The 71,628-nt window shown below is 41.9% G+C and overlaps 2 protein-coding genes across 7 annotated transcripts; both read right to left on the bottom strand.

Moving 5' to 3' along the window:
• Positions 1–14,974: 14,974 nt before the first annotated feature.
• PLA1A (phospholipase A1 member A) lies at positions 14,975–63,630 on the bottom strand. 3 transcript variants are annotated; one of them, XM_045851075.1, is made up of 14 exons: positions 63,512–63,630; positions 47,505–47,688; positions 40,237–40,249; positions 37,087–37,238; positions 34,751–34,952; positions 32,856–33,033; positions 32,457–32,565; positions 30,891–30,992; positions 28,267–28,356; positions 24,378–24,545; positions 22,892–22,981; positions 19,351–19,459; positions 16,033–16,197; positions 14,975–15,385 (listed from the first exon to the last, which is right to left on the bottom strand). In XM_045851075.1, exons 2-14 carry the CDS (start codon positions 47,575–47,577, stop codon positions 15,301–15,303), a joined length of 1,536 nt encoding a protein of 511 aa, XP_045707031.1. In that variant the 5' UTR covers positions 47,578–47,688; positions 63,512–63,630; the 3' UTR covers positions 14,975–15,300. The 3 variants fall into 3 exon arrangements, with proteins under 3 accessions (XP_045707031.1, XP_045707033.1, XP_045707032.1); XM_045851077.1 differs by lacking the exons at positions 37,087–37,238; positions 40,237–40,249; XM_045851076.1 differs by lacking the exons at positions 40,237–40,249; positions 63,512–63,630 and having other exon boundaries at positions 47,505–47,610.
• Positions 62,922–69,769, bottom strand: ADPRH (ADP-ribosylarginine hydrolase). 4 transcript variants are annotated; one of them, XM_045851082.1, is made up of 5 exons: positions 68,640–68,701; positions 67,560–67,595; positions 67,270–67,312; positions 64,922–65,282; positions 62,922–63,632 (listed from the first exon to the last, which is right to left on the bottom strand). In XM_045851082.1, exons 3-5 carry the CDS (start codon positions 67,295–67,297, stop codon positions 63,218–63,220), a joined length of 804 nt encoding a protein of 267 aa, XP_045707038.1. In that variant the 5' UTR covers positions 67,298–67,312; positions 67,560–67,595; positions 68,640–68,701; the 3' UTR covers positions 62,922–63,217. The 4 variants fall into 4 exon arrangements, with proteins under 4 accessions (XP_045707038.1, XP_045707036.1, XP_045707035.1 ...); XM_045851080.1 differs by lacking the exon at positions 68,640–68,701 and adding an exon at positions 69,659–69,769 and having other exon boundaries at positions 67,270–67,595; XM_045851079.1 differs by lacking the exon at positions 68,640–68,701 and adding an exon at positions 68,724–68,825 and having other exon boundaries at positions 67,270–67,595.
• Between the last annotated feature and the right edge of the window lie 1,859 nt (positions 69,770–71,628).

Here is a 71,628-nt window from a genome sequence, read left to right as displayed (position 1 = left end):
AATGGAGCTCAGAGGGAGTGAGTCCAAATATGTCTGTGTGGGACCCTTTAAGGGGAACTGCCTGGGATACTAGCAGTTCCTGTCTTCCACAGCCTCAATTCCCACTGGTTTTAATAGCCAAAAGTCATGGAGACTTACCTTCGTGGCACTCAGACTCTGGGCTGAGGGGCCTGGTATGGAACTGGGACCCCTCAATCCTGAGATAGCTCTCCTAATTTTTATTTGTCACACATGGGTGTTGGACCAGCCAGTTCAGCATTCCAGGCCCTCTTACTAGTCTCAATGTGTTTTTTCTTTAATTCCTCAATTGTAGGACTTCCATTCAGCTCAATTTCTGATGGTACTAAATGATGGTTATTCTATAGTTTAGTTGTAATTTTGATTCAGTTGTGCAAGGAGGCAAGCCATGTTTACCTATGCCACCATCTTGACTGGAAGTTCTTTTTTTCTCTTTTCCTCCTTCCCTTTCTTCCTCCTTCCTTCCTTCTTCCTTCCTCCCTCCCTCTCCCTATTTGCCTGATTTCCTTCTTTCTTTCCTTTGAGCTTCCAATGATACTTCTGTGTCAAAAACGACTTCAGCTTCAAGCCTGGATACTGATTGATTGTGGTGACTATTACTGAAAGGAGAGAAGGAACAACTTTGGGGGAGGTGTTGATTTAATTTTGGATGGATTGAGTTTGGGTTGTCACAATACTGAATGGCTACATAAAACAAACAGTTGTGGTTTCATAAATGGCAGAGTAAATACTGTGGGTCTGGGGGATTTCTGGGCCTTCATAGAGGCAAGGAAACACTAATTGAATCACCTCCCAGCTCTCCTTTAAATTAAAAAAAACAACCTCCTCTGGGGTACAGGCAGAGCTGTGATAATCATCCCAGGCCTCGGTGTGATCAAGGAAGAGTTTACAGGTGTGTTTGAGGCTGGGGAAGCAGTGTATGACACTTTCAGAATGTCACTGGGGACCACTCAACAAAAAGATCAAGGGGTAGATGAGAATTCAGCAAGTTGGGAAGATTTATGTTTCAATATAATTTTCTTTGTATGCAACCAGAGCTCCCTCCTATAGAGATTTTTTAAGGTTAAAATGCAACACTGGCAGGTGAAATTAGAAAACAAGATGAATAAATGAAGACCATTCCTAACACTTTCTTTAGTGTTAAGAAGTTTCTGGAAAAGACACCAACCCTTTCTTTAGAGTTCAGCCTCTCTGTGACTGATCTTCTCTCCTTTCCTATCTCTGTCTTTAGAGCACTATCTTTAATTCAATTCAAGGAGCTTTTATTGCATGCTTACAATGTGGGAGACACAGAGAATGAGAAAACATAGTCCTTGCCTAAATTTAAGCCCTTACAACCTTATCACAGAAACCTGATAGACATGCAATGAGCTAGTAATGACCATTGCAAGGAAGCACAGAAACTGACTAAAATGACATAATGGGGCCCAGGCTTCCTGGAAGAGAAAGAATGGAAAGTGGACTCTGAATAACTAGTAGAATCTGAAAGGGGTTGGTGCAGGCAGAAGGTGAAAAGGCACAGGGGTGACATTGTCCACACACAGTATGATTTATGGTAACATACTGGATTCGGCACACTGGGGGAAATAGCAGGTAATTTCAGTTCCTTAGAGTGGGGCCAGACTGAGGAGATCTCTATTTAGATAAGACATTTTGCTTAAGGCATCTAATACTGGAAACCACCTTGAGCAGGTTAACCTATTTAACACAGCCATTAGAGCCCAGATTCTACAGTCAGATGGCTTAGTGTGAACACTGATTTCACCCATTGCTAGCTGTATGACCATGAGCAATTGCTTAATTCCCTGACCCTCAGTTTTCTCATATACAAACTGAGGTAATACATTCAATTGTTGGGTGGATTACATAATATAATTTATATAAAGGGATTAGAATGCTACCTGACACATACTAAATGCTCAGAAAGTGTTAGCTCTTCTCTTTCTTTAATAACTTTCTGTATTGGCTTAAAATTTTTAGATGAGTGGAACTTTATAATCATAAAAAAATACAACTTTATCTTTAAGAGTTCATCATAGCTCACCCCTAGGGAGTTTAAGTGCTCTTAAGACTCATGTCTGAATGAATGCCCAATTTAAAAAGGTAATACAATTTCAGGCTCCTATAATTATGAAGGAAAGAAGGTCATTTAAATTTCAAAAATGGGTAACTGTTCAGCCAACTCAGAATCCCCTGAACACCACATGGTAATTCCAGAGGAGAAATTTGGCAATTTGGGTTACTTCTCTTAGGGGGAAAAATACGTGAATAAATAATTGCAAGAAAACAATTTCTTTCAACCATTACCAGAGTGTATGTGAACTGGTATGACATTTCTGGGAAGTAATCCAACATTACTAACATTTTGATATATATGTTGACCTAGTAAGTCTCACCAAAAATATCTACCATATACAAGTGAAGTCACCAGTATGAGAATAGATGTACACAAATATTTATTGCAGCATCATTTGTAGCTGAAAATAGTGGGAAAAGATCTTTTTTTAAGACTTTATTTATTTATTTTTAGAGAGGGAAGGGAGGGAAGAGAGAGAGAGAGAGAGAGAAACATCAATGTGCCGTTGCTGGGGGTTATGGCCTGCAACCCAGGCATGTGCCCTGGCTGGGAATCGAACCTGCGACACTTTGGTTCGCAGCCCGCACTCAATCCACTAAGCTACGCCAGCCAGGGCTGAAAAAAATCTTAATATGCATTAAAAAGAAAATGGTTGGCTAAATTATAGCATATCCTTACTGTGGGATATTTGACACCCAATGAATAAATCAAATTATGTATAATAGTACCAGAAGGGTTATTCATGATATATTGTTAAGTAACAGAGGAAAATTGCAGTGATATGTATGCTATGACTTCATTTTTGTTTAAAAAAAAACAAAAACAAACTTTGTGTGTATATATTTCTATTAAAATGCAAAAATGTCTAGAGCCATGGCAACTGCATGTCTACAGTTTGACTTGTTCAAATCAACCTGTATTGCTTTTGTAATTTAAAAAATATATATAGTAAGGTGAGGTGAATTTGGTAGGGGAAATTAATATGAAGACCAAGACTGAGAAGAAATCACTGAGCTGCTTTAAATGAATCCTAGTACCCAGGCCCCGAATTAAAATCTTGTTTTAGAAAGACCTCATAAAAATAAAATAAAATAAAGTAAAATAAAATAAAATAAATGCCATCAAGATTTTTTTAATTTGATTTTAATCATTGTTCAAGTACAGTTTTCTGCCTTTTACTCCCATTCCAGCCCACCCACCCATCTCTTCCCACTTCCCTCTCATTACCACCCTCCCTCTAGTTTTTGTCCATGTGTCCTTTCAATTTGTTCCTGTAAACCCTTCCCATTCTCCCCTGAAATTCCCTCTTCTCTCCCCTCTGGTCACTGTCGGCCTGTCCTCTATTTCAGTGTCTTTGATTATATTTTGCTTGTTTCTTTGTTTTGTTGTTTAGGTTCCTGTTAAAGGTGAGATCATATGGTATTTGACTTTCACTGCCTGGCTTATTTCACTTAGCATAATGCTTTCCAGCTCCATCCATGCTGTTGCAAAGGGTAGGAGCTCCTTCTTTCTTTCTGCTGCATAGAATTCCATTGTGTAATTGTACCATAGTTTTTTGGTCCATTCATTTACTGATGGGCATCTAGGTTGCTTCCAGCACTTAGATATTGTAAATTGTGCTGCTATGAACATTGGGGTGCACAGGTTCTTTTGTATTGGTGTTTTAGTGTTCTTAGGATAGAGTCCCAGCAGTGGAATTGCAGGGTGAAAGACAGATCCATTTTTAGTTTTCTGAGGAAGTTCCATACTGCTTTCCATAGTGGTTGTACCAGTCTGCAGTCCCACCAACAGTGCACTAGGGATCCCTTTTCTCCACAACCTCTCCAACACTTGTTGTTTGTTGCTTTGTTTATGATGGCCATTCTCACCGGTGTGAAGTGGTATCTCATTGTGGTTTTAATTTGCATCTCTCTGATAGCTAGTGATATTGAACATCGTTTCATGTGTCTTTGGATCCTCTGTATGTCCTCCTTGGAGAAGTGTCTGTTCAAGTCCTTTGCCCATTTTTTAATTGGGTTGCTTGTCTTCTTAGAGTGGAGTTGTGTAAGTTCTTTATATATTTTGGAGATTAAACCCTTATATGAGATATCATGGGAAAATATGGTTTCCCATACAGTTGGTTCTTTTTCTATTTTGATATTGTTTTCTTTAGCTGCGCAGAAGCTTTTTATTTTGATGAGGTTCCATTTGTTTATTCTTTCCTTTGCTTTGTCCCTTGCTTTGGGGGATGTATCAGTAAAAATGTTGCTGCGTGAAATATCTGAGATTTTCCTGCTTACATTTTCCTCTAGGACTTTAATGGTGTCACATTTTATATTTAAGTCTTTTGTCCACCTTGAATTTATTTTTGTATAAGGTGTAAGTTGGTGCTCGAGTTTCATTTTTTTTGCACGTGGCTGTCCAGTTCTCCCAACACCATTTGTTGAAGAGGCTATTTTTACTCCATTTTATGTTGCTGCCTCCTTTGTCAAATATTAATTGACCATAGAGACTTGGGTTTATTTCTGGGATCTCTGTTCTATTCCATTGGTCTATGTGCCTGTTTTTATGCCAGTACCAGGCTGTTTTGATTACAGTGGCCTTGTAGTATAGTTTAGTGTCAGGTATTGTGATCCCTCCTACTTTACTCTTCTTTCTCAAAATTGAAGCAGCTATTTGGGGTCATTTATGATTCCATATAAATTTTTGAAGTGTTTGTTCTATGTCTGTGAAATAAGCCATTGGTAGTTTAATAGGAATTGCACTGAATGTGTAAATTGCTTTGGGTAGTATGGACATTTTGATGGTATTAATTCTTCCAATCCATGAACATGGTATATGTTTCCATTTGTTTGTGTCTTCCTTGATTTCTTTCCTCAGTATTATGTAGTTTTCTGAATACAGGTCTTTTACCTCTTTGGTTAGGTTTATTCCTAGGTATTTTATTTTTCTTTTTGTTATTTTAAATGGGATTTTTTCTTGATTTCTGCTTTTGCTGTTTCATTGTTGGTGTACAGAAGTACCTTTGATTTCTGGATATTGACTTTGTATCCCGCTGTTTTGCCAAATTCATTTATTAGTTCAAGCAGTTTTTTGGTGGAGTCTATAGAATTTTCTATGTACACTATCATGTCATCTGCAAACAGTGACAGTTTTGTTTCCTCCTTTCCGATTTGGATGCCTTTTATTTCTTTTTCTTGTCTGATCACTGTGGCTAAAACTTCCAGTACTATAATGAATAGAAGTGGTGAAAGTGGACAGCCTTGTCTTGTTCCTGATCTTAGTGGAAAAGATTTTAATTTTTGCCCATTGAGTATGATGTTGGCTGTAGGTCTCTCATATATGGCCTTTATTATGTTGAGGAATGCTCCCTCTATTCCCACTTTGTTGAGTGTTTTTTATCATAAATGGGTGCTGTACCTTATCAAATGCTTTTTCTGCATCTATTGATATGATCATGTGGTTTTTGTCTTTGCTTTTGTTTATGTGATACATTACATTTACTGATTTGTGAATATTGTACCATCCTTGCATCCCTGGAATGAATCCCATTTGGTCATGGTGTATGATCTTGTTAATGTATTGTTGGATGCAGTTTGCCAGTTGTATGTAATATATTGTTGGTTTCGGTTTGTTAAGGATTTTAGCGTCAATGTTCATCAGCGATATTGGCCTGAAGTTTTCTTTCTTTGTTGTGTCTTTATCTGGTTTTAGAATTAGGATGATGTTGGTCTCATAAAAACAGTTTGAGAGTCTCCCATCTTTTTGGACTTTTTGGAATAGTCTGTGAAGGATAGCTCTTCCTTACATGCTTTGTAGAATTCTCCTGTGAAACCATCTGGTCCAGGGCTTTTGTGTGTTGGGAGTTTTTTGATTACTGCTTCAATTTCTTTTGCTGTTATTGGTCTGTTCAGACTTTCTGCTTCTTTTTCATTGAGTTTTTGAAGATTACATTTTTCTAGAAAGTTGTCCATTTCACCTAGGTTTTCAAATTTCTTGGCATACAGTTTTTCATAGTAATTTCTTACAATTCTTTGTATTTCTGTGATATCAGTTGTAATCTCTCCTCTTTCATTTCTGATTGTGTTTATTTGGGTCTTCTCTCTTTTTTTCTTGATGAGTCTACTTAAAGGCTTGTCAATTTTGTTTATCTTTTCAAAGAATCAGCTCCTGGATTCATTGATCCTTAGAATTGTGCTTTTAGTCTCTATGTCATTTAATTCTGCTCTGATCTTGGTTATTTCCTTCCTTCTACTTGCTCTGGGCTGTCTTTGTTGTTGTTCCTTGAGTTCTTGTATACATAGGGTTAAGTTGTTTGTTTGAAATATTTCTATCTTTTTTAGGCAGGCCTGTATCGCTATGAACTTCCCTCTCAGGACTGCCTTCACTGTGTCCCATAAGTTTTGGGTTGTTGTGAGTTCATTTTCATTTGTTTCCAGAAACCTTTTGATTTCTTCCCTAATTTCATTCTTGACCCATTCATTGTCTAATAGCATGCTATTTAATATCCATGAATTTGAGTGTTTGGGGTTTTTTTCCCTTGGGATTGGTTTCTAGTTTCAGTCCCTTGTGATCTGAGAAGATGCTTGGTATGATTTTAATTTTCTTGAAATTGTTGAGGCTTGTTTTGTGTCCTATCATGTGGTCTATCTTTAAAAATGTTCCATCTCTGTTTGAAAAGAATGTGTATTTAGCTTCTTTGGGATGGAGGGTTCTGTATATATCAGTAAAGCCCATTTCATCTAGGGTATTGTTCAATGCCACAATATCTTTGTTGATAATTTGTTTGGAAGATCTGTCCATTTTTGATGGTGGGGTGTTAAAATTCCCCACTATAATTGTGTTGCTGTCAATATCTTTCTTGAAGTTCTATAAGATTTTCTTTATGTCTTCTTGGTGGATTCTTCCCTTGAGTATTATGAAGTGACCTTCTGGGTCTCTCTTTATGGCCCTTTTTTGGAAGTCTATTTTGTCTAATATGAGTATTGCTACCCTGGCTTTTTTTTTTTCCTTTCCTTTTGCTTGGAAAATTTGTTTCCAGTCCTTCACTTTCAGCCTGTGTAGGTCTTTTATCCTGAGGTGGGTCTCTTGTAGGCAGCATATGGGTGGGTCATGTTTTCTTATCCATTCAGCTATTCTATGTCTTTTGATTGGAGCATTTAATCCATTTACATTGAAGGTTATTATTGATAGGTACTTATTCATTGTCATTTATGTACGTGTGTTCCTCTCTCTCTCTCTTTTCCTTCCTTTCCTTAAAGCAGTCCCTTTAGCATCTCTTGAAGAGCTGGTTTGGTGGAGGTGTATTCTTTTGGACTTCTTTTGTCTGGAAAACATCTTATTTGGCCTTCTATCTTGATTGAGAGCCTTGCTGGATAAAGTAGCCTTGGTTGCAGACCTCTGATCCTCATTACTTGGAATATTTCTTGCCATTCTCTTCTAGCCTGGATTGTTTCCATTGAGAAGTCAGCTGTTAGCCTTATTGGGGGTCCCTTTTATGTTATTTCCTGTTTCTCCCTTGCTGCCTTTAAAATCCTCTCTTTGTCTTGAAATTTTGCCATTTTAATTATGATGTGTCTTGAGGTGGGCCTCTTTGGGTTCCTCTTGATTGGGACTCTCTGTGTTTTCTGGATTTGTGTGACTTTTGCTCTCATCAAATTAGGAAAATTTTCTATCATTACTTTTTCAAATAGGTTTTCTATCCCTTGCTCTTCTTCTTCTCCTTCTGGTATCCCTATTATACGGATATTATTACGTTTCATATTGTGTTGCATTTCTCTTAATCCCTCTTCATTCTTTCTGAGCCTCTTTTCCTTTTCTTGCTCTTTCTGCATGTTTTTTTCTACTTTGTCCTCCAATTCACTGATCCAATCTTCTGCTTCATCGATCCTGCTTTTCATTCCTTCTACTGTGTTCATCAGTTCAGAAATTGTATTCTTCATTCCCTCTTGGCCCTTGTTGATAGTTTCTATTTCCTTTTTCATGTTGATATAGTTTGCAGTGAGTTTGTTGTAGCTTCCCTGTAGTTTCTGGTAACTCATTGTGAGCTCATTGAGCTTCCTGATAATCATTGTTTTGAACTCAATATCTGATAGTTGAGTTGCCTGTATTTCATTTAGCATTCTTTCTGAGGCTTCCTCCTTTCCCTTCATTTGGGGATTGTTTCTTCATCTTCTCATGGTTCATGAGACTCTTCTAGTTAGCCTCTGTTTCTTAAATTGATCTGTTCTGGTTCCCTGTGTTTATGGGGTGAGCTTCTGTGGTAGAATACCTGTGAGATCCAGTGGTGCAGTCTCCTTCAGGTATCCTGGTGTTCACAGCTTCCCCCTACTCTTTTTTTTGTGACCAGTTGGAGGAGTAAGACAAAATGGTTTGAGACAGCAAGACAGTATTCTATGATATTTACAGTAGCAGCCATTAGAGAAGAGATGGGAGATCCTTTGGCTATGTATAGTGTTAACCGTGATCTTCCACCCTACTAGCCATGTTTTAGAAAGGATGGAAAGAAGATAAGACTCTTATTGGGGAGGAAAGGATTGTTAGTTGGATCTAGAAGCTGTGAGGCTGTGGGAGGTCAGATTCTGAGGTAGGGTGGGAATCATGAATAGTAAATGGTAGTGTGTAAAAGAATAGAGATAACCCCTATAATAATAGAGTTCAGGAAATTGTGAAGTGGGCTGAGATCTGGGAGGGGTGTTGTGTAGTATTTACAATTGTATGAAATAGGTCTTATTTACAGTAATATTAAAGCAACAATCATGTGGCAGAATCTATGAGATCTAGATAACAAGAATAAGAAGTATAGAACCTTGAGTGGTATACTAATGCAACACAAATGAAGGTCAGTACATTAGCAACACACTGTGAATGAGATAACAGGGGGAACCTATCAAACAACAGTATAACCAGCCAAGCAAAGAAAATTATACAGAAAGAAAAAGAATACCAAAATACTATTAAAATAAAAAATGTCAGAAAAATGAGAAAAAAGATAATACAAATTTGCAGTAACTTGCAGGCTCAAAAAAAAAGGAAAAAAAAGCAGAAGATGGAATGCAGGAGAGATAAATTTAGAGTGGAAGGAATAGCACTAGGATGAAAGGAAGAGAAACATAAGGAACTGAGAGATATAAAAATAATAAGAATTAAAAAAACAAAAAGTTACTTAAAAAACAAGATAAAGTCAAACAATCAAACAACAACCACCGGAAAAAAATAAATAAATACCCTCTTGTTGGTTTCTAACTGGCCAAACCAATTTTTTGGTCTTCCTGTCTTCAGCAGGCTGAAGGGCAATTGGAATGCTTTTCACCCTTCCCAGTCAGAACTCAGTCAGTCTCTCCTGTACTGTCCCCAGGGCTAGCCTCAGAGCTCTCCTCAGAGCCAATCTGATGCTTTGGGTTCACGGTGTAAGCTTTGGGGATCATGAGGGGTTGTGCCCTTCCCCCAGTTTCCCCACTGTGGGCTCCAGGAACTCGAGAAGCACCCGCGTCTCTTCTGGGTTCACAGTGTGAGAGTCCAGAATCTCGAAGGGGCACGTGCTTCCCTGAGTTCACCACCGCAGGCTCCAGAAACCCAAGAATGCCCATGCCCTTTCCTTGTTCAGGGCTGTGGGGTCTGGGTCTTCCACAGAATCACACTCTCACAGGGTTGGAGGCATGGGTGCATGGCCAGGCCACCCTTGGTCACACAGGCTGGGGCACTTACTCTTCCCAGGGCTGTGTGTGGGTGCTCACAGCCCCTGTGTGATGGTCTCTCAGTCTCACTCCCCTCTCTGTGCCTTCAAGCAACAAGGCCTCCCCCGGTGCTTCTCAATCCTTGTTGTCCGGGGAGGGAACAGTGACTCTGCTCTCCTGGGTGCCCTGAGGCAGATCCAGGAGCACTGGGCCTGGGGGCTGCAACCTCCCTGGTCCCTGAGATGATCCCTGGGCCCTTATTATCCTGAAGCAGTTTCCTCACTGTCTGGTTTTTCAATGACCGCTATAATTTTTGATGTCCTATTTTCATAAATGTTGCGATATCATTGGTCCCTTGCTCTGTTCCTCCACAGATTGGCCAGTTTCTCTCCCGTGCATAGGGGAAGGGGAATACACTCCCTCCTACAATGCCACCATCTTCCCACTCCAGAATACATTGCCATCAAGATTTTTAAATAGAAAAGAAAAGAAAGAATGACCTTGAGGGCTGACTGAGGTCTTTTTTCAATAATCATTAAACAATCCCAAAGAGAAGGATTAGAAGAGGGTGGGTAGATAAATTTGCTCTAGGGAAACTAGTGATTCCTGAAATCACAGATCAAGAAGTTTGATGTTGATTTCCAGCAAAGTCCAGGTATAAATCATTAAAAATATGACTTGCATATATTTAGAAAATAAAGTAGAAATTATTACAACACTGCATGGGTTCCTGGAAATGAAGTCATGCTAAAGCTAAATTATTCATATTCTCTCTCTCACTCTCTCTCTCTCTCTCTCTCTCTTCCTCTCCCTCCCCATCCTCTCTCTCTCACTAAAATCAATATTTTTAAAAAGCTACATATAAACACACATATATTTTATATGTAATAAAATATATATAATACAAAATGACAAAAAGCTTGAAGAGAAAGCTAAGTATTCTTGAGGATTAAATCAAGATATAGAAAATTCCTGATAAGTTGGAGAGACTACAACAATAATATTTAATAAAATTGGGTTACATGAAAAATTCAATCAGGTTCAAACAAAAATCAACTCCACAAGAAAGAAGGCAAGCTGGATTAAGAAGAATACAAACATTATGAAGTTGAAGAGCTGTGGTGAACCCTAATCAGGACAAAACTAGCACAGGGAGCAGAGCCTTCAGCAAGCCACAACATCTAGTTGGGAAGTTAAACATTGCTATGTTCTCAGTGTAGTTATTTTTAGGATTAATTTATGATAAGGAAAACTGGTTTACCATTTATGGTAATAATCTAAAGTTTCTGATTGAGTGAATGTGAGAGAGTCTAAAAGTTCTTTAAAGTAAGAATGTATTAGCAAAGAAACACGGGGCTGTGCTCAAAAGCAAAACTGAAAGTATGAGGACAGAAAAACAGCAGGTCAACTCAGTGATCAGCAATCAGCATCAACACTACAGAACATAGTCTTCATCACAGAAGCATTTGCACACACTTGGAAACAATAAGCAGCAGGGAAAACTAAGGAAGAACTCTGTACTAAGCTATGTCTCATAGGATGGCAACCATTAATTACAATAACATGAAGTTGAGGGGAAAAACAACATGAAGCTGTGGAAACAGGAAATGCTGCATAATATAGTTCAGGGTGAAAGTTCTCAGTTCTCTAGGGAGGTTCTTCTGAGAACCTGGGTGAGTAAAGGCAGAGAGGGAAAAAAGTAAAGGGAATTTTGGTTTAAAAAAAAAAGAACTCTGAGCCCGCATATTAAAGAATATTTATATTCAATAAATGGTGTTGGGAAAATCAGACAGATATGTGCAGAAAAATGAAACTAGACCACCTTCTTATACCACACACTAGAATAAATTCAAAAATGGGTCAAAGATTTCAACGTTAGACTGGAAACCATAAAAATTCTAGAGGGAAACCATAGGCAGTAAAACATCAGGCATTGCTTGTAGCAATATTTTATCAGATATATCTCCCCAGGCAAGGGAAACAAAGGAAAAAAATAAATAAATGAGACTACATTGAACTAAAAAGTTTTACACAGCAAAGGAAATCATCAACAAAATAAAAAGACAACCCACAGAATGGGATAACATATTCACCAATGATACATCTGATACGGGCTTAATGTCCAAACAACCCAATTAAAAAATGGACAAAGAACCTGAATAGACACTTCTTTAAAGAGGACATTCAAGTGGCCAATAGACATATGAAAAGATGCTCAACATCAATAATCATCAGATAAATGCAAATTAAAACCATAATGAGATGTCATCTCACACTTATCAGAATGGTTATCATCAATAAATCAACAAACAACAAGTGCTGGCTGGATGTGGTGAAAGAGGACACCTACATTGTTGGTGGTAATGCAGAGTGGTGCAGCCACTGTAGAAAGCAGAAAATTAAAAATGGATCTGCCTTTTGACCCAGTGATCCCACTTCTGGGAATATATCTGAAGGAATGCAAAATATTAATTTAAAAGAACATAAACACCCCTATGTTGTGTGTTTTTTTTTAATTTATTTTTAGAGAGGGGAATGGAGGGAGAGAGAGTGGGAAAGAAACATCAATGAGTGGTTACCTCTCGGGCACCCCCTACTGGGGACCTGACCTGTAACTCAGGCATGTGAACTGACTGAGAATTGAACCAGTGACCCCTTGGTTCACAGGCCAGCACTCAATCCACTGTGCCACACAAGCCAGGGCAGCACCGCTATGTTCATTGCAGTGTTATTTACAATCGCCAAGATGTGGAAGCAGCCCAAATTTCCATCAGTAGATGAGTGGATAAAATTACTATGGGATATTTACACAATGGAGTTCTACTCAGTCATAAAAAAGAAGAAAATTTTACATTTTGCAAGAGCATGGATGGACCTGGAGGACATTATGCTAATTGAAATAACCCAGTCAGAGATAGACAAATAACATGTGATTTCACTCATATGTGGAATCTAATGAACAAGCTGAACTAACAAGGAAAATGAGGGGACAGACTCATAGAGGGAGAGCAAAATGACAGCTGAGGGGTGCTTAGGGGTGGAGGGATGGAACAAAAAAGATAAAAGACTCATGGGCATGGAAACAGTGTGGTGATTGCTGGGGTAGGGGATATAATGGGACTAAATGGTACTGGAAAAAAATACAATGAAGATTAAATTTCAAACAAACATCTAAATGTGGTACTCAAGGGGGGACCTAAAAAAAAACAAAGTTATCTTCTAGAGGGTGGACTCCTTGTAGTATAGGCTTCCCTGCTAGGTGAGTGTTCTAGGAACCCATCTGTATCAGTGTACCAGCTGGTGTTGTGAGAGGCTGTGTTTGGCTTCAGTGAATTTTGTTTTGAAGACTTTTTCAACACCTTTGCCCCTTTCATGATGGGCAATTTATGAGCACACCTACCCACACTGCACTGAGTGTTCAGCAGTTTTTGACCAAAAATGACATGACCCCGTGCCCCCACCCTTCCTATTCACCTGATCTAGCCCCAGGAAACTGGGGGTTTTTTGTTTGTGTTTCCCCAGATGAAAAAAGTCCTCAAAGGGGAATGTTTTGCCAATGTGAAAGCGGTAAAACCAAAAATGGCGGAAGCACTAAAAGGCATCAAAATCAATGAGTTCAAAAACTGTTTTGAACAGTGGAAAAAACTGTCAGGAGATGTGTATTGCATCAGATGGAGAGTACTTTGAAAGTGACTGAAGTTTAAACATGTAAGAATAAACACACAATTTTTTATAAATAAATTTTAGTTTGTGGGGTCCCCTCTCATATGTGAACAGTAGTACAATATTAGCCACCCTTAAAGAGGATGTAAATTCTGACACATGCTACAACATGAATAAACACTGAAAGCATTATCCTAAGTAATATACATCAGTCACAAAGGGACAAACATTGTACAACTGCATAAGGTACCTAGAGTAGTAGAATGCATAGAGACAGAAAGTAGAAAGGTGGTTACCAGGGCCTGGGTAGAGGGAGAGTGGGGCGTTGTTATTTGATGGGCACAGAGTTTCAGTCTGTGTTAGTGAAAAGTTCTGGAGATGGAGCACGGTGAGGCTTGCACAAAAATGTGAATATACAAAACCACCCGCTTGCTTAGATGTGATTTAAATGATTTTTTAAAGAATTTAAAGGAAACCATTAAGCTTAGAAGAATCCAGGGGGTACCTGGCTGTGGAGAAAGTGGTAAAGGTATGGGCCATACCTCTCTGTTTGCTCCCCACCCCCAGCCATCCATTCTCCACCCTCCTCTGCCCTGTTTTCCCTCTTGAGCCCCATCACTGTGCCTCTTGCCTTCCAGCTTCTAGGCACAGTCACTCAGTGGGGAGCAGTAGCAGGAGAAGGAAGGAGAAAAGAAGAATGATATCGGAGACTCTGTTTCCCTGGCTCTCTCCTTGCAATATTGCTGCCTGGTGACTATATCCTCTGGCTGAAGGTCCCCCAGCCCACACTGGCCCCAGGTTCTGGGGCCCCTTCCACTTACCTCTTCAGATCTGGGGCAGTATCAGCTCCCACTGCCAATAGCCCTGTAACTGCACTATCCCGTGTCATTTTCCTACTCCCTTCTAAAACCTTTGTAAATAGTCCTTTTATTAAATTCCCCTCAAACTGCCCAATTTGAGTGCACCATCTGCTTCTTGCTGGATTGTGGCTGATTCAAGAGTATTTACAAAGATCTAAGTTTGAGAAACACTGACACAAAGGAAATCTACCTATATTCCCCAAAGAACTCTCTGATCCCTCAAACCTTCCAGATATCCAGAGGACAATGGTAAGGGAGGTGAATGGCACCACCTTCTACCCCACCCTTCATCTCCTCTCTTGTTCCAAGCACTTCTTTCAATTGTTCTCTTTTTTTTTTATTGTTTTAAAGATTTTATTTATTTATTTTTAGAGAGGGAAGGGAGGGAGAGAGAGAGAGAGAGAGAGAGAGAGAGAGAGAGAGAGAGAGAGAGAGGGAGAGAGAGAGAGACATCAATGTGCGGTTGCTGGGGGCCATGGCCTGCAACCCAGGCATGTACCCTGACTGGGAATCGAACCTGCGACACTTTGGTTCACAGCCCGCGCTCAATCCACTGAGCTATGCCAGCCAGGGCTTTTTTTTTTTTTTTAATTGTTCTTTTAACACAGAGACTTCAGCATCTATTGTTCTCTCCAATCCCAGACTGTAAATCACATTCTTTGTATGTAACAGAATTCCATTTCAATAAAACAATACATGACTCAGATATTCCATGGAAATTTATTTTTGATAAAAAACATTTTTCCTGTATATGTTTCTATTGAATCCTAGGTACAGATGCCCAAGGATGTGATGCAATTGCTTTTAAGCATGAGTAAAAAAGCTGACATGATATCTACACAAGACTCTTCAAATTGGCAATAGAGATCAAGCTCTGTAAAATGAGTTATATTTCCCTTCTAAGGTGGTCAATTATGGGGAAAAGAACCAATAAACATTTTGTCTTTCTTTTTAGTAGTAATGGCCTAGAATAAGTTGAACTCCTCTCCTCCAAAATCCAAGGAGATGTGTCCTGCCCAGGCTTATACTATGCACATGGAATTTTCAGGTCACGACAAACAGTCACATCTGGTTGTAAGTTCACTGGTTCAGGTAAGCAGACCATCTTTTTACTGCAAGAGAAGAACAACAAGAGGGTATATGCTCAGGGCACATTCCTTTTGGTCAGGAGGGAGGGGTTGGAGGTCTTGTGTTTTCATGATGTCAGGTGAAAGAAGTTTGTAGTTGTATACTACAGGAGCCTACTGTCCTCAAAGGGTCCAGGTGTTAAGACTAATAATATAAAGGTCTGCTAGAGGCAGGGTGTAAGGTGGCTGGGAGTCTCGATCCACACCCATGAATGTGACTAGTGGACACTAAGGAGGAGGAAAATGTAATTAGAAATCTTTATTCCAATAAAATCTTATATAGAATCCAAATAAAACATATCTAGATAGATATAGATAGATAGATAGATAGATAGATAGATAGATAGATAGATAGATAGATGATAGAGATTGATTAGATAAAAAGAACAGGTAAAAAGGGGTTTCTTATATTAAAGTAAAAACAAGGATTTAAGAGTTCATGCTCTTTGGATTCTTAACATTCCCAACACAAGATGGTCTTGCAGGAATATCAGGAGAACCCTGGGTTGCTGTCATCTCTACATCAAAGAAGCTAATCACTCATGATGAGATTGAATCTCAACAAGCATCACATTTAAGTTTAGGATTGGTTCTTATGGGTGTCTCTGGGTTGGGGTGGATACTGGGCTTACTTGTCATTGACCGGCAAAGGAGCAGTGCAGAACTTCCCAACAATGGTAGTCCGATCTTTTCTCCAAACCCAGTGGGAAGCTTGGAACTTGAGATTCACTTGGTGCACCTGGCAGTGAGGGTTGGGATGAGCTAGGACTCCTCTCCCTTGCAGTTGCTGTCTAGGTCTGCAAGGGAAAGGGAGAGTAAGTTATGTAGCACTTCTGGCCTTTGCTTCCCCTTAGTCCCTAAGGGGCTCTGCTGGTAGCACTGGTTAGCTGTCAGGCACAAAAGTTAGCTCCTTGAAGGTGGGGACCACAGTCCTTTGTATCACCCCAACTAGCCCCTCTGCCCACATACCCACAGCTTTGAACATGACTTGGAAAATAATTGATTTTTTGGAAGTAAACAAACAGATACTGCAGCAAAACAGTAGCTCTTGGACTTACACATCTGGAAAAATGTCCCTCATTCTTAGACTCCTCGTTGGAAAAGATCCTCACTTTCAGATCCACCAACTCTGAAGTAGAGCCCTCTTTAGGACATTCAGGTCAAAGGACTTTGTGAGAAGACTAGTCTACTTTATTTTATTTTATTTTTTTTAATGAAAAACCTAGCTGATTCTGTTAGTATGATCAATGCCAAACAAGTTGTTAAATCAATTAGAATTTACTGAATTAAGTACAAAGTTACTTTCACATTCATCTACAGCCATAGTAAATACAGTTCTTGACATAAAAATAAAGACTTTGAAGTTTAGAACATCCCCAACTGCACAAGTACATATAGGAAACTCTCATTATTGTGTATATGACAATGGATTCATTAATAAAATTAAAACAACTATGCAGAATAAAACAAAATGGAAATAATTTATTCATGTTGAAATCATCTTTATTTACAAAATACTATCCTGAGAATGCAATGCCATTAAGCTCTACTTTAAGCATAAGTATAATCATTTAAGTAACAGCCATTACTTAAGCTGTTCCTTTTATTTTTACATATTGGAAATGTTTCAAAACACTTCAGAAGAAAATAAGAAAATTGTTCACTGTAAGAAGCTGCTTGGGTGGTGGAACTTGCAAACAAGGAGTATGAAGGAGGCTGTGGCCTGGGGACTTGGGCCGGGTAAATTTTCTCATCAGAAGGAAACTTGGGGGCTTCACGAAGTGATGGAAAGTAGGGGAAAGACTGCCCACAAACCTCCCTCTCCTCCTTTTTATCAATTTCTGTACTGCAAGAGAAAAACGAAAACAACAAAAAAAGGAATTGAAGGTAATGATGTTCTGAGAGCCTTCTTCAGAAGAGTAATGCCAATCTCTTGGGAGAGGGAGGAAGGCCTCTGTGGGTGTCCATGGGAGTCACTCAGGAAGTCTTTAAAAGGATAGCTATTGGAAGATGGTCCATAATATTGTAATTGACACCTATGTGTGGTGTCAGACAGGTACTAGATTTATCGGGGTGATCATTTGCTAAGTTATATAAATGTCAAATCACTGGGTTGCACATTCATCACATATTATATTGTATGACAACTGCAATTGAAAAATTAAAAAGTTATTTTTTTTAAAAAACTGTAGCTGTTGAGGTGATGCCCAGCGATTCTGCTGTGCTTGGTCTGGGGTGGGGCTCAGTGGCAGTAGTTTCCACAGCTCCCCAGGTGACTGTTGTGCAGCCGAAGTTGTATGTCATTGTCACGGCTCCGTCCAGAGTTGGCTCACCTGCCATTGGACTGAAGAGGTGATGAAAATACCCTTCTAGAAGTAACTCATCCTTGAAGGGATCTGAAGAAAATTATTTAGCTACAATCTGCAGGGCTCAGGTAGGTACCTGAAGACCTGTGTTGGGGCCCCGACTGCCTGCCATGTGCCCTGTGTGGCCTTGGTGAGCTGGAACCCGGGCCAGCAGTGGGGTGTCTGGGAGCCAAGAAGTAATGTGCCTTCCAGCTGAAACTTGTCTTCCCTGATAGCACAGTTAATGTGCAGCCCTTCAGCCTGAGAAATGTTTCCAAACACAAATCTCATCCAGTCACACTCCTGTTTAAAACTCCCAGTGGCTCCCCAAACTGCTCTCAGGATAAAAACCAAAACCTCTAATCCTTCAAGGCCCTGCTTGATGTGGCCCGGGCTCACCCCTCCAGCCTCCTCTTATGGGGCCTCACCCCCGTGCTGCCCCTCCCAGTGTTATAACCTCACTAACCCGGACCTGGGCAACTCCTGAGAATCCTTAAATCTCTGTTCAAATATCATTTCCTCACACTCAGTCAGGTGCTGTCTTGCATAGCACCTGCCACTGTTGATGATTGTGCACTTCTCCTGCAGACCGTATTTCTCAGGCTCCTCTGTCAGCAGGTTCTGGAGAGAATCACACCCTGTTCTGTGGTCTGCCAACACTGCCCCTGGCTTTGTCCCTGTATGTAGCCCTGGGGTGGGAGTGGCTCCTCCTGTGGCTGATTTCTGCATTGCCTCCCCTTCTCCCCATCTTTGGGGGTTTTCGGCTCTCCCAGCACATTTGTAGTTAGTTTTCTGAGTTAAACTCCTTCTGTTGGACTACCTGGCTTGTGCGATGTTTTCCAGACAGGGCCCTGACTAAGATGCTGGTGTACCTAATTAGTCTGTGTCCTGCTGGTTTTGTGAGTAAGTAATCAATTGCTTTTTGAAGAAACATGCACTACTGAGTTCCTTTCCTCTGCCTGCCTTGTGATGTCCTAGAGTTGAGGTCCTCTGCCCTTCCATCTTCAGCCTGGTCCCAACTGGCTGCTAGGCCAAAGTGTGACAACAAGGGAAACACTCAGCCCTAGTTCTGGGAATGGGTACCATCCAGCATCAAGCCTGCCAGCCCTCACCTTGCACTCATTTGCTGGCTGACACTCTGCCTGCAATTCTGTTCTGGCAACTCACCCAGTACTACTCCCCTACCCAGAAGTGGGTGCCTCCGGGGCTCTGGCCAGTCCTTCCTGGGATAGTGGCTGAGGCTCTCCTACATGCTGACATCCCTGATGCCCCCAGTCTTGCATTCCTGAGCACTGTTTCTTCTCAGGGACTTAATTTCTAGGTTTTCACCACCTGTTGGGACACCCCAGCACCGCTGCCTGCCTGCCTCATCTGCTCTTGTCTGAATATACTGTACTTGTACCCAATACTGACCCTGAACCTGGGACAGTTGCCCAGTATGTGTCTGTGGGTACATCTGTGGTAGATTCTGCCCTTACCCCCAGCCCCAGCCCAGTGAGCTTGGCTTACCTATCAGTGAGCGCAGCAGGGCCTGTCCAGGGATATGTGTGTAAAATAAAACTGTCTCGTAAGGAGAGAGGCCAGCTGTGAGGGACATTTACTTACATGGTGATCTGGGCTGAGGAGGTGACATTGCTGCTGAAGAAGGTGACCATGATGTTGGTGTCCTTGTTTCTTGGCTTCTGCAAGTAAAACTCCACAAGGCTATGATGCACTAGGAAACAAAAGCAGAGCAGACTCCTGAGCCAGAACTTGGTGAGTGCAGTGCCCAAACAGCCCCAGAAAAAGGGAGTAAGTATGATGAGGAAGCTCTGCTCTACCTCTTAGTAGGTGTAGGACCTGGAACAGATTACTCGTTATTGCAGATCCTCAGCTTCTTCAAATATAAATTAGGGAAAATAAAAATAGATACCACAGGTCTGAATGAGAATTAAATGAGTTACTACATATAAAGTCCTTAGACAGTGCCGGTGCCTAAGAAGCATTTAATACATGTTAGTTTTTATTATTACTTGTAATGCTAGAATGTCCCACATGTCCCTATTTGGTGACATTATCTTGGTAGTGTGATTTTGAAAGGACCTAAGAGGTTCTCTTCTACTAGATAATTAAATCACCAAATATAGTGATGCCCCTCCCCCACCTCACCAGATACACAGTGTCAGGGAACACACTTGTGTGCAGGAGATGACTATTTCCCTCCCTGTGGCAGACAGGTGTCTATGTGGCATCTCCACCCTCCCAGGCAGCATGGACACTGGGACTCTCAAAGCTGGTGTCATCGACATGGACTGGGTGAGCAGCCTATCTCAGGGCAAAACCTCTGGAACCTGCTGTCCCTCTAGCAAGAGAAGTTAAGAAGCATAGCCTCCCTAACACCCCCATCCTTGCCTGATTAAGGGTCAGGCCCCTCTCGTGGCATTTTTCGGCCTTGGAGCATCTCACAGACTCCTTTGGTGACTGAGACATAGCTGGAGAAGCAATCCTTCACCTTTTCCCTAAATATGGTCCTTCTATGCTCATGGGGTTAGCAACAGGACTCAGGGCAGATGCCAAGATGCCAAGAACTCACCAAAAGAAAGGAAAACACTATATGTGGGTCCCCTACACACACAACCAGAAAGTGTCACATCCCTTCCATCTCTCTTTCTCATTTGCTTACTATGGGATGCAGATGGTTCTGGTGAAGGACAAGGTTGAAATGAAGTGGATAATTGAAATGTAAATGAAAAAAGCTGACTTACATAAGCTTTAGGAATTTCATTCTCTGGGCTGAGTTTGATATATCACTTCTTCTTTGCCAGAAGGTATCACTGATCAAGAAAGTTTCCTAAGGTTCTGCTTCCCCCTTCTCTACATTATCTGGAAGCCCCAGGAGGACCAGGTCTGCCAACAACGCTGGGTCAGTGGGAACTGGTAGTGGAATCTGATTTGCACAGGAGCACGACATGGGAAGCAGCACACAGGGCCCTGGAGAGTTAACTGGTCAGGAGACCTGGATCCAAGGCCCGGCCCTGCTGCTCACCCTCTGTGGCGCCTTGTCTGAGTCACTGAAACTCTCTGTGCCTCAGTCCCTTCATCCATAAACAATAACCCTGGGATCTCCTCACACAACACGGTAGGAATAAAATGAGTTGACAGAGAAAAGATACTTTGTGTGAAATATTTAGAGAAGATTCTCTGCTCTGCTGGTGCATGCCTGGCTGACTTCCATCCCGGTCAGCACCGCTGAAGTCCAGCCCAGTGCCGTGATGGCCTGGGAGTGGGTGAGGATAGGGAACTGCCAGCTACCAGCACCCCAGGAACTAGCAAGTGAAAGGTTGTACCCCTGGGACACAGAAGGTTCCAGCTTGGATGCTCAGAACAGAAGCCTCAATGCACACAGGCAAATGGGTGCTCATGCTGGCTTATTTCTTTTGAACAGACAGGATCATGCTTCTGGGGGGGCATAGGGAGGGAGTCTCACAACGAATATAACACAGAAAAATTATGGCTACATGAATCTGCTTTAAAATGCTTGTAATCTTCAAGCGTTCCCCAGGCTCCCTGCGGCATATTCCTAGCTGTGCAAATGGGGAGGAGCTAATTCAGGTTGCCCAAAGCTGCCCAGGAGCTGGAAATAGAACTGAACATCCACTCCCCACAGCATTGCTTCTACCCCTAGACACAGTATCCTTTTTCAGGCTGACCTCGAAGGGGCGGTGAGGACGGAGGAGCAACCAGAAATACGGCTGTAAAGAGCACGCTCTCAGAAGAGAAGCAAGAAGCGAGGGTGGAGGCAGGTGGTGGCGTGGGAAGACTGAAGATTTGGGAGTAAGAAGCCCTGGGGTTGAATCCCGACTTTTTGCCCAGCTATGTAGTAGCCTTGGGCACATTACTCAGTCTCTCAGAGCCTCCTTTCCTCACACCTACCTCTCAGAGCTGCATTATCCAGGAAGCTTACATATGTGAAAAGCCTACAGTTAATTCTTATAACCCACTTTGTTCCTAAGACATAGCCATGAATCCTCTCTGGCGTGAAGTTGGAAACACGTGCATCCAGTTCCCCAAATTCTCTGATTGATAAAGGAAAAGGAATTATTAATTACTGCATTCCAGTCACTGTGCCAGGGATTTCCTGTATACTACTTTATTTTATCTGCACAATTGGTTCTTTGAAGAAGGTACTATTATTTTTCCATTTTCTACGTAAGGATATAGAAGTTCAGAGAGGTTAAGTAACTTGCTCCTGATCACACAGCTGGTGAGTGAAGAAGCTGAGATTCAAATTCCAGTCTGTATGACCACAGAGTATGGGCTTTGGGCTCCCTAACACAGTGCACTCAGCCTTCTAGTGCCAGGAAGTAGGGCCACAGAGATCCTTCCAGCAATCAGACACAAGTTGATCAGAAAATCAGTCAGAATTAGCATGGCCATATAATGTATCTTCCTGACCAGCATACTTCTGTTTTGTAAACACAATAAACCAGATGGGGTCCCAGGATGACAAGCATCAACCGGGAACTAGAGTCACCCTTGTTAAGGTACACATCACATAGGGAAATATGACGTTTCAGCCTATAATGTAGTTCATAGATTCTGTGACACACTTTTCTTTCCCATTTAGCATCTTTATAATCACTGGCACCTTAGCTTTAATAAAATGTAGTAGTTAGAAGCAATGGAGAAGAGTTAAAATATGTGAAGGGAAAGGAAGGCAGAGAACGAGGTTCTGTATTCCTCGGGGACCCTGACCTAGGAGAGCAGCCAGGGTGGGAGACACATAGGGTGGGCACCAAGGGAGGGGTAAAAAAGTATGCAGGAAGGAAGGAGGCAGAGGTACACCCAAAGACTGTTCTGAGAGAGCCCACATTGGAGGGCAGATTTCTGTGGACAGTGAGGAGTAACTAGGATCTTCCTGTACATAGACAGGAAGATGCTCCCAAGTCCTCATCCTTGATAGAGTACTGGATTAAACTAGCTCTGAAAGTTCTGTTTTTCAGACCACTACTGGCTGTGCCCCAACCCTCATGACATCTTTGCTCCAGTCCTTTACCTTCTACCTTGGCTACCATGCTGGAATGGATACAACCCAAGCTAGGGAACCCTGGACTCTGCTGGACAGCACACTGGCAGAGCTGAGCCATGCTTTTTTGCCCCAACTCACCACAGTATGGAGGCTCGGAAGTAGTCAGGAGGTAGACTCTCACTTCCTTAGGAAGTGGCTCTATCTTGACACCATCTTGTTCCACCAGCCCTGGAAGTCAAGAAGCAAAGACAGCAAAGCCCTGAGAGAGCCATTTTCAGGGTCCATGGCACCCAGCCACACAGTAATTAATTCCCACACCCATTCATCTACAAACAGCTACACTGCATGCTCATTATATGCCATGATCTATGGTGTGTTCCAGGATACATGCAACTCAGCCAGTCTGGGATAAACACACAAGTAAACAGGAAATACATTCTGTAGATCGCCTGGCCCTTTCTCAGGAGGTGTTTCTAAGAAATCTGAAATTATGCCTCCAACTTGCAAAATAATTTACATGACAACTGTTTAATGGCTTATCTTCTGTGTAGTAAAACTGTAAAAAGTGCTTGACCTGAATGGTGGTTGACAAGCTGGGAAGGGTATTCTGGGCAGAGAGTACAGTTTGGGTACATGGACAAAGGGTAAGCAAACATGAAGTACTCTTGGGAGTACAAGTAGTCAGCATCCCCAGGGTGTTCTGTGTCACTGAAAGTGTAGTGAGAGATGAGACTAGGTGCTATGTGAAGTGCTTGTTACACCAGCCAGTCTGTCACATCTGGGGGAAATCATGACCTATGCCCAAAGAGTAGGAAGTAATATTGATTTGCTTTACTGTGGGAAGCTGCCCTACTCTACCATTTTGTCAAGCAGAAATCCATTTCATTCATGTAAGCAATGACAGGCTGCTATAGCTGAGTGGCAGCCAGGGATGGGAAGTGAGAGAAAGAAGCAGGGGAAAGAACATTTACACTTCCCAGAGTTTTTCTTGGAGCTGTTCATTCTGTATAACCCCAGGATGTTCCCAGCAGTGGTCTGACTGGTGAGTCGACACCAGTTCCCTCAGCCTTACTCGTGTTCTTCTTCTCAGACTGGCCTGGATCATCCAGGAACGTGCCCAAGTTGACCAGCAGTTAGGCATATCTCCAGCTGCTATGTGGCCACCATAGCTTCACACCTTTAAAGTGGGCCACATGTGGCACTCTTGGGGACTTCTCCACAACACCTTGATTTAGGAACTATCAGGAACTCATGAATGACTGGCCCAGCTAAAAAGGTCTGTGTCAAGCCTCTAGTTTGCAAGTGGGGTCAGGGACTCTGGACTATACCAACGTTTCCAGAGAATGCCCTGAGGCTGGGCTTACAGGGGGTGGGCTGTGTGTGTGAAGGGTATGGGCAGGGTGAGTATGGCATCAGGCAGCAATACAGAGAGTGAGGGGTGGGACACAGAGGGCCAAATGCCATCATCCAGGTCAGAACAGGCTGAACACCTCATCAATTACATTTTTTAAATCCCAGTTGGGTAGATTTCTTGATCATAGGTAATCAGGACTTAAAGAGGTGACAACTAGCAAGACTTAAACTTCCCCAAAATTGTCAAAGGAGGCAAAGAGGTAGCATTTACCAATCCTCGGACAGGAAAGCAGAAAAGGGTTAAAACAATCCAGGCAGCGTCCAGCAAGGAAGGCTTTGTAGCTGGCACAGGGAAAGGCCATCAAAGGACAGGAATTCTCCAGGGCGCTGATATAGAGGTGCACGGCCCTCATGTGATCACAGATTAGATAACTGTAGCCTGAACAGGGAGGGAAACACAACCAAGGTTTCAGTTCAAGGCAAAGGGAAATGCCAAATTTTACGCGACCACCAGCTATAGATATGTGGGATGTCCCCTGAGCCACATTTAAAGAATGTGAATAGATATGGCTACTGCATTCTTTCTTTTCATTTTCATTTTCCATAGAAACCCTATGCTTACTGTATTTTTCAGACTATAAGACATACCCCCCAAATTTGAGAGGAAAATGGGTGTGCATCTTATAGTCCGAATGTAGCTTACCTGGCTGGTAAATGTAGTTTACATTTACATTAGTGAAATATTATGTTATTTATGTTATTAAATATTTTACCACATTTTTTGCTTCAAAAACTTTTTTCTGCTTTTCCTCCTCTAAAACCTAGGTGCGTATTATGGCTCAGTATGTCCTTTAGTCCTAAAAACATGGTAATCTATGAAGAAAATTGCTGAATTTGAGACCCGTACTTCCATGATTGTACGAGCTCTTTGTCAGAAAATGGTAGCATCCTGACTTGGTGATTCTGACTCCACTTATTAAAATGGATATCTGTCCACACGTTTTACCTTCTTTATCATCACTCACATGGGCAATTTTTTACCAAAAATATTTTTTTACAATCTCATTATACCCATCCCACCAATGAGACAATCAAAGGAGTCAGCAGCAAGCAGTTAGTTCACAGTCAGTCTCTCAACGCCAGTGTGCTGGGGCTCGCCTGGCCAAGTGACTGACAAGCTCTACTTGCCAAATGTCCCAATTCAACAAAAACTTGGTTTTCTTCTTATTGTTTTTGTTTACTAATTAAATTTTTGCCATAACTCACACTGGATAAATTGGCTGGGGTTAGGAGGTCTGTAGCGAGCCATAGCTCCAGGGTTCTGGCATCGTCAGACTCTCCCTTCACCTCAGGACAACCCCTGCCCTCCAACTCTGGAATCAGCAACCACATCTGAGCTGTGTGTTGATATTCCTGTCCCCTCATGGTTGGGACATTCTATGGCCATGCTCCTTCTAGCTGCAACAAGGGGCTGCGAGATACAAACTAAACCTTTCTCAAATGGTGTTATGAAGAAAAAAATGAGGAGTAGCCAACTGAATACCACAGAAATTTTCAAAAGCCATTAAAACCACGCTATCTCGTCTGACCAAAATTGCTGGAAAAACCTATAAATTGTTAAAAGGAACATGTTTTTGTAAAATCAGTAAATTTGGTAAATTTGATTAGTGGTTCCTTAATACAATTGTCAAAAGAATCCTTAAAATGTCAAAAGTTTGGTTAAAAAGAAGACACTAAAAAGACAGTAAATAAGAAATCAGGATAAACTCTATATGAAATGCTGATAGTTTGCCTATATTCATAAGAATATAAGAAGATTAAACAATCCTTAATACTTAATTTTTGACAAATTTGGTGTTTTAAAAATGATGCTAAGAATGTATGCAATGAATATATGTATATTCATAAAGAACATTTGGAAACGTTTAGAAGAAAAGAAATGGTCCAGCCAAGATGGAGGTGTAGGCAGAAACCCTTTGCTTCCTTACACAACCAAAAGGAGGATAACAACCAATCTAAAATCAATAAACTACCAAAAGCACCAGAAAATCAAACTGCATGGAACTCCAACAACCAAGAAATTAAAGAAAAAATCAGCCAGGACAACCAGACCGTAAGGTGGCGGACAGTGTGGGCCAACTCAGAAAAACCATAGCAAGTCAGCAGACCATGGGGGTGGGGTTGTCTGCCGAACTCAATGGGGCTGACTTAAGGGGAAGACTGAGACTCAGAGCTGACTGTGGGCTATGGCTAGGGTTGTTGCTGTGGGAGAAACTCCCAGTCTCACCTGAGAGTTTGTTGAAAAGTGCAATAGAGGTGAGCAGGTGAGCACGTGAGCCGCACTATTCCCTCTCTGGGCCCTCCCCCACAGGCAGCAAAGAGGGTTGCCCTGCCTGGGTGAATACCTAAGGGCCTGCCCCCTTACAACTTATCAGCTGTGCCAAGACAAAGAAATATGGCCCAAATGAAAGAACAGAGCAAAGCCTCAGAAAGAGAACTAAGCAAGGAGGAGATCACCAACCTATCTGATGGAGAATTTAAAGCCCTGGTAACCTCCTTCTGGCTCACAGAACTGATTGAGCTTGGTGGAAAAATGAAAGATACTCAAAATGAAATAAAGCAAAATATTCAAGGAACCAACAGTGACAGGAAAGAAACCAGGATTCAAAGCAACGATTTGGAACAAAAGGAAGAAATGAACATCCAACTGGATCAGAATGAAGAAATAAGAATCTGAAAAAATGAAGAGAGGCTGAGGAATCTCTGGGACAACCTAAAACATTCCAATATTCGAATTATAGGGGTACCAGAAGGAGAAGAACAACAGCAAGAAATTGAAAACTTATTCGAACAAATAATGAAGGAAAACTTCCCCAATCTGGCAAAGGAAATAGACTTCCAGGAAGTCCAGAGAGTACCAACGGAGCTGGACCCAAAGAGGAACACACCAAGACACATCATCAAGTTACCCAAGATTAAAGAAAAAGAGAAAATCCTAAAAGAAGCAAGGGGAAAGGAGAGAGTGAGTTACATACCGAAGGATGCCCATTAGGATATCAGCGGATTTCTCAAAAGAAAACTTGCAGGCAAGAAGGGGCTGGAAAGAAGTATTTGAAGGTATGAAAGGCAAGGACCTACACCCAAGATTACTCTGTCCAGCAAAGCTTTCATTTAGAATGGAAGAGCAGATAAAGTGCTTCTTAGATAAGGTCAAGTTAAAGGAGTTCATCATCACCAAGCAATTATTATATGAAATGTTAAAGGAACTTATCTAAGAAAAAGAAGATAAAAAATATGAACAATAAAATGGCAACAAGCTTACAACTATCAACAAATGAACCTAAAAGAAACAAACACTAAAACTAAGCAAACAACCAGAACAGGAATAGAATCAGAGAAATGGACAGCACACAGAGGGATTTCAGTGGGGAGGAGGAAGGGAAGAATAGGGGGGGAAGGTACAGGAAAGAAGAAACATAATTAGTAGGAATAAAATAGAGATAAAAATGGTATAGGAAACAGAGGACTCAAAGAACTTAAATGTACAACCCGTGGACATGAACTAAGGGGGTGGAATGCTAGAGGATTGGGGGGTCGGGGGGGTAAAGGGGGAAAAATTTGGAAAACTGTAATAGCATAATCAATAAATATACTTGAAAAGAAAAGAAATGTATATTTATTAAATGTACTCAAGAAGATGATCTTGAAAACAAGTTTGGAGAGTTGTTAAATTTAGTGAGTTTGGGGATATGGTCATGTAGTAAATTGATCCTTCGGCTACCTAGCTTTGGGCACATTGGTCTACTTCTGCCACAGCTAGTCTCCACTGAGGATTTAGCTAGTGTGGACTATGCCACAAAGCAGGGCCCAAGAAGAAAGGATACTATTGCCTGGAGTGATGATATATCATGTCAGGGCCTAAGAAGTGGGGAGGGCAGCATACCAATGGTGCAGGCTTTTAATTTCAGTCACTTTTCCCCCAGAATTCCTGGACTCCAAAGACATTTGTTCAATAAGTGCCAAGTAAGGCATTATGGACATAGTAAAGGGTGCAAGAAGGGAGACCTTCTGTGGCCCACACTAGCTGACTCAACACAAAGGCTGTTGGAGAATTCTGGTCTCTGGGGAAGCTAAAAACCAACTCTCTCTGGCTTTCTGACCTGCATGAATGAAGGTGGGACACCCAGGTTGGTCTTGGCCTCCATTGACGAAGTAGTCCACATGTCCGACAGGAATCCGAATACCCAAATCTGAAAGAAGACAGAACCCCATTACCTGTTCTTACTACAGGGGCATATTGTCTAGGTCCCATAGCAGAGCCCACTGGCAACAGAGCCTGAGGTGTGGCTTTATGAGCCCACCCACTCTCAGTGCTGAATGAGTCCCCTCCTCACTGCTAAGTGCTCTGAGAAAGCAGCACCAGCCCTTAGTTTCCTAAAGAGGGTTTGCTGAAAGGAAGCACAGAATAGATTCATAAGAAGATGCTCATAGTTGCCTAATAAAATCAAGAAAAATGTCCCTGAGCAAAAGTTTTAATAAATCAGTAAATGTTATATGTTTGGTAAATTTCCTTGAGTAATAGTTTCTATTTTGTTTCAAGCAATAGTTCAGATGTATGTATTTGGGACCACACTTTCACATTCTCCCACATACTTTTGTGCTCTCCTGACAGCAGAAATACAACCTGGCTACAAAGAGGTGCATGTGAGAGACTATAGACCTCATTTCATTATCACGATCATATCTACCCTTCAATCTGGGTCAGATCCAGCTGCCAAAGACACTGATTTTCTCCTTCATATCATTTATCATTATTGTAAGCAATTGATTGTATTATTTGTTTAATGCCATCTACCCAGGGATTAAGCAATGACCTAGAAGTTATCCTTGAGTCTATGGCCATACCATCTTGAACTTGCCAGATGTCTGATCCCAGAAGCTAGAAGTTATTCTTGATTCCTCCCTTTTCCTCACTCCCTATATCACCTTTCTGGTAAGCTCTGCCTCCAAAATATATTTTGAATCTTTCTACTTCTTTCTGTCTCTACTTGCCCAAGCCACTATCATCTCTCACCATCATGTCTTGTTCTTCTAATGTGTTTCTCAGCTTCCCTTAGTGTTTCCTGCAGTCCATTCTCTGCATAGCAGCTGCAGTAATCTCTTAAGAAATCTACATCACTGCCCTGTTGTCACTGACCGTACAATAAAAATTAAACCCCTTGCCATGGCCATTCTGGTCCTGTGCCCTCTTCCCCAACATGACTCAGTGCCTCACTCACACCGTGCACTCTGCCCTGTCCCCACCCTTGTCCAGGCTCTCATTTTGGTGATAGAATGTTTTTCTACCAGCCCTTTTCAGGGTTGACTCATTCACAGCTGCAAAATCTTATATCAAATATCATGTCTTTGGACAGACTTTCCTCAATAATTCTACTTAAAGTAGACCTCTGACCTAAGTCACCCTTGACCTCATATCCTTCCTTATCATAATCACAATGTGTAATTGTCATGTCTGTTCACTTGTTTGTGAACTCCACAACAGCAGGGCATTCACCTGTCTATTTTCTGTTATATCCCCAATATCAGTGCAGTACCCAGCACACATGAGTGCCTAATAAATATTCATTGAAGGAATAAATGAATGGATGCTTGCCCAATTAGCCTGTGGGTTCCACATGAGCAGGGACCTTATCAGATGTCTGTTCCCAGCAGTGTTCTCAGCACCTGCTACATAGCTCAGTAAAGACTGAGATGAAGAGATGAATGGAATGAGTCTTTCTTCCTTTGGTCACATTAAGAAGAAGCTTTAACTTTGAAGGGCACTAAGAGGCCTAGTTCAGGTAAATAAGGACCTAAAAGTCACCTATTTAGCAAATTTAGGGACAAAAGGGATTAGTTTCACTTATTAGCATGGTTAATTAACCCAGCAGCTTGGCAGAAGCCTATGGGCTTGAGTTGCCTGTCTGTGAGATGAAGGAAAGAGAGGTTTGACCAATATGATTGCATGGACTTCTTTCAGAATCATCAATCTGTGAATGTTGGATGCTAAAAGAAGGCCAAAGGGAGTGAAGCATGGACAACTCTCAATTGAACTGCAAACACTTCAGTAAGGACCGACATTATTTCCTCCCATACCCATCACACTGAGCACTGGGCCTGGCACAGACTCATGGGCATTTGTTAGGGAGTTGAAATGAGGAGAAATGCCCGACCCCTTTCCCAGCTGGTCAGAAGAGCTTAATTTGGTCAGAGTGGATTTAGAGTTGAGGGTCTTTCCTATGCCTGTCATTGCTGGAGGGGGGAATTTTCATTCTTTGCTGGGCTGAACAACAGGGTTCATCCCCCAGGAGGCCTAAGAATAGACCCCAGGAGTAGAATGTCCCGATGCCCTGGGGCTAAGGCACAGTCACCCTAAAAAAGCAGCATGACTTTCCCATACACCAGCCAGGCAGCAGTCCCTGCCCTGGCACTACCTCAGAACAAGGGTTAGTGCTGAATCAGAGAGTGAAACTGCTCCACAAATGAGAAATCTCCTTCCTGCTGCTAGCTAAAAACAGATCCATTCATCTCACTGCTAAGAAAATGACAGAGTGAAAAATAAAAAATAAAATAAGTAAAATTTAAGAAAAGAAAATGACAGAGCTGCAAGATGCTGGGGAATGCCTCACTGTGCAATAGAACCTCAGAGGGGGAGGGAATCTGCCCAGGGCCACACAGCTACTGCTGCCATCCCACCCCTGCCCTGTGCTCATTGCCCCAGCCCAAGAAGGCCCTCCCAGCTCACTGTCGGTGTCTGTGTGGATGGCTTCCACAAAGAGGGCATCTCCAGCATCCAGGCGCTCCTCCAGGCTGGCTCTGGTGTACTCTGGCCCAGCAGGGTCGAGGCCTACAAGGATAGGCTGATGTCAAGGCCCCCTTTCCTCTCAGCCACAGGAACCCTCACAGATCCACAGCACACCTACCTTGGCAGCCATTCCAGTTTAGTGTCTCTCAACAAGGACCCCAAGGGTAGAAAACTAACTCAGAACCCCTATACACAGGGACCCCCACTCCACTGTCTGTAACTTCCCAATGACCCAGCTTCTCTGGTTGTCCAATGAGCTCGATAACACCAACCATTTGGTGAGGCTTAATGTGGGTGATACTAATCCTCAAGTAGTAGTAACAAGAGCTTTAATTTTTTGAGCAGGTATTATGAGCCAGGCATGATGCCAGGCAGTTTTACACACCCTAGTCCTCACAACACACAGTGAAAGAAATATTACTATCTTCATGTCTTAGTTTGGAGCCCTTCCCCTCTCCTCCCCAAAAAGTAAACCCTGAGACAAGGATTCAAAAAGCAAGTAGCTTATTTGGGAGATCACAGAAAGTGCACTGAAGGAATGGAAAATTGAGTCATAGAATGAAGAACATTTTTAATGAATGGAGTATCACTTTGGGCAAGCAGGTTTCACCCCACTGGGACTCCTCTGAGGGACTCTTAGAACATGATTCACGGTTGTCCCATTGCAGGGTAATTGCCACACAACTCTGGCCCCTGATTAACTGAGGATAGCTCCTGAAACACAAAGCATACTACCCTTTTGCAAGTATTTAGCACACCATTTAAAGGCGATTTCCACAGTGGGTCAAGAAGATATCCTAATAGGAGCTGTTACAAACCATCTTACTATTAACCTAAAATAAAAGGTCTTTCAAGGTGAGAGGCACTAATGCAGTCACTGATTCAGGCAGAAACCCAATTAGTCTTCCAATCAGGAGACAAAGGCAAAGGGCATTCATGAGAAAGTGAAAGGGAACTATTACCTCAGTAGAAGCAAGGCATTTCTGATGATGCAGATGAGCTAACACCGTGACACTAATTTTAAACAGTGTTTTTAATTTTCAGTTGGGTAGTGATCAGTCTGATAGTCATAATATCTGCTTTCCTGTTATCCTTACAAACAGTTCTTTGGGACAGTGTTGCTTTAGGCCCAGTCCAAAGGTTGTTTTTCCCTGTTTTAACATTCCAAAGGTTGTAGGCATAAGAGGTACAAAGCAGGTCTTCTGGAATATCAGTTCTGGCTCCATTTAAAAGTGGTTTATTAATTTTTTACATTACAGATGTAGAAACTGAGGTTTAGGAAGAACCTTGTGGCTCCTAACACTGATGTTAGAGATCATGCAATAATAACACACCACCATTTTATGCAAAAGGGGCCACAATAAATGAATTTTACTGGCCATAGGTGACTTAATCATAATACCAAAAGGTTCCACACTCCCCTCTGCTTGCCTCAGCAAAGTCATTTCCAGGACATTCTCTTGCTCTTTCTCTAAACCTGAAAGGATGGGTGGGGAAGAATGTTACCTGTGATCCATCCCAACTGGCCTTTGTAGAAATGTCCCACCATGCCCCCAACATGGGCCCCCAGACTCACTCCAATGATGTGGATGGAGGACTCCGACACACCCAGCACCTACAATGAATGTTTACAGTGGGTTGCATTTGGGCCCCAGCAACCCCTGGCCTCACAGGGTCACACTTTCCCTGTGAGGTAGGGGTAACTGAAGCCAGCCATCAGCTCCCCCCTGCAGACATGCAGGAACCCAATTTAGAAAGGAGAGGAGGCTCAGAAGAGACTAATAAGTCACTAGGTGGTTCTGCTTCCACCCTAAAGTTCCTCCTCATGTGTTTGTTACTTCTTTCCTTCTAACCCCTATGCCCTCCATAAGCAGCCCAAATCACCCTAAGCACTTCTGCACCTACCAGGAGTTTACTGAGGAAACTGGAGATCTCAAGTCCCAGCTTAACCACATTTTCCACAGCTGAGAAGTAGACAGCTGTAGAGCCGTACACCCAGTCCACGGCAATGACGTTAGTGTCTGCTGCCCTCAGAAGGGCACCAATGAATTTCTCAATCCAGGAAGGCTTTGTTCCTAAAGCCCTAGACATGGGGCCAAGACAGGGTAAAAAAATTATCTACCAAATCCACGGTCATAGAAAACTGTTAACAGAATAAACCCAGAAAAAAAGTCAAAACTAGAGACGGGATATATGGGTAGTAAATCACACAGCACTCTGAGCTAAGGGAGGACATAATCCAAAAATGAGGAGGGCTTCTATCTGCACATACAGAGCCTTTGTGTGGGTTATGACAGGGAGCCTTTTGTCCAGGTGGATGCAGCTTCCTGCTGGGGCTCAGAACCCAGGCTGCATTCCAGCCCCACCAACCATCAGCCCTTTGTGCAAGGCATAAACAACACAAACCATATGTACAGGCCCCACTTGTGTTATTCGGGAGAAAGAAAACATAGAGTTGTATGTTAGAGTTAAGATTTGCTATCTTACTCTCATTCTAGAATACAGCACTTTCCTTGAAGTTGTTTTTATTTATGGGTTCATTTATTTATTCCTTCATTTATTCAACAAATGGGCTAGGCAGTATGCTAGGTGCTTTGTAAGATATTTTAAAAAAGTAAAATATAGTCCCTATCATTCTGGATCTTACAGTATAATAACACTTTTTTAGGAAAAAGAGAATGATTTTTAAAAATTCAGAAGTTTTTTTTCCAAGGTATTGGGATCAGGAAAGAAGTCTTCTCAGTGGCCCACACAGTACAGGAACAATCCAAGTGGGCTCACGGGGACAGAGGAGCACAGACTGGGCATTTGCCATGGAATATGGCTTTGGGCAATCTTGGAGCCTGATGCACTTTCCAGATCTACCAGCTGTCCCTGGGTTGAGGGTACACACTCAGTCTTGGATGGCGGCTAAATGTACGATTTGCTAGGGGACAGACTTTGGCACAAGAGTGAGGAGGGATGGATGTCTAAGGAAAGGTGTGACTGGGTCCACAGAGTCCAGGTATTTGAGGGGCAGAGAAAACCCAGAGGTGAGGAAATGGTGATCCTTTGTGCAGTGCCTCTGTGTCCACCTCTTCATCAGGTGCTCCCAACTCTAGCTGCTCTATGATGTTACTCTTTTACCACATTCTCTCCCTCTTTCCTCCCAGCAATCTGTTCTGGCCTTGTCAGTGGGCTTTTGAGAGAAGATATTGAAAGGAAGGGGAATAAATTGAGACTCAGTGACAATATATCACAACAAAAATTAGACTGCAGGTCACCAAAGAAATTGAAGAAGTGTCTAGCTTCTGGGTATGATAAACATAGCCTCCATAGGTGGAAAGTTTCTTAGGTCATAAAACCAGGAGAGAAAGGAGGAAGTAAAATAAAGTTCTAGATAGAAACAAAAACAAAAACCCAGGCTGTTAGCCCTGAGTGACTGTAAAAAGCCCATGACTTCACTGGGTGAGATGAATCATAACAACGCCTGAGGGAGGACATGATCTCTGAGGTCATCTCTATAGCCTTCCTTTTATTCCATACGGAAACCGGGCTCCACATGCTGGAGTGATTTGTCCAAGATCACACATATTTATCGTTCAACAGAGTGTAGACAAGGACTGAGAGGAGGAGTAACATATATGACCAATGAGAATGAACAACATAATGTTGACATGAGACACCTTTACAGACAGCAGGAGGTGAGGAATGGACATGTGACTGCCAATAAATTTATTCTCCTCTCACTCCCCACTAACTTCCAGTGGTCACTTTCTACCTCTCAGCACAAGCAATCTTGTTGATTGGTTTGCTCCTACCTGAATCCATGAATAAGTAGTTTGGTTCCCAGAGTGGCATTGAACCCAGAGTTTTGGAGGTCTCTGCTTTCTTCAACTAGCTTCCCACAGCTGGGATCTGAAGGGGTGAAGAGAAGGAACTGGACTCTGAGGTTGGTGCCTCGGAGGAGATTGGCATTTTGGAAGTCAGTGCACTTTGGCTGTTGGGTAGGAGGTGTATCTCCTGGAGGGAAATAAAACAAACAAAACAAAACAAGAGCAGTCCAAGGTGAGGTCATCTGTTCTTAAAAGAAAGAAAGGTATTCTTACCCATGGACATGGACAACAGTGTAAGAATTGCCTGAGGGAGTAGGTGGCCTGTACAGAGGGGGACCAAGGGGGAAAAACTGGGACAACTGTAATAGCATAAACTATAATGTATAATTTTAAAAAAGAAAAAGAAATAATGATGTTTTTGAAAGGAAGAAACAGGGTCTTACAAGCATTATATATCAGCTAAATTTATATATATAATACAAGTATATTATATATATAAATTTCTACATATAATCAGACTCATTTATTAAAAGCGGCATCATTTCTGACACCAAAATCTGTGAATATTTTTCTTGTTTAAAGATAAAATGCCAGAGATAAATATGAGTATTGCTCTACTATAGAAGATTAAAGGCCACAGTGAAATGGATACTATTATAGACTAAATTGAGTCTCCCTATATATCCATATGTTGAAGACTTAATGCCCAGTGCCTCAGAATGTGACTCTACTTGGAGACAGGATCTTTACAGAAGTAATTACATTAAAAGGAGGCCATTGGAGTGGGCTCTAATCCAATATGACTGTTCTTCTTATAAGAAGAGGAAATTTAGACGCAGACACAGAACAAAGACCATGAGCAGACACATGGAGTGATGGCCATCTACAAGCCAAGGAGAGAGGCCCAGAAGAGATCCTTCCCTCACAGTCTGCAGAAGGAAAAACCCCAGTGTCACCTTGATCTCAGATTTCTAGCCTCCAGAACAGAGTATTGATAAACTTCTGTTGTTTAAGCTACCCAGTCTGTGGCATTTTGTTATGGCAGCTCTGGCAAGCTAACGGCTCAGAGGGATGGGCCAGCAGTGGCAGCAGGCACACACCGGCCCAGCCACAGCTCTGTTAGGGGCTACCTTGCACTAATGCCCTGGGACAAAGGCATCTACAGAATTAGAAAGGCCCAGACTGCAGTCTCTGGTTTGTGCACGCGCCTTCATGGAGAAGACAGCAATTTCAGTTTTCTGGAATGGTTATCTGCCTTCGGGGGTAACTGGGGAGCACATATTCAAGAAGTACATGGATCTGGGGTATACTGGGACATGGTACCATGAGTGTACTGTGAGAACCCCACCCTTAGAGAGTACTGAGGTACACCAGTGGTTTTACCACCTCTGTGTCTGCGCCCCAGGCTGGTCTTCAAGAGCTCTTGCATGTCCCTTCTTGGACACCCTGACCTGCAGTCACCATGCCCCTCAGCCCACGACTCGAGTTCCCGCAGTAAACAAGAAAGATGCCTGCCTCTGCAGTCTCATCTGCTTTCCCTAGCCTCTGCCTTTTTAATGAAAAGATGAAAGGACTCTGCTCGAGCACTCGACTTGAACAGCATAAATGAGTAACTTTGTTGTATTGGTCATATAGGGAAACCCATTTCCGTCAGAAAATTGAGTCCCATTAAAAGAGCATTGTATATCATGAAGCAAGGCCCAACAAACATCAAAGCATCAATGTTATCCAGACATTATCTAAATAAAAAGTAATAAAATTATTTTAAAATACATTTGGAGATTTAAAAACCCCTTTGGGTTAACGAATAATCACAATGGAGACTACAAAACATTACAAACTGACAATAAAACAAGTACATATAAAAAAACTTGAGCAAATAGCTGAAGCAGCACTGGGGGGGGAGGGATACACATACCCTCGAGTGCAAATTCTAGGGGAATCAAGGGAAAGACATAGATTAGGTAACCGGATTTTGTAACTCAGAAAGTTGAAGAAGAACAATGCAACAACTCCCAATAAAATATAGGAGAAGAACTATAAAGGAAGTAGTTGAAATTAAATAAGACATTGGAATATAAATAACATTAGCATCACCGTTGCTAAAGCCAAACCTCCTGTAGACCTGTCTGACACCTCCCTACAGACATACATATATGTATGTATGTTTGTTTCTAACTTATGATAAAGCTTAGTTTATAAGCAGAGTAAGAGATTAACAAAAATAACTAATAATAAAATAGAACAATTTTGACAATAGTGTAATAAAAGTTATGTGAGTGTGTTCTCTCTCTCAAAATATCTTACTGTCCTTTACTCACCCTCCTTCTTGTGACGATGCGAGATAGCATGCCTGTGTGATGAGATGGAGCAAGGTGCCAAGACAGGTGACAATTTAAAACTTATGAATTGTTTATTTATGGAATTTTTCATTTGATATTTTCTAATTGTAGTTGATGGAGAGTAGCTGAAACTACAGAGAGAGAAACCATGGATAAGTTGAGGACTAGCATGCCCTGTTACCTCCTTGGTCCAAGCCACCATCTCTCAGAATTACTGCAGAGGTCTGCAGCTGCTTTTTCTGCCTTCACTCTCGGTGCCCTCTTCACTCTTAACTATTTGCAACACGGTAGCCAAAAAAGTAAGCCAAATCGTATCATATCTATGTGCAAAACCTCCAAGGCATTTCATTTAGAATAAAATCCAAAATTGTATCTAAGGACTAAAGTACTAAAAGGTTTTCTTAGCTCTTCCTCCCAGCCTGGAGTGTCTCTCCGCAGACATCCACATAGCTAATTCTTTCTCCTCCTTCAAGTTTTTGATGTTGAACTTTGTCTTATTTCTTCTCACCACCCTATTTAAATTGCAACCTGCCTACATGCCGCACCCCAGTTCTTTCAATTTTCCTTATCTTGACCTGTTTATTTTTATTGTAATAATCACCTTCTAATATACTATGAAATATATTAGTTTACTACTAAACTTTAGTATATTGATTTCCCCAGATTAGAATATACCTTCAGAAAAGGCAGAAATTTTTATCCATTGTTTTTTTTACTTTATTGCCTAGAATAGTACCTGCCACAGACAATAAACACCAAGAGTTAGTTCTTTGAAAAGAATAATGAACTAGATGTACTTTTGATAAGATAGAGTAAGAAAAATAAGGAAATTCACAAGTAAACAACATAGAAAATGGGATATAAATACATTAGATTTTGAAACCATAAAAAAGCATGTTTATATACCCACCCAAAAATTTAAAATACATTTTCCTAGAAAATGAATAGTCTTATAAAAATATGGCTTACTGAAGCATATTCAAGAAAGAAATAAATACAAGTCAAAAGTGAAAGTATACCACAGAAGAGTTGAAATAGTATTTTTAATATATTTTATTGATTATGCTATTACAGTTGTCCCATTTTCCCCCTTCACTCCCCTCCACCCTGCACATCTCCTCTCACCCACATTCCCCCCCTTTAGTTCATGTCCATCTGTCATACTTATAAGTTCTTTAGCTTTTACATTTCCCATATTATTCTTAACCTCCCCCTTTCTATTTTCTACCTACCATCTATGTTACTTATTCTCTGTACCTATTCCCCCTCTCTCCTCCTCCCATTACCCTGTTGCTAACCATCCATGTGATCTCCATTTCTGTGGTTCTGTTCCTGTTCTAGTTGTTTGCTTAGTTTCTTTTGTTTTTGCTTTAGGTGTGGTTGTTAATAATTGTGTTTGCTGTCATTTTACTATACATGTTTTTTATCTTCTTTTTCTTAGATAAGTCCCTTTAACATTTCATATAATAAGGGCTTGGTGATGATGACTACTTTAACTTGACCTTATCTGAGAAGCACTTTATCTGCCCTTCTATTCTAAATGAAACCTTTGCTGGATAAAATAGTCTTGGATGTAGGTTCTTGCCTTTCATGACTTGGAAGACTTCTTTCCAGTCCCTTCTTGCCTGTAAGGTCTCTTTTGAGAAATCAGCTGACAGTCTGAGGGGAACTCCTTTGTAGGTGACTGTCCCCTTATCTCTTGCTGCTTCTAGGATTCTCTCTTTCATTTTTACCTTGGCTAATGTAATTATGATGTGCCTTGGTGTGTTCCTCCTTGGGTCCAACTTCTTTGGGACTCTCTGAGCTTCCTGGACTTCCTGGGAGTCTATTTCCTTTGCCAGATTGGGGAAGTTCTCCTTTATTATTTGTTCAAATAGCGTTTCCTCTCGTTGCTCTTCCTCTTCTCCTTCTGGTACCCCAATAATTCAGATGTTGGAATGTTTCAAGATGTCCTGGAGGTTCCTAAGCGTCTCCTCAATTTTTTGAACTTCTTGTTTCTTCACTGTTTTCTGGATGGATATTTCTTTCTTCCTTCTGGTCCACACCGTTGATTTGAGTCCCAGTTTCCTTCCCATCACTATTGGTTCCCTGCACACTTTCCTTCATTTCACTTAGCATAGTCTTCATTTTTTCATCTAATTTGTTACCAAATTCAACCAATTCTGTGAGCATCCTGATCACCAGTGCTTTGAACTGTGTATCTGATAGGTTGGCTATCTCTTTATTGCTTAGTTGTATTTTTTCTGGAGTTTTGATCTGTTCTTTCATTTGGGCCATTTTTTTTTGTCTTGACATACCTGTTACGTAGTGAGGGGCAGAGCCTTAGGTGTTCACCAGGGTAGGGTAACCCACGTTGCTGTGTTGTGGTGCTGTATGTGGGGGAGGGGTCTGAGAGGGAACAATGACACTTGCTCTGCTCTCTGCTGGATTTCAGTCCCTTCCTCAGCTTCCCCAAGCAAATTGAGCTCGTCTGATGCTGATTCCCATGTGGGTGGGCTTGTGTACATTCCAGGACCCTGTGGGGCTCTCCAACAAACTCTCCTGTGAAGCTGGGAGTTTCTCCCGCCACCTCAACCCCCACAGGTATTTTCAGTGGCTTGAGGATTTATTTCCCCATGCAGGAGCCCTGGATTGTGCAGTCTGTCTTGCTCCCCATTTGTTTCTCCTGGATTATTACACTCAAATGTGGGACCACCCAGTCTGCAATCCACCACGTGGCCAGGTCTTCCCGCTGCAGCCTTGCGCACCCTGCTCCACAGCCGGGCACCTCACTGGGCCCACCTCCCACCACCTCACCCACCCTGGTCCTCCAGCCACCGCCTCGCCACAAGTCCTCTCCTCTGGGCCAGTCTCTGCCCATCCTACTGGTCTGGATGAATGTGTCTTCTTTAACTCCTTGGTTGTTGGGTTTCCACACAGTTCTGTTTCTTGTCAGTTCTGATTGTTCTTTATTTTTCAATTGTTGCTGTCTTTTCAGTTGTGCGAGGAGGCACAGTGTGTCTATCTATGCCTCCATCTTGGCTAGAAGTGAAACAGTACTTTTAAATCCGTTTATCAAAAAAACTCTACCAGGCCAGACTGTTTTAGAGAAACACTCTTCCAATCCTTCAATTTCTGTTTTATACACACACTGTTCCAGAAACTAGAAAGGGGGGAGAGAGAATACAAAAATCATTCTATAAAACCAACCAAAACAGCAAGACAAAAACATAAGGAGAAAGAGACACTAAAGGTCACTAATTCACTATTAAACATAGACATAAAAATCCTAGATAAAATATCAGCAAATCTAAATTGATCAAGGATAACAGAACAAAAACACGTCATGGCCAAGGAAGGTTTAATTCAAAGAACAAGAAGATGGTTTAACATTAGAAAATGTATTATGTAATTCACATATAAACAAATGAAAGAAAAAAAACACATGCTCATCTCAACAGATGTAGGGAAAAAATACATGATAAAATTCAGCACTCAGCAGTGCTTAACCTAAGAAAGGATGTCTAACAAAAGCTCACAGCCATGATTACACTTATTGGTACATTGATACATTGATACATTGATACATTGATACATTGATACATTGGTACATTGGTACACTAAGTGGAAACATTAGAAGCATTCCACTCAGATATGGCAACAAATGAGAATGATCACTGCTTCTAGTACATATTACACTGGAAGTCCTAGTCCTAGGAAGGGAAACAAGACAATAACATGGGATGAATTTATAAAGTTTAAAAAGAAAAAATTTAACAAAGTTTCTTAAAAAATTTCTTTCTTAAGAAATAAAGAAGAAGGGAGAAAAATTTGCCAGTGTCTGCATATGATAAAACTGTGGATCATTCAGGAGCACGGAACATGTTGCAGTGAATCATGCTCACCTACCTCCTCCCCGCAACCATCACTCTAACCAAAGAGTAATGACAGGTGAATGTCAAAAGAAAAAAAAAAGTCTCAGACAATCTGAAATATAAAAATAATATCCCCATTCAAGAACAAGCATGGAAATGCAAAATGACCCTGAATTCCAGGTCTGGGAGAAGGTGGTGGCTGTAGGCATTAAACTGTCAGGTCCACAAGTGTTCCATGTCAGGTATGGAAGACCAGCCCCGGGCAAGCCCGCCTGTGGTAGCCAGTGGTGCAAGGGCCTCCCTAACTCAGGAAAGGAAGCTAAAAACAAAATCAGTACAAACAAATAATAGCTGTTGACTTTTTTCCTGGGGCTCTAGCTTTACCTCAGGAGGCAGGATGGAAAGGCAAGGCCCCACAAGCAGGAGCTGAGATGTGGACCCGGCTGGAGGAGCGTGTCTGACGACAGGGTGGGTGAGACAGAGAGTCAGAGACAGAGAGAGGCCAAAAACAAGCTCTTTATTGAAACGTAAAATGAAATTAATATACTGTGTTAGTAGTCAAGGTAACATTATATTTTGTGACAGCAGTGACTAAGAAGGGGTACAGAGAGTGGATTTAGGGTGCTATGAATGTTTAATTGTTGATCTTGATGATGGTTAAACAGGTGAGTTCACTCTGAAAATTCATTAATCTGTGTATTAATAATGTGTGTAATTTTCTGTACATGTGTTGTACTTTAATGAAAAGTTTATTTTAAAAAGGCTACAAGCCTTAAGAAACTCAAAGCCTCCCTTTCTAAGCTGTAATTCTTATATAAAAAGCATTGCAGTTTTCATTAGGACTCTGTGGCCCGTAGAAATACCTGCTTGATTCATTTCACTAGCAAGTATTTTTGTACTTTTACATGAATAAATAAAAAAGAATGGCTCCAGCAGGCCTATTACTTTCCTCTGATGTTTTTGGTAACAAAGGGCTAGTCTCGGTTTTTGGACAGTTTTGCCACACTGCCCATAGTCTGTCTCGTGAGGCGTACCTGAGAGCTATATTGCATGGACTGTGCTTTCTCTACCTTCAAAAAGAGACCTGTCACCCAAGTTTGTGGAGTGAAGGGAAAAACACATCTTCTGTTAAATCCCTTGTTGCCCATCAAAATTTCATCTTTTCAAAGGGAACCAGCATGCCTCTGCTTTGTAGTTTAGGTAGTTTTAATATAGAAAACAGTGTGCCTATATTAAACCAATTATAATAGTTCTCCCACAGAAAACCAGAGAGTATGATAGATTAATCTGTGTGGCTTTGTGAATTTTATTTTTTATTTTCTGTGCCCCAATCTTCCTATTTTTTTTTTCTGTTTAGAAAAAAAAATTGACTGGTTCTCTTTGTTGGTGTACTGCGTCTATTTATCTTTATAAAAACTTAGTATGGTTTATTTGTTAAGTATAAAAATGTACTTAGGCTGATTATTGTTCTATGTCTGTCACCGTCGGCGAGCTTCAGATTGTTACCCAGCTACTAAAAACGCTTGAGGGGCTCTTCTACGAACTATGTCACCAGTTGGCAACCAGGGCCACAGGCCAAATCAGGCCCACCACTTTATTTTTGTATACTCAGGAGCTAAAAATGGTTTTTACATTTTTTATTGATTAAAAATCTAGCCCTGGCTGGTGTGGCTCAGTGGACCAAGTGCTGGCCTGAGAACCAAATGGTCGCCAGTTTGATTCCCAGTCAGGACACATGCCTGGGTTGCAGGCCAGGTTCCAAGTTGGGAGTGCATGAAAGGCAACCACACATTGATGTTTCTCTTCCTCTCTTTCTCCCTCCCTTCACCTCTGTCTAAAAAAAAATGAATAAAATCTTTTTTTAAATCTAAAGAACAATAATATTTCATTACACAAAAATTATATAACACTCAAATTTCAATGTCCATAAATAACATTTTTATTACAACGCTAATTTGTTTTCAAATTATTTATGGCTGTTTCCTGCTATGATGGCAGAGTTAAGTAGTTGCCACAGGACTGCATGGCCCCAGAGTCTAAAATATTTATTATCTGCCAATTTACAGAAAATGTTTGTTGACCTCTGCTGTATATAAGGTACCAACATCGATTAAGATCAAGAATATTTCAAAGAGAAAGAGGTGTGCCACACAGCAAGTAATGCAAAGGGGTGGATATTGTCATTATGATCATAGATTCACGACTTCCAATATACATTGGAAATTTACAAAATAATATAGTTGACATTTTTGTTTATATTCAGCTAATGCTGACACAGCTCCAAGAATGCACACACTATGGTTTGGATTTTAATAATTTCATTTTAAAATAATGAGAATGATTACTCAAACCACACATAGAAATTATTACTATTTTTTTACCCTCACAGCCCATCACTGTTTGGTTTTTCTTCTGTCTGGTAAATCAGTTTTTATCACCCTTCTTCATTATTTAATGAGAGACATTGGAAGGAATTGTTTAATGTTCAAAATTTAGAAAAACAAATTTAAATTGTCCTTCTCATGACTGCAATCAACTGGATTTATCACCATTGAGGGACATCAATGTTTCCAGATATTTCAGTAGAAAATTTTTGTTATTTTAATTTTTATTTATTTTAAACATTATTGATAACTAATTTATTTATATAAAATGTATGTTCTTTTATAGTCTTTCCAATGTAAAGACAATACCTCTATCCTGAAAGCTTCTATATTTCCTACCAGAGCTAAGATCCCATTATTCAGTTTGCTAATCTAGTATTAGATATTAGCAAGTTAATTTGGATATTATTTTGCTGCTAAACATTAATTCTAACTTTTTCACAAAGTCAGATTTTTATATTCTTGATGTCTGTTTAGTTAAATTGATGTTTCCTCAAGGACCTATGTTCCATAGCATATTCATAATATAAACAATAAAAGTAAAAAAGAATGTCTAAATGATGTGTTTGTGAACCTACATGAGATTAATATAAACATAACCACATTTCCCTCCCCAAAGTGTTCATGAATTTGATTTTTAAAAATGTATACTGGTTGTGTAAAGATGATATATTTTCTGAGGTTAGGAAAACAGAGATAAACATATGTTGAAAATGACTGGAAAGCAGAGGTACACTTTCTTGCATATGGGTAAAATCAAGGCAAATGGTACTGGCCAAAAAGAATTCTTACAATCCTCTAAATATTAAAACAGTAGAAAAACATTATTAATTTTTTGTACTGTCCTAGGTTTTTATTCTTAAAATTAACTCTGGAGAATAAATGGTAATGCTCACTCAAATTGTTTTGAAGCTATATTTACATTTTTATAAAAAATAAGTCATGACCACAAAAAGGCATAAAACTTGCTTTTTATAATATTTGTGCCTAAAGTTTTCTGGGATTTTTTTTCAGCATCATTCAAATTACTTTAATTTAATAAATCTTTTCCAGTGTCTCTTATGTGCCAAACACTGTATCAGTCTCTGAGGAGGATACAAAGTTGTTCAATGGGTAGATCTGGTTCTCAAGGTGTTCACAGTCCAACAGTTGATGTGCGATGTAGACAATGTCTCCACAGCCAGAGATAACAGGTGGGGTTATGAGGAGAAAGCTTTAAAGTGGCAGTTTGAGATCTGATTAAAGGGAAAACACTGAATAACATACTTATAGTTTGAACTTTATTCTGTACTCATTAAAAACTTTTGAGGAAATGGCAATTTTGATTATGGTTGTGCTTAAAAACCATAGAAGAAAAATTTGAGCAAGCTGTCTTTTGCTTTATTTGTTTGGTTTTATTGTGTTATTTTCTCCTTTGAGCTGCTATTCTCGTCTATGTTAAGTAATGGGGGGAAGATCAAACTAATAATATTAAATACTGTATATTAATGACAGTTTAACATCACTATTACCTTATTCTTTCTTGAAATGTTTTACTGCTTTTGTTGTTATAGACAGACTTTTGAGTAAACATATCAAAGTGGAATAATTTGATGTCAATGTTCAGGGATTTAACAAAAATTAAAATAATGATTTTTCAAATTAAATAAATAAATAACCTACAAACAAAATGCTTACATACATAAAGAGTTCAAATGCTTACAAAAACAGTCAATAAAACCAGTAAGTGGACCATGAATTCATTCCAGGTGAAATAAAGTTTAAAAAACCTTTGACATATATTTTAAAATAAGTATGCTGAGAATATACAAGGATAAAAATACAGAGCATACTAAATTATGGAAACAAAAAGAGGCATAAATAATAGAATAAGATTTATAAGAAAAAGTTAATTAGAAAATTGGAAATAAAAAAGAAAGTCATTGAAAAAATAAGTCAACCCTATGATATCTAGTACAGAAATAAAATAAATTTTTTAATATAAAGATGCACTTAAAAAGTACACAATAAGTGGAGAGGCTCCAACATTATTTACCTAGTAGTTGTTCTCTAAAGGAAGAGAATGGGAGAGGAAGCAATATTTTTTAAAGATAATTGCTAAGAATGAATTCACTAATCAAAAATTGTTCTTAGGATCATGAGCAAGATAAAAAATAAATCCATCTATACCAGGCAAAATATAGTATAAACTGTAGAACATTAATGATAAAAAGATATTCTTAAAAATTATCAGACAAATGCACTTGGAAACTAAAAAGAGATAGATAATTTTCTAGAAAAATATAATTTACTGAAAATTATTTAAGAAATAGAAAACCCAAATAAACCTACCAGGATCAAAAAAATGGAATTGGCAAGCAAGCAAGAGTCTTCTCTGACCCTGAAATCCACCAGTGTCAGATGGTTTAATTTGAGAACTCTACCAAGTCTTTAAAGTACATCTTCTTTATTTTATAAAAACTGTTTCACCCTGGCTGGTTGGCTCAGTGGACTGAGCGCTGGCCTGTGAACCAAAGGGTTGCCAGGTGGAATCCCAGTCAGAGCACATGCCTGGGTTGTGGGCCAGGTCCCTGGTTGGGGGCATGCGAAAGGCAGCCAGCTGATGTTTCTCTCTCACACTGGTGTTTCTCTCCCTCTCTCTCTCCCTCCCTCTCTCTCTGAAAACTAAATAAATAAATCTTTTAAAAAATAAAAAACAAAAAAATTAAATTAAAATTTTTTTAAATATGCCATGACCAAAGAATTTGACCCTGGTGATCTTAGTCTAATTGGACTAGTCCATAGGATTTAGAAAAAAAATATGAGAGATTATCTTTATAGGATGATTACTTAAGCAAGATGACAAAGGAGAAATCATAATAAGAATTAAGACAACAATGTAATATTATTTTTCCTACCAGATTAACAATGTGAAAAACATTTGATATTACAAAGTATTGGCAGAGAGGTAGGGAAATGGCTATGTTCACATATTAATAAGTAGTTATAACTTCTTTACAGGGCAATTTTTCTCATGTCTATCAAAAATGTATAAGATGTAAGTCCTTTCAGATCTAGAATAAAGTGTATAAACAGCCATGTTTTAAAAAGCAAGACAGCTCTGTGTGTTGATATGGAAGGATCTCTCTCTCTCTCTCTCTCTTTCACATATACACACAAATATGTATATATGGGGGTCATTTTATACACATACACAAATAAATGACACATGAAACTAGGCAGCACCTTTTAAAAGCAACCCACTGATGCAGATAATAAATACACTCATTCAGCTCCAAGCTGAACTTTGGAGCAGGGAAGGAGTGCTGAGTAGAGGGATGAAGCGTTGCAGGGGAGATATGCACCACGGAAGCTCTCTTGGAAACTGTGAAGAGCTGAAATGAAGGAAAAGCTAGGAAGAGAAACTCCAGGCAGAAGGAAGACCACAGTCTAAAACCAGAGAGAGATAATTAAATGTCTCGTGGAGATGACAGAAAAGCAGGCCACTGTTGGGACCAGGGGAAGGGAGCTTTCCAAGGGTGGTGCCACTGCTGGGGGCAGGCAGGGATTGTCACTAGTTGGAGAATCTCAATGCCACAGGAGAGTTTCGATTTGCTGTATCAGGCACACAGTGTGTGGGGTTTTTAATGGGAAAGGTAGAATGCAAATGGCATCTGAGGAAAGTTGTCTTAACCATCACCCAACATTGGCAGAGATGAGTTATCAGTGTTCTGCCAGGAAGGATGATAAACCTGAATTTGAGTTGAGTCAGTGATATAAAAAAGGATGTCTGACAAGCTCAGTGACAAAATCTTTAGTTTGGAAAATTTTAGTTTTAATATAAGATATATCTTGGAATGATGAACATTTATCAGGTAAAAATAAATAACATCTTGGAATTAATTAAATTTTATTTTTTTACAATCATCCTGACCCATGCCAGGTGAAAATGAATAATGAGGGTTTTAGAACAATTAGTAAAACAACTAGGGGAGGTCTTCTGACTTGAGAAAGTGCCCTGATTACCGTCATTGCCATTACAATTGTAGGGTTTGTTCTCCCTCTTGCCACTTCATCTCCAGAGAGAGTACTTTCAGGGGTTCTTCCAAAGGTTAGCACTGCATATGCAGTGGTTTGAGTAACAGAATCATTCCACCCAGCTCCTGAGCCCCTGATTTACCTGCACTTCCAACGCTGAACCACAGAAGGAGTCCCCATGACCAGAAGCATCTTTCCCAGAAGCCTGGGCACATGGCTGAGCCGAAAGTCTCAGAGCTGGGGTAACATCACGTAGTCCAGACGTTCACACTCTTGAACACCAAACACCTCCTCGGGTCTCACTAATAATTAACCAGCCTCCTGGCCTGTAAAAAAAAAAATAAACTGCCTAATTGTTTAACCACCACAGTTTTTCCGTTTCTTTTTCTCAGTAAAAATAAATATCTTTTTCATTTTCTTTTCTTTATTTTTTAAAGCAGGGGACATTGAAACACATTGTCCTTCCTCTCTGAGCCAAATGTCATCAGGAAACTATTTCCTGCACCTCTCCCACTTCCCATTATAAAATGTTAGTAAAAACCAAAGCAGAAGTCTTTCATCTCTAGGTAACTACAAAACCCTCATTGTACTGGAATTATCTGTGGATGTATTTGTCTCCCTAAGAAGACTCTAAGCAATTTGAGGGCAAAGACCTTCTCTTTACATTTTTGAATCCCCAGTGCCTACCACAGGCTGAGCTAATAACACATGTTCAGTGTACTACATTTAATGGGCAGAATGAAAGAAGACAAAGTTTGCCTCTAGAGAGTACTAGTCTTTCAGAGTCTTGGGGCTAGAAGTGAAATCCAACCATTTAGGAAGAAACATTCAACTTCTTGAATTCACAAATAAAATGAATAGTAGAAAAAGAAAATGACCTTATAGAGGCCCTGTTGCAGTAAGTGGTAGAGCTGGCCTGGAACCACGGCATTTCCAGTGTTCCTTGTGGCTTCTCCCACCCAAAGGATTTGCAGAAACCACAAGCAGCTAGTTCAGGCATGCCTAGGAAAGGGGAAGGGCAGGGCACTTGCCCAGCTCCTTAAATTGTAACACTGCAATATGATGCAGAGAACCTACCTGCAGGGCCAATTTTGAAGTTTCTGGACAACAGCTCTATGAAGTGAGTCCTGTCCACAAACATGTTTCACACAGTTTGAGGGCACAAAGAGGTTAAGTAACTTGCACAGGGTCCTGCAGACTTGAGATTTGAAACAGAACAAGCTAGCCCTGGGGACAATGCTCTGAACCACTGTACCAGACAGCTATAGTCCCTGAAGAGGCTTTGGTACTGTGCCAGCATGGCTGTGCCAGGGCTGCCAAAGATGGGGATAAGATGATTTTGGAGGGGCTGGCCCTTGCTTCCGTTCATACATATGATCCCGCTGATCAAGCTTTGCTGCCACCGGGAAGGAGCATGGCAATAAATGGGGCTGTACTGAAGGCTGTTCTGATGTCAGAGACCAAGTCAGGTGTATTCATTCAGGCACTCAGAGCAGAAGAGGCCAAGATGGGACTAGATGGGCAAGAGAATTATTGGATAATACTTATGAAGAATGGGGGAAGTAAAGAAGACAGGGAGAGCCTTTAGACCCTGATTCAGGAGAGGAGGAAGGAAAGAAAATTACACAGAAAGAGTCTTGGACTGCCCCAAAGTGCCTAGAATGTTATGGCCAGAGCAACAGGGAATACTCAAGCTGAAGTCTCCTATTATAGCTGTCTAGTGCTTACAGTAATGAGCCTGTATTTGCAGCCCCAGCCCCACTGAGTCAGTAGCAGGGGTCAACTTCAACACAAAGACGAGCTGGGGTGAAGGGAGTCCAGAACAGCAGCAACTGAAGCAGCAACTGAGACCATCTCAGATTAGGCTCCCCACAGCAGGAGATGGAGGGCTGGCCATTTTCATGGCTACCTACAGCAAGGCCAGCTTTGGTATGTCAAGCCAGTTATTCTAGCAATTGCTTATCTGTGGCATTAATACCAGTGACCTTTTAGAGAGCACTTTCCCTTTTACACTCATCATCTACTACAGTGTTCTCCAAGTGGGGACAGAGTAGTCCCATCCATGACCACCTGCCTCAAAATCCCCCAGGAACTTGGAATACTTTGCTGCATCCATCCCCAGTGAGAATCTTTGGGGTTGGGCCCAGCACTCTGCAGTTCCAGAGGATTCCTCAAAGAATTATATGCATGCTAGAACCACTCGTCTTCTGGTAATTCTTACTGTAGACATTTCCAATTTACCAGTGAGGAAACTAGGGTTCAGAAAGGCCAGTGGCCTGGGGAACACTGCTTGAGAGCCAAGTGTAACCACACAGGCACTTCATTTCTTCAATATGACCTTTTCCCCTTTCTTTCCTTTTGATTCAAAATGGCCTTGTCCATAACCCTGACTCACCCACCTCCCTCTCCCTTAATTATAAAGCTCTTGGGACAATGAGGTTCTGTTCAGAATCAAACAATCTTAGGAACAAAGCCTTGGGTCTGTTGACCACAGAGACAGAGTTTCAGTCAAACTCAAGATAACACCTAGACTTCAGTTTGTGTTTCAGGTCCAGACCTAGAAAAGCAGAATGACCTCCCAACCACACCCTTGAAAGACTGGACAGAGTGCTGCCATGGCTGACATCAGGACAAGAGGCAATGATCAACCACCCCTACCCTAGGGCCAGCCAGTAAGTAGAGACCACAACCCTAACTCTGCTAGTTACCATGACTAATGATTTCTTCCCTATATAACTCATTCCTTAGAAGCCATTGGGGAACCAGGTCTTGGAGCAATCGTTCACCTGTACTTCCAGGTTGGGAGCCATTTCCTTAAATAAACCTTTACTTTCTTTGCTGCAAACTCCTGTTTGTGTTTAACTGGACTTTGAGATGTGCAGGTGAATGAACCCCTCTAGTTGGGTAACACAGGAAATGGAGTGACATATTTTAGGAGTCGAGGATAGAGACCTTTCTACCAGCAGACACTGAGGGAAACACCAATTGATTTTCAGTGTATGTGCTCTGTCTACCCCAAGGAGAATGTCAGCCTCAGGAGAGCAAAATTCTGGGATGATTTTCTCACTGTAGGATCCCCAGCAGCTAGCACAGTGTCTGCCACATAACTGTTGCTCAATAAATATTTGCTCAGAGAAGACTTTACACATCAGTCTCCTGGATTCAGGGCTGGTGTGGAATAGCAAACACCAGAAATCCCATCTCACCCCAAATATTGCCTCCACTAGAGTGGTCTCCAGTGGAAATCATCCTGCTGGAGAGTCACTTGTTTGCTCAATGCCATGTTTCCCAATTTCATTCATTCAGGTTCTACCTTCCTACTCCTGCCACATCCACTTACCACCTGCACTAATATGTATTTCAAGTTTTCATTTATATGACTTCCACCTATGGGCATTGACAATGGGAGGTGATTGCCCACATATCATCCAAAATGACAGGAAACATGAATTTGAAGTACAAGCCTCTATCTGCAGCTCTATAAATCAGGGGAACCCCAAGTTTCTTTTTTTGATTCTGTCCTCAATCTTTAGACAACCTCATTTAAGGCTCATGCTCTTTGGATGTTAGAGGTGAAAGTCCAGGGGCTCCAAGCCCAGAAACCCTGAGAGGGGGCACTAGCCTAAGACCACCTAGCTAGTACAGATGATGATGACACCGAGGCCCAAAAAGGTATAGTAGTGATGGGGTGGGGGACTTAACTGTTAGAAAATTTTAGTTTTAGGTAATAGCTAATAAGCTTAGTAACCAAAGTATGTAAAAAGCTATTGTTTCAGAAGCCAAAGGTATGACCCACCCTGACTCTAGGAGACCATAAGCAGCTCCACCTTTGTGCCTCAGGAGGACTCAATCAATCAAGATGGTATCTGGGCCATTGTGCTCCAAGGTGAGATGCCCACCACCCAGGACACAGATAAAGACCACCTCACAGGAGACAAACGAAAGGACACTGCAGCTTTTTATCTGATTAACATTTTAGCTGAATTCCAAACCCCTTACCTACACTTTCCTTCTCCTTATAAAATGGGTCAGTTTAAAATGGAATTTAATATGGTCTGTTAAGGTTTATAACCCACCACCTTTGCTAGCCATCTGAATAAAGTGCCCATAAAGATTCAATCCCAAACTTCCGGCCAAGATGGAGGTGTGGGTAGACACACTGTGCCTCCTTGCACAACCAAAATAAGGACAACAAAAATTTAGACACAAAATAATAACCAGTGTTGACAGAAAATTGAACTGTATGGAAGTCCAACAACCAATGAGTTGAAGTAGACACAGTCATCCAGACCAGTAGGAGGGCGGAGTCAGGGTGGAGAGGGGTTATGGCAAAAAAAAAAAAGGGGGGTGGCTGACAGACCCAGGTGCTCAAGGTGGCAGCAGGTGGACCCAGCAAGGCAGAGGACTGTGGACGGGCTTGGCATGCAAGGTGGCTTGCAGAACCAGGCGGTCCCACATTCATGCACAGACAAACCAGGTAAAACTGGGCAGCAAGACAGACCATACAACCCAGAGTCCCAGCTCAGGGAAATAAAGCCTCAAAACACCAATTGAAAACGCCTGTGGGGGTTGAGGTGCTGGGAGAAACTCCCAGCCTCACAGGAGAGTTTGTTAGAGAGACCCACATGGTCCTAGAATGTACACAAGCCCACCCACATGGGAATCAGCACCAGAAGGGCCCAATTTGCTTGGGGAAGCCAAGGAAGGGACTGAAATCCAGCAGAGAGCAGAGCAAGTGCCATTGTTCCCTCTCAGACCCCTCCCCCACATACAGCACCACAACACAGCAACGTGGGTTACCCTGCCCTGGTGAACACCTAAGGCTCCTCTCCTCATTATGTAACAAGTGCATCAAACCAAAACAAACAAAAAAATGGCCCAAATGAAAGAACAGATCAAAGGTCCAGAAAAAATACAACTAAGCAATAAAGAGACAGCCAACCTATCAGATACACAGTTCAAAGCACTGGTGATCAGGATGCTCACAGAATTGGTTGAATTTGGTAACAAATTAGATGAAAAAATGAAGGCTATGCTAAGTGAAATGAAGGAAAGTGTGCAGGGAACCAATAGTGATGGGAAGGAAACTGGGACTCAAATCAACGGTGTGGACCAGAAGGAAGAAAGAAATATCCATCCAGAAAACAGTGAAGAAACAAGAATTCAAAAAATTGAGGAGGCGCTTAGGAACCTCCAGGACATCTTGAAACATTCCAACATCCGAATTATTGGGGTACCAGAAGGAGAAGAGGAAGAGCAACGAGAGGAAACGCTATTTGAACAAATAATAAAGGAGAACTTCCCCAATCTGGCAAAGGAAATAGACTCCCAGGAAGTCCAGGAAGCTCAGAGAGTCCCAAAGAAGTTGGACCCAAGGAGGAACACACCAAGGCACATCATAATTACATTAGCCAAGGTAAAAATGAAAGAGAGAATCCTAGAAGCAGCAAGAGATAAGGGGACAGTCACCTACAAAGGAGTTCCCATCAGACTGTCAGCTGATTTCTCAAAAGAGACCTTACAGGCAAGAAGGGACTGGAAAGAAGTCTTCCAAGTCATGAAAGGCAAGGGCCTACATCCAAGACTATTTTATCCAGCAAAGGTTTCATTTAGAATAGAAGGGCAGATAAAGTGCTTCTCAGATAAGGTCAAGTTAAAGTAGTCATCATCACCAAGCCCTTATTATATGAAATGTTAAAGGGACTTATCTAAGAAAAAGAAGATAAAAAAACATGTATAGTAAAATGACAGCAAACTCACAATTATTAACAACCACACCTAAAGCAAAAACAAAAACAAACTAAGCAAACAACTAGAACAGGAACAGAACCACAGAAATGGAGATCACATGGAGGGTTAGCAACAGGGGAGTGGGAGGAGGTACAGACAATAAGTAGCGTAGATGGTAGGTAGAAAATAGAGGGAGAGCAAGAATAGTATGGGAAATGTAGAAGCCAAAGAACTTACGACACATGGACATGAACTAAAGGGGGGGAATGTGAGTGGGAGAGGGTGTGCAGGGTGGAGGGGAGTGAAGGGGAAAATGGGACAACTGTAATAGCATAATCAATAAAATATACTTAAAAAAACTTCAATCCCTATGTCTGCTTATTGGTTCTGGGATGTGACTGGCAGCATGAACTTTTTCAGTTCCAGCAGGAACCTTAAGTCAGGCAAGTGTAATCGAGCAGAGTAGGGAGAGAAGTCTACATCATGACCCAGGCATTGGATGGAGTCTCCTTGGTGGCAGAGAGAGAGGAGGCTCTTTGAGAAGAGAAGAGAATGAAGATACTCTGTCCATTTCTGTTGTACCTGGGCTCAGCTCTGCCCCCTCCCTACCCTTGTCCCAAACATGGATCTCAAACCCATAGCTAGCTTTCCTCTTGAACTTGCCTCATAGTTGCAGGAAGGTATAAAGAGGGCACAGGCTGCTGCCTTCACCATCTCACTCCTGGGTTTTATTTTGGCTTTGTCTAAGGAAAACTTTCAAATTATAGCTAATTAGAGGGTAGTAGAGGGTGTGCAAAGAAAAAAGCCTTTGAAGATATACATTCCTGGGTTTAAATCCCAGCTCCACCTCATCCTGGCTGAGTGACTTTGGACAATTGGTAACATCTCTAAGCCTAATTTCTTCGTCTGTTAATGGGCTGTGCTGAAGTGCCGGACACACAACTTTTCTTCCTCCTCTTCTTTTTCCTTCTCTGAATGGAAAGAGTCTCACCTACTCTCTGGATGTCATTTTCCCAACCACCAAACCCCAAAGATGAAAAAATTGACAGCAAGGCTGTCCCCCATGCCCTGTCTGGATGACCCCTGGATCTTTAACCAGACCCCAGCAGCCACTCCTCAAGGAGCTAACCCCATAGGCCGGATTGACGGCAAAGTCAGCAGTGTCTCCATTCCTTCCCTCACACTCCCAGGAGCTCTGTGGCTATTAAAAGAAAAAATGCACATTTACTTGCCCTAGACAAATTAAAAAAAAAAAAAACAAGACTAAATGGAGAACATGGTGGTGGAAGAAGCTTGGAGAAGGGTGGATGAGGCCAAAGTTAATTTTGCAGTTCTTAAAAAGATATATACTACCAAGTCTTCTAGACAACATCTAACAATCTCAGGAAACAGAGCAAATAAAGAATCATCACACAGCAGATCAAAAAAAATTAATCTCCATAATGTTAAGCATGACCTTTTCTGTTTTTCAGTTTATATATATATATATTAATATATATTAATATATATATATATTAACTTGATAAACATGATAAATTCATACTCTGTGTCGGATTATTTTTATTGATTTCTATAACATTGTGCTCATAATTAAGTTTATTACTTGTTCCCCTGTTCATTCTCATCCTCTCACCTTGTCTCCCACCCTCCTCCTTTCCCTTTCTGTCCTTTCTCCCCTCCCCCGCACACACTCACATACCACACACTAGCACTCAGTCAGGAAAGAAGCCAGAGACCATGAGCTCAGGGGCAGGTGAATGAGCAGAGGTGGTGATGGGAGCGCACAGTTCTGACTGCTTCTTTCTTTTTCTCAGAGAAATAAGAACCAAGGGCACAAGTTGAGTTTGGGGAAGAAGTTTTAAGATTTGAGAAAATCTTAAAACCCAGGAATGAGTGTGAAAGTCTAAACTTTTTTTTGAAGTGTGCCTGTGATGAAGAGAATCTGCAAAGCAAACATAATAAGATTTCTAAAGAGTCTTTCTCTGTAGTCTCCAATTATAGCTAAAGTCTGACACCTTAAACAACAAATTCTAAGTCCCCGACCCTCCTGCCCCGACTCCCCACCAAGCTCTGAAAAGACTGAAGGATTTGGAAAGCCAAATCCCTGTAGGACTTAAAGGTAAACAGAACTGCTCTGTGATTAGACCTCCCTTCCCCTCCTCCACCAGGTGAAAACCATGGATTTGGAAGAAAATTCATGAGTCACAGTTGTGTGGGGAGTTTTCCATTCTCTTCCTGAATGGGCAGGGAAGGTGGTGTCAGTATAAGAACAGTCCAAACTTGAAGAATTTTTTTAGTTTATTAGAGCCAAACTGACAATTACTGGGAAGCAAAACCTCAACTAGTTGAGAAAATGCCCTGAAAAATGGCAGTTTTGTACCTTATTTTATAAATTTCAGTCAAAAGAGGAGGTGTAAGGGGTTTACATAGATTACACCAATCTATTGGTGCTAGATTAGGGAGGCAGGAGAAAGCAAAGACAGGGGACCTCTGGAATTGGATAAGAAGTAAAATGATAGACACACTTCTTTTACATAGGTGGGTACAGGATAGTTATCAACCAACAATTAACACAATAACAATGATGGGATTTGTGGTCTTTCCTCTGGTGGTTGCTCCTGAGGGGTTTGGAAAAAGGGAAGTTACCTTGCTGTTCCAAAGGTATGTTATCATAGATGCAAAAAGACAAGAGACAGACTCAATTAAGGTAAAGATTGACTTTTGTCAGGAAAGATTGTAGCCTAGGATATGACTGCCCACCATAAAATGCTTTTAGTTGAAAAGCTTTTAATTTCAGACCATCCTATGTGGTTACTTTCTGTCTCTGTGTTTCTAACGCCAGTACCCAGGCCTCCCCTGAGCTTGTTGGGGTTAGTATGTAGCTCCCTTTTGTCCACAGCAGTGCTCTTCCTTACCCCTCAAGCCAAATGAAGGAGGGTATGCCAGCTGAGACTGAGGGTGACTACATGAAGGTGACAGTGGCATCTGTTTCCAAGCTAGCTGTCTGCTGGATGGCCAGGCCTGTTCTCTGGGCCTATGTGTGCAGGACGAGGGGAATGTGAAGACAGCGGCAGATAGCAGCCTGTACTCCCACCAGTGGATGTGACCAGGAAGGATGAGTTCCCTCAGGGGGAGTGGACCCCTTTGAGCCTTCCAAACCAGTGCTCCACACATGAGGCCAGACTCAAGGCAACATGGAGAGGAGCAAGGAGCCCCAGAAGATGGAGGGGAGGCATTAAAGGGGCATCCAGATCTCCATCACTTTCTAAGTCTCTGGGCCCCAGGACTGACCGTGGTGGAGAGATAAGAAGACATTAAAGTTTTAGAATTAAACTGGACTGGGATCCCCACTTCTGGGTGTATATCCAAAGGAAATGAAAACAGGATCTTGAAGACGTATCTGCACTCCCATGTTCACTGCAGCATTGCGCACAGTAGTCCAGATATGGAAACAACCTGTGTTTTTGACAGATGAATGGATAAAGAAAATAATCTCACATTTTATTTATCCGTCATATGTGTGTGTATGATTCAGCCATGAGAAAGAAGGAAAGACTGACATTTCAGCATGAATGGACCTTGAGGGCATTATACTATGTGAGATAATCCATACAGGAAGGACAAAAACTACATAGTGTCATTTATGTTTGGAATTCTTTTAAAGTCAAACTCATAAAAAAAGAATAGAAAAGTGGTTGCCAGGGGCTGGGATGGGGGGGGAAATAGGAAAGACTTTGCAAAAGGGTACAAACGCTCAGCTATAAAATAAATAAGGTATAGGGATCTGACTTAAAACAAGGTGACTATGAGTGATAACACTGTGTTGTATAATTGAAATTTGCTGAGAGAGTAGAACTTAAAAGTTCTCACACACACACAAAGGATAAATATGTGAGGTGGTGGGTGTGTTGATTAATTAGATGGAGGAAATCCTTTCACAATGTACACATCTATCCAATCACCACAACGTATACTCTAAATATCTTACAATTGTTGTATGTCAATTATACCTCAATAAAGCTGAAATTTAAAAAAAACTGGACTGGGATAGACTAGATTGAGTTTCTAATACCCCCCCACACACCCCAAAACCAAAAAACTGTGTGATCTACCCAAGATGATGCCGTTACGGTAGAGTGAGCAATCAGAGGGGAAACAAAGGCAGGGCCCTCACCATTGCAATCTAACTAGAACTTGATACAGGGAGCTAAAAGCAAAAGGTTACCCATTGACCCAGTTTTCCTGAGCCTGGTTCAATAAGGTTGCCAGGCACTCCAAACACCAAGACAGTGTAGCAGGCAGGGAAGCCCTTGAAAGTCTATGTGTATCATCTCCACTAGCTGGGAAAAGGAAAACCTTGACACTGTGTATTTATCCTAAGGCCTGGAAGAGACAAGGAGAGGGGGACTACAGTGCCCAAAGAAAAGCCTATAAGCAACTTTGGTTAACTGTCTGCCTCCTGTCATGTATACAAAATGAACAAATAGAGTCTAGAGCAAGATAAGGATTCAGGCTAACAGACCCCCAAACATACTTATACTTGGGAAGTTACATCTGCCTGGGGGAAGCTGGCACCACCTTTACCTGTCAATCGTGTAAGTCCTCAGAAAAAGGACTTCTCTTAGCTCTTTCTGCCACACTGGGGATGGGGGGCACGGGAAGGGGGCCCTGGCCACCCAGGTGCCGGCCACTGGGGCTCTGGCCACCGGGGCTCTGGCTACCCTGCTCTTGCCACCCTTACTGTTGCTTTCCCATTAGAACTTAGTACTGATAAACTTTGCTTACATGCTAATAGGCTTGCTGATGTGTAATTCTTTACTGTGTCAGTAAGAACTGAGTTTCTGGGAGTTTCTCCCATGATAATGCTAAGGGACAGAAAAAGCAGCTTCAAGAGTATGCATGAAGGTGATAGCTGGAGAAAAATAAAATCATTTCATGTTTGCTTCCTCAGACCATTTGCCAAACCAGTTACAAAATAGGTCACGCCTTCTATTCCACTTGTTAAATATACTCTCTGCCCTTTTCTATATTGTAAAATTTCAGCATCTCAGGTCTGCCGTTTGGTCAGTACTAATAGAAAAGGGCAAATGTTGCACGTTGCAAATGCAGGCTTTCCTAACTCCTGGTAAGAGAAACCTCAGAAAGGGGCTTCCAGTTAAGATGGTGGCATAGGTAAATGTGGTACTCGCATCTTGCAGTACCACAACCATATCACAATTACAACTAAACTACAGTACAACCATCATTCAGAACTGCCTGAAAGGAGAAACCACATCAGACTGAGAGGAAGGACTGAGAGGAAGGGTGGAAATGCAGAATGGGCTTATCCCATACCCCTGTGTGGTGAATAAAAATGGGGGGGATATCTCTGCTGCAGAGGTCCTTGGAGGTGGGAGTCCAAGCCCCACACCAGGCTCCCCAGGGTTTCAGTGCCAGGAGAAGAAGTCCCCACAACTTCGGGCTGTAAAAACCAGCAGGGATTGTGGCTGAGTGAGACAGTGGGCTTCAGGAGTCCCAGGTGTTCCTCTTCAAGGGCCTGCTCATGGATTTACTTGGACTAACTCCTTCTGAGCCCCAGCTCTAGGGTAGCAGCTTGAAAGGCACCAGGGACATACAGGAAAGAGCTGAATTGTCTGACATCAGGGCAAGGGCTAGAGGGGTGGCTTTCTCCCAGACAGAAGTGCTGGCAAGGGCTATTGTTCTGTCAATATAAGAAATATCCAAACCTGTAAGAATTTTTATGAGTTTATTTGAGCTAAACTGATGACAATCACTGAGAAACAAAACCTCCATGGATTGAGAAAATGCTCTGAAAAATGGCAGCTTTGCATCCTATTTTATACATTACAATCAAAAGAGAAGACATAAGTTGGTTATATGAAATCCACTGGTGATAGATTAGGGAGGTGGGAAACAGCAAAATGGGGAAACATCTGGAATTGGATAAAAAGTAAAATGATAGGCACATATTTCTTTTACATAGGTAAGTACAGGATCGTTAACAGTCAACAATTAACATGATAACAATAACAGTTAGAGGATCTGTGGTCTCCCCCTGGTGAGGTATCTATGCTTTGAGGGATCTGGAAAAAGGAAATTTGAACCTCAATGTTCATAGCAGCACAATTTACAATAGCCAAGTGCTGGAAGCAACCTAAGTGCCCATCAGTAAATGAATGGATCAAAAAACTATAGTGCATTTACATGATGGAATACTACGCAGCAGAGAGAAAGAAGGGGCCCCTACCCCTCATGACAGCATAGATGGAACTAGAGAGCATTATGTGAAATAAGCGAGGTGGTGAAAGGCAAATACCATATGATCTCACCTATAAGTAGGACCTAATTAACAAAACAAAGAAGAGAGGAAAATATAACCAGAGACACTGAAATAAAGAACAAACTGACAGTAACCAGGGGGAGAGGGGAGGGGATAATGCTGGAAAAAAGGGAAAGGGTCATCAAGGAACATGTACAAGGGACCCATGGATAAAACCAAAAGCAGGTGGGATTGAGGGTGGGAGGTAAGGGCAGGTGGGGCAGGGAAAAGTGGTGGGAAAACGGAGACAACTGTACTTGAACAACAACAAAATACAGGAAACTTGACATTCCAAAGGTATGTTATCATAGATGCAAAAACACAACAGACAGGCTCAATTAAGGTACAAATTGACTTTTGTCAGGGAAGATTCTAGCCTAGGACATGACTAACCATCATGATCTGCTTTTAGTTAGAAAGTTTTTAATTTCAGACCATCCCATATGGTTACTTTAGGTCCCTGAGTTTGTAAGGCAGCAATGTAGGCTTCCTCCAAGCTTGTCAGGTTTAGCATGTGGCCCCTTTTTGCTGAGCTCCTTCTCCACAGAGGTACTGGGCAGGCGCCATGTCCTAGTCTCTCATACTGTTTCCCCATCCCTGGTGAGTCCCTGAGGCCCCACGCCACCCAATATGCTGTTCCAGTGGCTTTTCCACACAAATATCCTGTCTTGGTTCATGCCTCAGACTTTCCTAAAATCTTTCAAACAAGCAGCATGTGTCCTCAGCATGCCCTGGACCTCTTGCTAAGTGGCCCCAGGCTTAGCACTAGTGGTAGCTGGCCTTGGTTCACAACTTGGCCTCTACTGGGCACCTCCAACCCCAGCACAAGTAGTGGCCATAAGCAGATAGTTCTGTAGCTCATGCTGGGAGGTCCCAGACAGAACAGAAGCAGTGGCTGACCTTGGCTTGCACCTCCTGGGAGAACATAGAGCCAGTACCCACAGTGGACAATTTCAGACCACGTCAAAGCACCACCATCCAACCACCTCAACAAGTCACACAGTCCAGAAAACGGTTTCTCTTCTACAGCTACAGATAAACACACAGTATTCTGAATTATAAAGTCAGTTTTTATCAAGAGGAAAATTGAAAATGGACCTGAGATTCTCCATCTTAATTGTCTGCTCAGGAATCCTGTGTAAAAATGTACATACTGTTTTCTATTATTCTAAAATGGTCCTCAAAATATTTATACAAAAGAGTCTTTTAAGACACCTGAATTTTGAAAGATTATTATTACTATGTCCTGTGAATTGTAACCCACCATCCCTAAAAGTCTGTAATTCTGATTGGGTTGTCCTGCTGAAGCATCTGCTGTCCTACTTGTAATACTTAAAAACACATCTTTTTTTCTGAAATATACAAATATGTGTGAGAGTTTTTTGAGCCAGAAAAAGAGCTTCAGGATTTCCCTCTCTCTTTACATATGAAAGAATGAGAAATCCCAAGCCTTTGCTGGAATCCTGCTTCAAATACAGAGTTGAGATCCTTGTCCCATTTATGTCAGCATATAGGCATGATTAAAGCATCAATCTCTCAGTCTCTCTCAGTGCATCTTGGCCAGGTCACTTCTGGCAATCATGAAGCAGAAGGCACAGGAAACAGAGATAGAAATGCATGTAGAACACATTCACATCAACAAATCTCGAACTTCCACACTAACCATTTGTTGAATGTCTCTCAGGGGCCAGGCAGAGATGCCACAAAGAGAGTAAGACACAATCCCTCATAAGGAGCCCTGAAGTTGATTTGGAAGACAACTGCCACACAATAGAATCAGTGTGGTGAAGCTAGGGACAGAAGGCTGTGCATGTGGCAAAGAGAAAGCTGCCACATGCCTGAATAACCAGATCAGGTTTCACCTAGGAGGGTCTACCTGAGCTGAGGTGTGATGGATGAGTATGAGCTTACCAAGTAAAAAAGGAGAGGGAAGAGCATCAAGAAATTAAGAGAGGGGATGATGTAGTCATTGAACATGTTTCGAAATTCAGCATGACTGATTTGTTATTTGTAAAGATAACTCTTTAGGGTAATGAAGAAGGCAAGACTGGAGATAGGAGGCTAATTAATAACACTTATTGAAAATATATTGATTACATATTTCTGTGTGCTAAGTTCTTTCTAGAGAATAAAGACAAGTAAATAGGCAACTACAAACTAATAACATGTTAAGTGCCATGCCCAGGAAAGTTCAAACAACAGCCAGAAGCAGAATCTCCCCATACTTGAGTGGCCTGGATTTCAGAAATCCAAGTGAAAAATACTTGGTGCAAGAAGGTAAAAGAGGTGATAGGTTTAAAGGATATTTAGAAGATAGAAACACCTAGCAGATTCTGTTAGGACCCTACATATAATGCTTGCTGTTCTCATGCACCTTACAGCTTGCCACTGCAAGCATCTCTGATCTTTACCTGAGACATTCGTGTTTGGCTTGCACAAGATGCAGGCTAAGAAGCACCAGGAACTTAGCAGTGAGGATGACCAATGTCAGATGGAAGTCAGTGGACAAATAAGCAAACCCAAGTTTGCTGGTACCTCAGGTGGGACCACTGTGAGGACTGTCTTACAAAGAGGAGCCAAATGGACTGAGTTTCCCTTGCTGACAGTGATAACCTGCTCAAACTGTCTCCCCTCCCTTCCCTGTCTCACTTCCCCATGTTCCTACCAATGCTCCCTGGAATCACCTCTCAAATAAATGACTTGTACTCAAATCTTTGTCTGGAGTTCACTTTTGGGGGAACCCAACCTGAAACAACAGAAAAAACTTAGTGAAAGATTAGCTGATGAAAATAAAGACTCAAGTAGGAGGCTATGAGATTTCTAGCTTGGGAGATGCCAACCCCATTAATTGAGATAAAGACTCTTCAGGAAAAGAAGACAGACAGATTTAGGAAGAACAAAAGGAGCCTGAGAAGATTGAGTTTCATGTGCCCAAGGGCTTTATCTCAAAATTTCCTGAGTACAAAGTTAAAACAGTATGGAATTTCCTCAAAAAACTAAAAATGGAACTGCCTTTTGACCCAGTAATTCCACTGCTGGGATTATACCCTAAGAATCCTGAAACACCAATCCAAAAGAACCTATGCACCCTAATGTTCATAGTAGCACAATTACAATAGCCAAGTGCTAGAAACAGCCTAAGTGGCCATCAGTAAATGAATGGATCAAAACACTGTGGTACATTTACAGAATGGGATACTATGCAGCAGAAAGAAAGAAGGAGCCCCTACTATTTGTGACAACATGGATGGAACTAGAGAGCATTATGCCAAGTGAAGTAAGACAGGCAGTGAGAGATGAATACCGTATGCTCTCTCTTTTAAGTGGAACCTAATCAACAAAACAAACAAGCAAGCAAAATATAATCAGACACATGGAAATAAAAAACAGACAGTAAGCAGAGGGGCAGAGGGAGGAAAATAACAGGGGAAAGAAGGGAAAGGGTTGTTAAGGAACATGTATAAATGACCCACGGACAAAGCCAAAGGGGGTAGGATCAAGGGTGGGAGGTGGGGGTGGATGGAGTGGGGGAAAGTGGTGGTGGGAAATGGAGACCACTGTATTCAAACAATAAAAACGATAAAAAGTAAAATAAAATAAAAAATAAAAATTATCTTTTGTTTGCAAAAAACAAGTAACATGTTTTGCTAAATAGATTTGGTGAAAGTCATTAGTTCATAAAGAAAAAATTTATGAATAAATTGAAAAAAAACAAAGACTCTTGACTTTGGAAAAAAATGAAAAGAAACTGAGCGGCAAAGGAACAATACAGAAAAGAAACCACCAGAAACGAACATCTTATTTCCCTAAAGGGCAAGCACAGTATCTTCCTTTGACCCAAGAGAATGTAAAGCCCTAGCTATTTCTTCCAGCCGTTTTCTGTATTCTAGTTTTTCATAGTTGGAGGGACTTACTCCTGTAAAACCATACATAACTCCCCACCAGCAGCCAGCAATGGCAGCCGTGGAATCACTGTCTCCACCATGGAAAAAGGCTCGGTGGGCAAGTTCCTTCCAGGAATCTCCCGCAGCCAGGACGGCATCGTAGGCAATCATGGGGGCATCGTGTCCACTGCTGCCGCCCCAGCCAGAGTAGCTCACCGAGGTGTAGAACTGATCCCTCTCCTTCACATCATAAGGCTTGGGGAAGGTAGGGGTGGATTTGCCATCCAAAATCCCTCTGAATTTTAGGTACTTTTCCCATTGGTCTTGGAAATAGGACCTGTAGGAAGAAAAAAAAAAACTACAATCAATTGAAAAAATAAAGTTGATAACCATAAGGGAAGGTACTAGATAGATGTGTGAATAGGGAAAATTCCAAGATGACTTCAATCTCTTGCATTAACTCAAAAACGATGTAAAAATCAAAATGAACTCTATCTAAGTAACAGTGATTCAATACGTTTTTGCTAAGGATAGATAGAAACAAGGCACTGATAACTGTTGCTAAATTAAAAAGACGCATCGCAAGTTAAAGGTGAGAAGTAAAGGTCTGTTTTTCCTGAGTTGAGAATGGCATTAAGTATCACCTTTCAAGGGAGAAACTTTATTTATTTAGTCTGTTCTTATACATTTTTCTTTTTAAAAAATAATTGATTTTAATGATGCCTCTGTCATTTATTTATTCCTAGAGAGAGGGGACAGGAGAGAGAAAGGGAGGGAGGGAAACACTTATGTGACAGAGAAACATGGAGCCATTAATGGCCTCTCACATACCCCCAACTGAGACTGGCCCACAGCCCAGGCCCTGAGAGGGGATTGAACAGGCAACATTTCGGTTCTCAGTCTGGCACTCAATCCACTGAGCTACACCAGCCAGGACTATATTTTATTTTCTTAATAAAAACTGTATATGTTGAAGGTGTACAACATAATGATTTGATATAGATAGATATGGTGAAATAATTAGTCAAACTAATTAATACATCATCATCTTATAGAGGGTTTTTTTTTTTTCCAAAAGGGGACTTTGTAATATCATGACCATGTGTGATTTCAGGAGAAAGCCTCTGGACCTTTTTATTCCAAGAAAGGCAATGTGCAGTAAACTCAGAAAAAGTGAAAGACGTGGTTTTTCCACCTACTAATTAGCTAGTAGAAAAACTATTTCTCGGGCATTCTAGGCAAGGATTTCAAAATATTGTGTGTCAAGACAACACTGAAAAACAAGTTCCAGGAGATAAACAGGAAAGTTCATCTCGGTATAGGTTAGCCATAAAAACTGTAGAAAGTTAGAATACAGAACAGGATCCTTATACATGGGGGAAGCACCACCGCAGTTGCACTACTCACTGAGGTCTGCACTTGGCTGCCTGATGGCAACCACTGCTAGAATTGAATTTGAAATCCTTAGCAGGTGGGCAGGGAGGGGCTGGATGGCATGGATGACAAAACTGGATAGAAAGAACCATGACAGCTGCTATGATCTAGGAATTCTAGGCATGCACAGGCCAGCATGTGAGCACACAAAGTCAACTATTTCCTAGCTGGAGCATGCACCTACAAACTTACCAGTGTTGAAGATTCTGCTCCACAAAGTAGCCTGATTGGACAATGTACTTTTTAGCTTCTGGTAGCACCTCCATCAGTCCTTTTCCCCATTGCTGGGGAGGCTTGCCATTCACAGCATAGGCTGTAAAAAGAGCAGACACAAGGGCTCCCAGGTAGCCAGTGGGGTGGTGATGGGTCATTCGGCCACTCTCGATGCTCACCTGGATCAGTGTGTCCAACTGGCTGAGGTGAGGGAACCTAAGACCGATGCACATGGCTCGCATGGCAGCCCCACAGCCTCCCTCATGATGGTTAAAGGGAATCCTCCAGCCATTGGCTTGGTCTGGCTTCAGCTGCATGGCATTCTGCACTGAAGTACCACCTGGGGAAGAGCCAAGTTGGGCATAGGGTCAGTGTGATGGAAGAAGAGGCTGCAGCAGGAAGGACCAAGTTCTGTTTTCAAGTTTCTTCAATGGAAAGGGAAAGCCAAAAAAATATGACAAATGCCTCAAATTCCCAACTCCAAGCCAATACTGTGCCTTACTTTATATATAACTCCTAGCATGGTAAGAGTTATTACTGAGACATCACAATGAATGAATAAGCTAAGGCTCAGAGCTTAAGAACCTTCTCAAAATCACATAATCAGCTTATTAGTGGCTCCATCAAAACCATCATGCTCCAAGCCCAAGCCATTAAATAACCCAATGAGAACCTCATAACTGGAATTCCCAAATGTCAGAAAGAGGACACAGTTCTAGAGTGAAGAGTGCTAGGCTCAGAGACGGAGCAATGGGTTCAGAGCTACAACTTGCCCTTGGTCCCCCCAACCCCATGTGAGAATGGTATAATCAGGTTTCTCCCATCAGCCTATCCTGCTAGGAACAGTGAATGCACACCTGCACCAAGCAGTGGTAGTAACATACCATGGGGTGTGGTATTATTGTTCCCTATGGTCAGTCTATTCACAACAAGGCCATGGAAGGCATAAGTGAACAAAGGAAATTTTCCACTTTTCAAACTGATGACATATCAGATATGGAGAAGGAATGAACAGATCAACTTCTAAGGCCAATCCTTGGGGTCACCAGCGACCCTGGGTGTCTGGTGGGGGGCAGTTTTCATCAGGAGGTGCTTTTCATCAGCTTATAATCTAAAATTCCTATGTTGAAGCCCTAACTCCTAAGTATCTCAGAATGTGACTGTATTTAAAGATTGGGCCTTTAAAGAGGTGATGGAGTTAAAATGAGAATGTTGGAGTGGGTCCTAAAGCAGCCTGACCAGTATCCTTAAAAGAAGAAACTTGGACACACAAAGAGACACCAGGGATGTGCATTGTGAGAGGACACAGATAGAAGGAGGCCATCTACAAGCCAAAGAGAAAGGCTTCAGGAGAAACCAAACCTGTCAACACCTTAATCTCAGACTTCTAGCCCCCTAGACAGTGAGAAAATAAATGTTCATCAAGCCACCAATCTGTGGCATTTTGTTCTGGCAGCTCAAGCTGCCAGAGGAGGAGAGGCAGGTGAGACGGGCTAGGCAAGAGGTGATTCAAATCACCTGGTTGTCCAAGTGGCTGTAACCATTTTCCAAAGTGGACAAGAACCACTGTGAGCATACCTGGGACAGAAAAGAGGTCTGTACAAGACACTTTCTGTTCTTCTTGAAAATGAAAAAGAATGTTTTCTTTATACTAATTCATTACAGAAAACTTAGAAAATATGAATAAGCAAAAAGAAATAAGAAAATATAAATACCCCCTTTACCCAGATATAAATATGAACATCTTTGTGTATATTCTTCCAGACTTGTCCCAACAGATATCCATGCATCCTTTATAACAGTGAATTCACAAGATACATCCTGTCTTGCAACCCACTTATCTTTCACTCAATATGTAGTATCTTTCTATATTAGTAAATATTTATCTATACAGTTTTAAGTGGCTAACAATTATCACCATAATTGAATAAATTATGGGACATTTAGGTTGTTCCTATTTTTATCACAACTATAAAAACTACTGTCCCCTTGATATGTAAATCTCAATCACTACTTTTTTATCCTCACCCAAGAACATTTTTCGTTGCTTTTTAGAGAAAGTGGGGGAGGGAGAAAAGAAAAAGGAAACATCAATGGGAGAGAGAAACATCGATTGGTTAGCTTCCATACACACCGGTGCCACACATGCCCAGAACAGGAACTGTGTGCGTTTGGACCAGGGACTGAATTGGGAACCTAGGTACGTGTGCCGACTGGGAATCGAACGCACAACCCTTCGGTTATGGGGCGACGCTCCAACCAGCTGAGGTATCAGTGAACCCTGTTTTATTCTCCACTTGTGCAGAACCTCCACTGGCTGTCCTCACCTGGTGCCCGGCCATCCATGTCTTCCATGCAGTCTAGGTAATGCTTAGCAAGAAGGGAATACAGTCGATCAAACTCTGAGACTTTTCCAGCTTCCACAAGAGCTTCTGCTGTAGCCAGGTGCATCACCGTGTCATCACTGACCCTCCACCCCTCCACATCTATGGCATCCAAGCCACCAAGCTGGGCCAGCTGCTGGTGAATCTTCTCCCCATTGCAGAGGAACTCCCACTTCCCATTGAAGTATCCCAAGGCATCTCCAGTTGCACTCAGCACCATGGCAGCCACATACCTCTCAATTAGTCCTCCACACATGATGAGGCTGTCTCTGGGGGAAAATTAAGACACACAGAGGATGAGGAGAAAGAAGAATCAGGAAAAAAATAGCTTTATCTACATTTTATTGAGCACTCACTACTTGTAAGCACTGTATTAAGTGCGCCTCATTTAATCTTCACAAATGTTCTACAAGGCATGTATTAGTAGGCCCATTTTACGAATGAAATGAGGGTTACAGAGATAATTCAGTTTCAGAAATGCTAAGTGACTTGTCTTAGGTCACAGAGCTAAGAGGCATAGCTAAGAGTCTATCTGACTTCAAAGTCCACAATTTTAACTACCACTTCATCTTTGCCTCTCTGCAAGTGATAAGCCCATTACATTCTACAAGTCCAACCAAGCTTATCATTTTCTTTTTAGTTGGGATTTGGCCTTGGAAGTGCATCCCGCCTTCACTTAAATAGTACTTTCCATTACAATGCACAGTTCACAAGGCACCTGCACATTCTCTGTCTCATTACATTCACTGTCTCATTACTAGGATGCAGTTCACAGATAAGAAAACTGGGGCCCAGAAAGGGTAAATTCACACAACCAGCGAGCGGAGGTTCTGGGACCAGAATCTTCTGCTTTCAGGCCACTCATCCCAGCACAAACCTACTCACTGGGGCAACCCCTTTGTGCCACAGCCTCTACATCTCTAAAATGGTGATAAAAAATATCCTTGTAGTAACAATGTCCTGGGTTTGTCATGAGGAGTAAATACATTAATTTCTGTGAAGCACTATTTTTATTACTCATACACAACCGGGGAAAGACTTTCTATTTATGAACCAGAATACCTTGTCCTAACAACCTTCCTTTCAACAGCAATATTTAAATTTTGTTTTTCTTCTAAATTATTAACTTCTAGAGGCCTAGGATCTCAGCTAATATAACCTCCATAAATCTAATTCTGGTAAAGTGCTGGTTTTCCTGCAGGTGCACTTCCAGTTCTCCACTGTAGCCTATTGCCTGTAGTACTCAAGTTCAAAGCCCTCCTGTCTGCCCCTGCTGGACCCAACCCCTCCACTTGCATAGGCCAGCTAAACACCTTTAACAACCAGTAGACTAGCACATTGTCGCCTCAGCTCAAGCTCTTTCCACATCCAAGATGCCAATCCTCCCTCCCACGTGCCTGAACTCGAATGACTCAAGGTTTAGAGTTCAAGTCCTCCGGCTTCCAGCAGCCCTTCCCCAGCTGCCCTGCTTTGGTCTGGGAATGCAGGCTGGTAAGCACCTGAAAAAGAGTAATTGAAGATTGAGCATGCCAATACTGATCCCGCTGAATTGCTTAGCTTACAAAGGATATTTGTAAAACATTATTTATGTGCTTTATTACTTAGAGATGACACCTAGGAACTGGAGTTCTGGGCTACTAGACCTAACTCTGCCAAGAATCTCAGTTGTGTGATTGTGGACAAGCCACCCACCCTGGACCTCGATTTTCTGAACTTTCAACTGGAGACTGGGGGAGGAAGGGGCTTACACGTCCTGTGCTAAGCGGTTCAGAGGACCAACTTTTAGTCCCTCTGTACCCCCTCCCTCTCCCAATGTCCTCAGTTTCCTTTCTGTAATTCCTTCTGGCTCCACCGAGTATTTGTTTTGTGAGTCGCAGGCAGGGGACAATGACCATCTCTTTCTGTTGGAAAATCCTTTTAACTTTCACACATAATGCACTAGCGTGTCACTTTCAGAACGGTGTTATACCTTAAACTCCTCTGAACTTTTACAGTTTACATTTTCGCCCCGACCTATAAATTCAAAACTAAGGCTGGTCAGTCGCTTCCCGGCAGACTTCTGCTTCTCTACCGAGGGGTGTGGGGGACGCGCCCATTAGAGGAGGGATGTGGGCGGGGGGCATCCAGCCACCGCTAGGGAGGAGAGAGCGCGCAGGGGACGCAGTGCTGGGGTGCAGCTGGTCCCTGGGGAGGTGGGGAGAACGTGCACCAGGGGCCAGGGCGAGGAAGGGCGAGGGAGGGGAAGGAGAGCGGGCGGGACCGGTCGCTGCCGGGAAAGGAGAGCGCGGGGGAGGGCGGGAGGGGAAAGGGGAGAGCACAGCCGGGGGAGTACCTGGAGGCCGGGGACTGGGGCGCCTGGGACTCAGCGGGTCAGGCACGGGGAGTTCGTAGCGCGGGAAGATCTCTGGTCGCATCCGGCAGCGGTGCACTCCGGCCGGACTCGGCAGGAACCAGCTCTGCGGGACAGGGGTGGAGCTGTGTCACCAGGCCTGGGGACCCCGCCCAGTTTCAACGGACCTTGAAAGGGTGCCCTGTGCCTTCCGCTTGGCCGACTTCGAATTCGGCGGAACTGGGGTTTCAAAAGCGGCTTTCTGGCACTGCGGCGGTCCTCGGCGCCCGAGCGGCGCCCGAGCGGGGGCGACGGGACCCGCGTCATCGCCAGTTGCCCCCAGGAGGGCGCGGAGAAGCGGCTCTGGGAACCCGGGCGCCTCTGTCAGTGATTCACGTGGGCTCCAAGCACATACATCGGTTTTTCTCCACACCTAGCTATGTGGGCAAATACTCGGTCTTCTTCACCCTTCTGGACTCATTGTCTACAAAAGAGGACAATAATAGTACTTCTTAGTGTGGTTGTTAAGATTAATTTTAACTCTTGTCATTTATTTGGCAGCAGAATATTAGTTTTTCATCCTGCTAGTAAATAAAAGCAAAGAAAAAGTACTTTTTCTGAATAAATTAAAAGTAAGAGTACTTTTGTCTGAATAAATTAATACCGTCATTTTAAAAAAGAATAGAATCAACATATATGTGTTCAGCAAAAGGCTCTGGCTACAAGAAAGAACAAAAAGCATTTATATGAGCAAAAGGAGACAGACAGGGACCAAGGAGTCTCTGTCCTCCGTAATGATCAAAGAAAGGCAGGTGTTATCAAGGCAAAAACTTTCTAGCTAAGCCAGCCAGGGTCGGTTAGTTCCAATATGCAAATGAGGGGGGCCAAAATTCCAAAGAGGTTAAGTCCTTACAGGCCCATCTAACAGTTGTTCCAGGATGTTTGTGGCTCAGCCTTGAGATAAGTTTTGAGCAACTCAGCAATTTTTTTCCACTGTATTTTTTCCATTATCATTAATATTCTATATACCTATCCAAAAAATTTGATTTGATATGCCTATTCTTTCTGGCTGTAATAACCCAGACTTGGTCTGAGAGTTTGTTTGCTTTTTTAATTGAGATACAATTTAAATGCAATGAAATGCACTCACTTGATGTGCTGTTCAGTGAGTTTTGATAATGTCACTTGGAGGTCAACTGGGCAGCGAAAGGGGAAGCATTAGCTTCCAGCCCCATTTGGTCAAGAGTAGCCCCACAGGCATTAAATCCCCCCATATTTCCAGGCTACCCAGGCTTGAGTGCACAACTTCCAAGGGTATAGCCCATACCCAGACAAGAAGAAGGCTCCTGCCTTTGCTCCAGCCAACAGCAGACAGAAAAGTGCAGGCCCAGGCAAGTTGCTGTAAGGTTCTGCATGAACAAAACAGGTCAGTTGGATCAGTATGGGTCAGCTATTCACCCACAGAATACTCCAGAATTTTACAGAAAAGGCACAGTATTAGCAAGCTGGCTGAAAGTGGGGTGGAGGGGACTAAATTTTCCTCACCGACTCCTTGGTTCTATCCTTATGCTCCCCTGAGGGGCACTCAACCATGGTTAGGGATACACTGCCCAATGTGGCTGCCAGGAGCCCACTGTGTGCCAATTGTGGAATGGAGAGGTGGGAGTGCGCAATCAAGACTTGCCTTGCAGACTTCTGGCCAAGATGGAGGCATAGGTGGACTCACTGTGCCTCCTCACACAACCAACATAGGGACAACAATAATTTAGAAACAGAATAACAACCAGAACTGAAAGAAAATTGATCTGAATGGAAGTCGGATAACCAATAAATTAAAATAGACCCATTCATCCAGACCAGTAGGAGGGGCGGAGATGAGCAGCAGGGCTCGGAGAGCAGAGAGTGTTGGGACCGGGCCTGTAAGGCATCTGGGGTGCACAAGACTGCAGCGGGTGGACGCTGAGCGCACAAGC

This window comes from Phyllostomus hastatus, unplaced genomic scaffold (genome assembly GCF_019186645.2).
Source record: "Phyllostomus hastatus isolate PE091 unplaced genomic scaffold, TTU_PhHast_1.1 phas_contig_86, whole genome shotgun sequence".
NCBI classification, from domain to species: domain Eukaryota; kingdom Metazoa; phylum Chordata; class Mammalia; order Chiroptera; family Phyllostomidae; genus Phyllostomus; species Phyllostomus hastatus.
The sequence above is the reverse complement of the archived record's forward strand: the minus strand, read 5'-3'. Positions and strand labels throughout refer to the sequence as shown.

Coding starts and splice junctions, on each gene's coding strand:
- PLA1A (XM_045851075.1), bottom strand. CDS start 47,577: ATGTGCCCAGGCTTCTGGGAAAGATGCTTCTGGTCATGGGGACTCCTT. Junction 24,546..28,266: donor TCCCACCTTCATTCATGCAG/GTCAGAAAGCCA, acceptor CTCCCTGTTCAG/GCTACAGTTATCTAATCTGT. Junction 19,460..22,891: donor TTCCGAGCCTCCATACTGTG/GTGAGTTGGGGC, acceptor TTTGTTTCCTAG/TGCATCATAGCCTTGTGGAG.
- ADPRH (XM_045851080.1), bottom strand. CDS start 67,582: ATGTGTGGAGGACTAATTGAGAGGTATGTGGCTGCCATGGTGCTGAGT. Junction 65,283..67,269: donor CATGGATGGCCGGGCACCAG/GTGAGGACAGCC, acceptor GCTCTTCCCCAG/GTGGTACTTCAGTGCAGAAT. Junction 63,633..64,921: donor GAGCAGAATCTTCAACACTG/GTAAGTTTGTAG, acceptor TTCTTCCTACAG/GTCCTATTTCCAAGACCAAT.